At 26.3% G+C, this 72,089-nt stretch overlaps 2 protein-coding genes across 2 annotated transcripts; both read right to left on the reverse strand.

Annotated features, from left to right (window-relative positions):
- Window positions 1-36,501: 36,501 nt before the first annotated feature.
- Window positions 36,502-36,858, reverse strand: LOC124915865 (agamous-like MADS-box protein AGL62). Its single transcript, XM_047456614.1, has one exon. The coding sequence runs from the start codon at window positions 36,856-36,858 to the stop codon at window positions 36,502-36,504; it is 357 nt and encodes a 118-aa protein (XP_047312570.1).
- Window positions 36,859-54,639: 17,781 nt separating this feature from the next.
- On the reverse strand, window positions 54,640-55,122 carry LOC124915866 (agamous-like MADS-box protein AGL62). The gene has a single exon (XM_047456615.1). It carries the CDS (start codon window positions 55,120-55,122, stop codon window positions 54,640-54,642), a length of 483 nt encoding a protein of 160 aa, XP_047312571.1.
- Between the last annotated feature and the right edge of the window lie 16,967 nt (window positions 55,123-72,089).

Here is a 72,089-nt window from a genome sequence, read left to right on the forward strand (position 1 = left end):
ATGAAATTCAAACGTGAATTAAAGGGTGAAATTTGATCCAAATGTATAATTTAAATCAATTAATTTAAATTAATTGATCTAAAATGCCTTGATGACCAATTAACAAAATGTTGTTAATTTGTAGTGTAAATTACATTAGTTTGTTATTATTATTATTTGTTATGATAATTATTATTATTATTAACAAATTGGAAAACCATGTAACGTTAGTATTGAATTGTAAATGCCTTAATTGTTTTGGAAAACAATTACTCTATAATGAAGTGAAAAACGTTAAAGTAATGAAGAGGCAAACAATGTCAACCGTTGGATAAAATGACGATTTTATTTAATGGTTTTACTTTTCAACAATATAAGACCTCTCATTTCTAATCAAAAACTCACTTCATCATTTCATTCTTTCTCACTCTAGAATTCCAAAAGCCATCTTCTTATTTTTTGAGTGTTCTTCGAATTCTTCGCTCGATATTTTCCGTTGAAACCCGGTGATAGTTCAGGTACGCTGATCAAGTTCGACGAGTAGTGATTTCAGTGCAGAATCACTACTGGATTCGTTGTACCCTGGGAGACAACCATCTACGATAAGCTCCAGCACAAACGGGAGACGATAGAATTGTTTTAAGGGAAATGTGTCTAACACATGCCTCGAATCAATATTTTATCTGGTGATTTCATTCTTGTAATATTGTATTTATTTAATTTATTTGTAACATCATTTTATATATATTTTCTGTTATTTCGAGACATTATTTCTAACAATCTTAAAACAGTTTCCATGTGCTAAGTTATTTAGTAGCTTGTGCCATCGAAATTTTTGTGTTTGATGTTTCAGGAATACGAGTTATGATGTTATAAAACAGATGATGACTTATTTCGACAAGATAAAGTTGTTCATCTAAAGGAATAGAAGTATCTACAAATAAAGATAAGTCTTTATTGTATATAAATATGTTTGATTATTAACACATATATTTTTATGCTGTTAAAGCTTAGTTTTATAAGCTAATATATTTTGATATGAAAATTTTCTGAAGAAACATTAATTTGTATATTCATTATACAAATGTTATATAGAAAATAAATTAGAACACAATAATTTAATTTGTTCTAGTCTTATTTAAAGATTTGTTTGGTTATTAAAATTATTAATAATAATGAATGAAAATAAGAAAGTAACTAATATGTTAGCTTTCAATTTTTATAAAATTTATGGTGTTAAAATTAATTATAATTGAAACATATGGTTTCAGTTTTAAAATAATTAATTTATAATATATACCTTCTTTTTAATTAAGCAATATAATTAATAAGAATATGGTAGGATGATTTAATAAATAAAGAGAGATGATATCTTTATTTATACATTGTTGTCTCTAAAAAATAAGACAAAAGGTCATAAAAGCGGTACAACAATGAAATGGCGTATTGGTGTAGTGGTTCAAAGTTCAGACGCAATGGTGCGTGATGGAAGAGAGGTCCTGTGTTTGAATCATATTGATTAGATGATTTGATTTCTTTTTGTAGAAATCAGATTTACTAAAATAACTATGGTCATTGATGTTAAAATCTATTCCAATTTCTTGTGTAGAAATTATGAGATGAATGAGATTGTCAATGATGTTGAAACCATTTTAATTTCTTGTGTAGAAATTATGAGATGAATGGGTAGTCAATTGTTAAAGTCATTTATGTTGAAATCATTCTAATTTCTTGTGTAGAAATTATGAGATGAATGAGTAGTCAATGATTTCTTGGTAGAAATCAGACTTGAGTCTTGATGTGGAAATCATTATAATTTTTTGTATAAAAATTATGAGATTAATGTGTTCATAATGATTTTTACAAAATATATATATAAATATATAATATGATTTGTCTAAATGACATTAATCATGAAAGTTGAAATCATTATTATTTCTTATGTAGAAATTATGAAATGAATTGGGTATCCTAATGATTTCTTTTATAGAAATTATGTGATTCATAATGATAGAAAATGAAGGTCATATATATAATGAGATTAAATAAGTTATTTGTTTTAAAACTTATTCTAATCATGCATTTAAAGAGACACGACTGTGTTAGTCGAAATTGTCTCGGTGAGAACAATATACTCAGATTTGTTTTTGAGCATGCATAGTCGTTTCATGTCGATTATTGTTCAAAACAAGGCAATGTAAGTGCTTCGATTAAGATATAAAATATATTTTTAGTTATATTTAATTGGATTATGTGCTAATTGATTATTATTATAAATCATGCATATTAGCTAATAATATGATGATTCATGTTATTCATAATAAGTATAACTATCTAGAAATTTATATATATATATAAATTAAGATTTATTTTCAATCTATTTTTATTTTAATAGATAATTTTGAAATTTATCACAAATTGTGTTCTTTGATTGACAAAGAATTGTTAAACAATGTTAAAGGTCATCTAATTAATTAAGAAACGAATAATTGATGACATGAATATTTATTTTTATTAGTTAGTTTTATATTCGATTAAAGATAAATGATCAACATTCTAATTAAGTGTAATAATTAATATTCTAATTAATTATCATGTATTTTTTAAATGTATTTTTAATGATAAATGAAATTGTATATATATTTGTTTAATAATATATGACATATTATTTATTTGATTACGTTTCTATGTTATTGACTATATATATTATAGTTGTTTTGTTGTGGTGACAAAAATTCATGAAGCAATAATATACAATATCATATATATGGATATATTAATTTTGGTTTAATATAATATATTTGATATACATTGTTCAACGCATCATTAAGACTTACTTAATTTGATAATTTTGAAATCAAATAATTACAAGGAAAGTCTTGATTGATTTGAGAATAATGTGGCAAACGTGCCGATATTATGGGATGCAAACGTGCAACCAAAAATAAATATTTGAGCGACTTCAGTCAAAGATGCTTGAAATATTATGATTTCTTTTGTAGAAATCATGTGATACGGTGAATATTTATTTGATTAAATATTCTAATTTCTTTTATAGAAATGAAGTGTTAAAATAAATATTTTAATTGATTAAATATTTTAATTTCTTATGTAGAGATTATGCGAAGAATGATTTATAAATGAATAAACATTCTAATCTCTCGTATATAAATTATGTTTTATTCAATTAAATATTTATAACATAGTTATCTTATTCAATGTATGATAAGTATAACAAAAGAAATTTTTAAAAGAATTGTGTGACAATTTCTTGATTAGAAAATCATTGATTTAAATCATACAAATGTGTGTGTTTTAAAAAAGATACCAACACGAATGTGGGGGCAAATATTGTTATTGATTATAGCACAAAAATAATTGTGTATATTATGATAAATGTAAAAATAATTTGTTGTTAGAGTAATGTGTTCTCTATAAAAGATAGAGTTGCGTAACTTTATAAAAAGAAATAAAATAACAAGAAAATGTCTTGTTTATATTTGCTGAGTTGGTGTTCAAATCGATATTTTTAGATTTGAGGATTTTAAAATTAAGAAACGTGTCATATTTTGACATTATTTTCATAAACTTTGAAGAACCAATGTCTTCAAAAGAATTTTATGAAATAAATGAAAATGAAAGTTTATAAAGTTTTGATATGACTTATAACAAATTTTATAATAATGATATGAAAATTTGATCATACTTTTATTAAAAAATAGATCTGACAATTATATATATCATGAAGACAATGAAATTATTTCATTACGGTAAAAATGATTAAATTCATAAAGGATATGAATTGCACTAAACGAAATATCATGTTGTTATCAAATGATATATTGATATTATTAAATGAAAGACTTTACGTCTTAAAGTGAATATGTTTACACTTAGAAGTGCAATCTACATATGGAAATTTCTAAGAAACTTATGATGGATAGATTAAACGTTATAATCTATATTTTTGACTTATGTCGAAAAATAAAATATTTTTATGTCAAATATATAATTGTTTACACAAAGGCAGAATAGTTCAAAGACATTTTGTCTACTAGTTAGCCAAGTAAACAATATTTTCATAAAAAATTTAAATGATAAGCATGTACGAATGACTATGCTTCTTATTAGAAGATGTTCAAGGTTAACTAAGAATGTACCAACATAAATTTCTAATTATTGTGATAGTAATTGGAAATTGGACAAGCTTAGAGTTAGTGACAAGTATAGACATACACGTTTTAGACATAATGTCATTAGACTATACTCTCTAATGGAGTTATCAAATTTGACTATGTAAGTCAAAGATAACATTATGGATCCACTAATCAGATTATTGAATAGAGAGATAGTTTGAAGTCTTTTGAGAAATTAGTCTACTATAAGTTGGTATGAAGGAAAACCCAACCTATGCAGACTGGAGATCCCAAGAACTAGGTTCAATGGGACAACCTAATTGTACTGACTTGGAAAGTTATTGTTGAGGATTAATTCTATAATGAAACAATATATATTTTGACGAGGATAAGCATATCGCTTTTAATGATTATTTGTGAACAAAGAGATCACCTATGTGAGGGAGAAGTGAGGCCGCTTTGAAGGAATTGCACGACTCAATTCTAGACCCTCTCACAGAACCAGGTGCGTGTTCCATGGCCAAAACGGACACAACCATGAGAGCTTGACATGTATCAGGGAGAATTCTATGTGAAAGTGTGTAATCGTTTACACAAAAGGCAGAATAGTTCAAGGATATCGAGTCTACTAATTAGCTAGTAAAGTTATATGCTTTCACAAGGGAAGGTTCAAATGGTTACACCTATCCTATGTAGAATTAAACTGTTGAACCTTTCACCAGGTTAATCTTTCAATTTCCATTAATGTGGGGGATTGTTGGAATTTTTAAACTAATTCTATAAATTCCATTAATGAATGGAAATTAGAATGTGGGTAATAAAATCAAATCAAATTCACATGAAATTCAAACGTGAATTAAAGGGTGAAATTTGATCCAAATATATAATTTAAATCAATTAATTTAAATTAATTGATCTAAAATACCTTGATAACCAATTAACAAAATGTTGTTAATTTGTAGTGTAAATTACATGAGTTTGTTAGTATTATTATTTTTTATGATAATTTATATTATATTATTAACAAATTGGAAAACCATGTAACGTTAGTATTGAATTGTAAATGCCTTAATTGTTTTGGAAAACAATTACTCTATAATGAAGAGAAAAACGTTAAGGTAATGAAGAGGCAAACATTGTCAACCGTTGGATCAAATGATGATTTTATTTAATGGTTTAACTTTTCAACAATATAAGACATCTCATCTCTAATAAAAAACTCACTTCATCATTTCATTCTTTCTCACTCTAGAATTCCAAAAGCCATCTTCTTATTTTTTTAGTGTTCTTCGAGTTCTTCGCTCGATATTTTCCGTTGAAACACGGTGATAGTTCAGGTACGCTGATCAAGTTCGACGAGTAGTGATTTCAGTGCAGAATCACTACTGGATTCGTTGTACCCTGGGAGACAGCCATCTACGATAAGCTCCAGCACAAACGGGAGATGATGAAACTGTTTTAAGGGAAATGTGTCTAACACATGCCTCGAATCAACATTTTATCTGGTGATTTCATTCTTGTAATATTGTATTTATTTAATTTATTTTTAACATCATTTTATATATATTTTCTGTTATTTCAAGACATTATTTCTAACACCATCAAGTTAGCTGAGCAGATCAGCGAAGATGACTTTATTTGTCAAGAATTTTGGCAAATATATGAGGAATGATCAATCTAACTATTCTTTATATAATAACTATAATGACTCTAAGGTTAACATACAATGTTTTAATTGTGATACGCTAGGTCACTTCAAGTTTGAATTCCGAAAGCCAAGGAAAGACGACATGAAGCCTACTAATCAGAAATATAAGGCGAATCATAAAACATCCATGCATAAAAAGGATCAGAAGATGTTGATGGCTGAAGAAAGAAAAAATAAATGGTCCAAAAGCGATTCAGACTCAAGCTAATCCAGCGACATAAATGATAAGGACATCAAATGTTTCATGGCGAACGATGATGATGTATTTGATTTCTCCTCTAAAGAGTTCATTCGGGAAGACTTGATTACTACACTCAATGACATGGTCATTGAGTATAAGAAATTATCTGATCTCGTTTCAATTCAACCAGACAACATGATTAGTAAGACAAATTAACTATCCTCTGAGAATGAGAAGCTCAATGAGACAGTTCAAATGTTTACTAAAGAAAACGAGAGAGCTAACTACGTGATCGATGCATGGAAAAAATATGGGGATGCAGTCAATTAGATGACAAGTCAACTAAGGCCTGCGAAATGTAAATTCGGTCTAGGCTAAGATAATAACAACCTAAACAAGTCCACCAAGAAGTTGAAACCTAACAAAGTCAAACTTTCTTCAATATGTTTTGTCAAGGGACAATCAACTGAAAAGGGAACTGATTCAAGTTGTGATAATTTGACTTCAAATGATGAAGTGATTTATGTTAAGCCAACTTCAAGCTGCTTGAAACTTGAGAGAAGGACAACCAGTTGGTATGGCAAGGAAAAATATGACAGTAAGTCAAGAAATGTTTACCAAAAATCATGATTTGAAGCTAAGGAATCATTAACATGTAGTAAGAGATCTACCAAATTTACCACACTCACACACAATGGGAAATCCATAAACATAATTAAGGTATGGATTTCCAAGGGACTAATCCATCACGGACTCAAAGCAAATTGGGTACTAGATTTTCTACTGTCTATGAATGCATATAAAACAGGACTACAATGTGAAAAGTTATGCATGATATCTGGACAGCCGACTGCTGACAAACATAGCATATGACAGGAAACAAGCATGAAGTGGTTAACATCCTCACGGAGTCATTTCCCGAGTCTAAGTTTTCTTACCTTGTAACTATTTTAGGAATGTTAGATTACGATAATGTCTAAACTGATTTAATTCTAAATTCGCATGGTTTTGATAATTTAGTTTAAATAATAAAAAAATGGAGAAATTGTTAGAATGAAGTCACTAGTTTTGATAATTTATTCTCAACAATCAAAAATAGAGAAATTGTTAGACTAAGGTTTTAATTAACTTAGGATAATTAACCTAATCGATTTTATAAGTTATAAATGATTTCACTTGGTTTTAATAATTTAATTTAAATAATTAAAAAGGTAGAAATTGTTAGATTATAATTTATGAAATGACTTTGATAATGAATGGATAAAACTATGTTTTAATTATATATAATTTAAAATATTATATATATATATATTTGTTAAGTCATATCAATTATATAAATATATATATAAAGATAACAAGAAGGTGTTGTAGTATAGTGGTAAGTACTTCCTCCTGTCACATTGGTGACCAAAATTCGAATCTCACCAGGTGCAAATAATAATTGAAGTTTTATTATTTCTGGATGTAAGTTTAGTTGTGCGCGTCCGGTTTGGCTCTCTCTATAGTGCATTCGACCGGATGAGGAAAAACGGAAGTTGAGCAAATACTGAAACTACCATGTATGCGCCACCGGCTGACCGAAATGAACAATGCATCCGGCAAATCGAAACTGCCACGTATGCGCAATCATTCAAATTGCAAATAACGAAACTGCCACGTATGCGCATCTGACTGACCGAAATTAACAATGCATCCGGCAAACCGAAACTGCCACATATGCGCACCCGACAACCAGAAACTACCACATATGCGCTATCATTCAAATTGCATGTGATATACTATCATGTACACTACGATCTCAAGAATGTTCTCTGATGTACTATCTAAGCACACATCCAACGGAAGGAGGACAAGTGTCTATTGAAGAAGATCTGACCATTGTTGTGCCTTGGATATAAAAGAATATCTAAACAAAAAGTAGACTTTGATGCTCTTTGCTCTCTTACTAATTAAAATTCTCTCTCTACAAATATATATTCAAGTTTTTGCCTTAGTATTTTTCTGTGAGAAATTGTTCATACCGAAAATTATTGTATCACTTTTCTTTAATTTTGAGCTCCTTGTAAGTTGAATAGATAGTATATATTCAAAAAGTGTTGTATGAGCTTGGAGTTCAGAAATAGGCAGTGTTTAAGACCTGTTTTCTTACTAGATTTGTGTAGAGGTGCTATTCAAATCAAAACATCAAGTGGAATCCTTCTCGAGGTTGAGAAGACGGGGGTGACGTATGAGAGTTTGCTCTGAACATCCATAAACAAACTTTGTTTCTTGTGTTCTTTACATTCCGAATCTTCCAACCATTTTTCTGTCATTTCAAGTCTAAACAAACAGTTCTACACTTGATTTTGTTCAAGAGTTTATGAAGAGTTGTGAAGAATAAAACATATATTAACTTCTCACAAAGTTAATATCGAAGTGAAGGTTTTTCGCGGTTAACAATACTTGGTCAATCCTCTGTTATTGTTGACTCATTTCCTAACAAAACGTAATAAAACAAATTTTTAAAAGACAAGACTTTATAAAGTAGAGACTGTTTTTAACGGGAACTTAAAAGAATATCTAGTTAAATATGCGTTTGTAAACGTATAATTTTATTAATTTTAAATTAAAAATCAATTCGAGACTCTTTCATCAAATCAATAATTTTTTAAATTAAATATTTTTAATTAATTTAAGATACATATTTCTTTAATCAAATTTGATTGTTTTAAATTGAAAAGATTATCTAGATTTGATCAAAATTAATTATTGTTATAATTAATTTCAAAATGTTGAGACATGTTTTTATAAATATTTCTAAATAATGTTTTATTCAAATGATACTCGATACCCAAACCTATATTAAAATTTATTGAAACTCGAGATTTTCCGAGACAAGGTATTCACAGGGGTTACAATACCTAATAGTCTTGCATCTCTCGCTAACATCAAACTTTCAAAGCCTTAACGACAAGACAAACAAAGATAAAAATATTGATAATTAAATATTAAAATTTCTTAAGAATTTAAAAGAAGCGGATGAACCGAAGTTTGATGAATGCTCCCAAGTTCTTGATGACATATAGTTATACTCTATTGCGGATACAGTATCAAACAGAGAATGGTCGAGGTTTTTAGTAAGAAAAATTTTAAATCTATAAAACAATGGTTTCTTGTGTTAGGAAAGAAGATGAGTTTAATATAAAACTTTTATCGGTTAAATATGGAGACTTTTTAAAAATTTTATATTTGAAAGATTATTTTCTTATTTTAATTTAATTATTTATTATATATATATATATATAGTTTATTTATACTGGAGGATTTATGTGTGATGCTCGCAGAAAAATTTATAAGCAAAACAATTTAGAAAAAACATAATAAAAAACTAATTTGATATAAAATTGCAATAAATACTACATAAATAATTTTTTTAAAATATTATCCAATACAATAAATATAAATTTTCAATTGAATTGATATATATATATATTACTTCAAGCAAGTTATCTGAAAACACGACTCTTAGTATAAATTTCTTTTAACGTACTTTAAATTATTACCATCAAGATAAGATCTAAAATTTATTAAATTTTGTTATAAAGAAATGACATACTTAATTTCCATCAACATTTTTATTTATGATTTAAAAATATTAACAATTAATTAAATATTATTACATAAACTCGGATGAATCACACGCATTTACACGAATAAGAATATAAATAAAATATTATTTATGTATATATAATTATATATATATATTATAAAATAATTAATATAAATAAAATTATTTATATATATATATACAAGTATTTATTAAAAACAATATAGTGAATAAAAAATATAAAAGTAAAACAATTAAATTAAGAAAAATAGTTAAAATAGAGATGTATTTAATAAATATAGAGAAATAAAAAAAATATTAATATAAAAGGGGGACAAATAATCATAAATATTAATTTATATTTATTTAAATATATTCACCAAATAAATTTTGAATAGATTGTTATATATATATATATATATATATATATATATATATATATATATATATATATATATATATATAATTAAACTAATTATAAAATAATTTGGAATTATATGTTAAAACCAATATAGTGAATAAAAGTTATAAGAGTTAAAGAATTAAATTAAGAAAAAACATTAAACTATGATTTTTTAGAGAAATAAAAAATAATATTAATATATAAAGGGGATAAATAATAAAGAAATATTATTATTTTATTTATTTATATATATATATTATTTGAAAATATATTATAATGAAAACAAATAGAATTATTGATATAATATATATATATATATATATATATATATAATAATTAATAAAAATATAATTTTAAAGAAAAAACAAAAAACTTAAATCAAGAAAATTAGTTAAAAATAATGTAATTGATAAATATAAAGAGAAGTAAAACAAAAATTAATATAAAAGAGAGACAAATAATTAAAAAGATTAATATATTTTTATTTAAGTTGTTATATATAAATATATATAATTTTATAAAAGGGTTCATGTGCATCTAATTATATTATTATTTATTAAAAATTATATATTGAAAAAATAATATAAAGGTAAAAAAAATAGATTTTAAAAAAGAGTAATAATAAATATGTATCTAATAAATATGGAGAGAAATAAAATAAATATTAATATAAAATAAAGACAAATATTTAAAATGATTAAATTATTTTTATTTAATTATATTATAAATTAAATTTTGAAAAACTTGTTATATGTATATATATATATATAATTTTTTTAAATGGACCGTTATATAAATGATAAAATAATGAATACAAATATATATTTTTGATATATATACATATAATATAATGATATTTATTTTGGAAAAAAAATATAAAAGTTAAAAATTAATATAAAAAAGGTTAAAATAATGATCTGTTTAATAATTTTAAGAAGTAAAAGAAAATATTAATATTAAAGGTAAATAAAAAATCAAAAAGTTTAATTTATTTTTATTTAAATATATTGAAAATTAAAATTTGAATATATATATATATTTATATATATATATATATATATAATATTTGAAAATAATATATGTATATATATAATTATACAAATTATAAAATAATTAAAATAAATAAAATTATTATAAACATACAAATTTGACCTACCTATGTTTTTAAATAATATTATTATTTTTAATAATATTAAAATAATATTTTAAATTTTTATATTCAAAATAACTATAAAATGAATTAAAACATAATTAAGGATAAACTATTATGATAATTAAATCTAATTAAAAAAAACATTCAACAATTCAAAAATAATTTGAAATTAAAGTATTGTATTTATTTTACTCAAACTATACCAAAGAAGAGGTTTAATATTTAATTTTAATTTAATAATGAATTATGTTTAATTTATTACTTAAAACAATTATATAAATATTCCAAAAATCCCCGTAATAACAAAAAAATAAAATATGAACATAATTTTTATTATGTTGATAGAAACAATTTTAGTGAAATTTTTGATGAAAAAAAACATAAAAAAAGGATTAGAAATTGATTTCAAATAATCTTTTTATAAAAAATAAATATTGTAATCTACTATAATAAAAAAAATAAAATTTTTTGCATTAGGAACCTGGTCCATTAGATGAGTATCCAAGCATCATCCAACGCCTGCGGGAATGCACCACACATCTGAATGCAGCGAAACCGAGTGCCTACCCCCACCGGATCAACTAACAGGTTGGACTAATCCTATTAGTCAAGGTCACTAACTGCGAATGGAATGCAGACTGCATCCAATGAAACGACGAATGGAACGCAGACTGCGTCCAATGAAACGACGTTGTTTCAATCTTCTTCCTCACCGAGAATTGAAGTTCTAATATTTCTCTCCAATTCCCAAATTGATTGGTTCCTCTATTTATTCTCTTCATTTTTTTTCAAAAACCCTACGAAAATAAAATAAATATTTTAAACATAAAATCATTTATTTTAAAATCGAATATAACTAACATATTCATTATATCAAAAACGAAAAAACGAAAGACTTAGTATTTTCCTGAAACAATTTATAATTTTCTAAGGAATCTTCATTTACACATAATTAATTCCCAAAACATATTACATAATTGTAAAAGAAAAATCAAGTGAAAATTATTTATAATATTAATTTGTTAAAATCAATTTATATACTCAGGATTAATTTATTTAAAAAAATCTATTTCAAACTCATAAATCAATTTTTGACTTAATCGTAAAACAAATTTTTATAATGATTGTAAGTATAATAATAGCCAAAATTATTTCAATTTAAATTATTACCACCATACTTTTATTAAAAATATGTCATTAATTATTTTGTAACCCAATTTACACATTAATGGCTCTAAAAGCAATTTCTCATTTACTAATTCATGAATGAAGAATGTATATGAATTTTGTATAAAAATAAATTTAGGATTTTTTAAAATATATACACTATATTATTGAGAAGTAAAAAATAAATGTATATAATAATGGGTCAACATAAGTGAACTGCATTGTCAATAATTGCAAGAGGAAATTAATGAAACTTTGATTGATAAGCAAATTGAAGCAGAAAAAAACATAATAAGAAAAGTGAAGGAGCAAGTAGATCAATCAAAATAAAAAATTATAGTTAGAGAAACAAAAAAATATCAGAAGAAAAGAAGACTAATGAATATATGATTCTCCATTAAGACAAATCAAAAAGTATCAACGTTCTCAAAAAAATAAAAAAAATAGCAACATATGAAGTAGGTAGAAAAGATAAAAAAGAAAATAGGAGTATAATTACATAACATATGTTTCTAATTTCCCTGAACATGGAATGAAATCAAAGAAATGATTACAGTAAAAGGGAAGAGAGACAACTTATACATTAAATTGTTGAAATGCTTCTTTGGAGCATTTATCTACAATGTATGGAGGGAAAGAAATGCAAGAATTTACAGTACAATGCGCAAATCAGCGGAGAAAGTATGAGAATATGTAGTTGCATATAGAAATGCACTAATTCATACTTTGAGAGAAATTCAGAAAAATGAATAAAACTGGAGCTTAAGCCAAAGATAGAATATCTCTTATAGAATATTCACCAACAAAATTAGATTCAAAACGCTTTAGACAATTTTTGTTTGTTGTAATTCTCTTAGTTGTATGTAATTTTGGTTTATTGTTTGTTTATTAGTCAAAGAAATAAATTGTCTAGATTTGATCTCAACTCTAAAATTATTTTCCGAATTATTATGTTTTTTTTTAATGAAATGACAATAAACTATATATTTTTTTTTAAAAACATAGCATTTTATAAAGTGTTACCTATTTGAAAGGCCAAGGATGGAGGAGGACCGAAAAATCAACAAAGATGTGAGCAGATTTAAAAAAAGTGGTTTAATTGGAGAGAATGACAATTTTAAAATGAAGAAGCAAATATATCATAAAAATATTTCACTAAAAATCTCTTAAATTCAATTGACTAAAAGGGAATTGGAGTTGAATTTTAATGGATAAATTCAATATATACATAATAAAAATATATATCAGAATAATATTGTATCTAAATTAAAATCTCAATGAAATATTTAAAACAATAATTTTTAAAAAATTTTTAAATATTGTTTTTATCCAAGTCTAATCTAGTAACATATTTAGAGGTTTATAGTGTCATTGTTTTGAATAAATGACAAATTTAGTGCAATAGTTTAATAATTTTGTTAAATTTACAACCCTCTTAATATTTTATGACTTAAAAACACTGTTAACTTATTTAACATTATTGTCAAATGTTATTCTTTTATTATATTATTTTAACATAAAAAATACAAAAACATAAATTTATTTATTTAATACTGTTGAACAAAAAAAACTTAGTCCACCATCTCCTCCTCCTCTTATATGGGTTGACGATGGACAGTTTCTGAGCTAGTAACACCACCACCAGCTTTGATTATGATGTAGTCCAAGTCTCTATCAAGTTTTCCATTAGGCAGGCAATCATCCAAAGCTCAGGAGAACGAAAGTGGTATTTCAATTGATAAGAAATTAAACTATCTAACCAACCAGTCTTGCAACTTCAACTATCTGGAGAATAAAAAATATTTACATACTTAATTTTAATTAGTTGTTAAGTTTGAAAATAATGTAACCATTTTTTTTGTTTTATTTACTTTTTCATAAAATTCAGATTAGATAAATATTTATTTATATTATATCTTTATAATCAATAATCAATATATAAAATATAACAGATTTAAGAATTAGAAGTGAACATCTTATACAATTAATATAATAGCATCAAATAATATTTTTATTAAATAAATTTTATATTATTATAAGTTAGAGATTTGGAAATACAATATAAAAGTTAATTAAAATATTTTTTCAATTATTGATTACAATATCATTTATTTAATTACTTTAAATATTATTAATTAATTATATTAAAATAAAATATGTAAAATAATACTATTAATTACTTTTTTAACTTTTATTTTTTAAATATTTATTTCTTTTCACTGAATTAAATATTTCTTTTTCTATTAAAAGACATTAAACTTATTCCAAATAATCTGACAATAAAAACTTAAGTGATTTGTTTTATTTTTTTTCGAAATAATATTTTATTGAATTATCATAAAAAAGATTACAGCTAAATATACAAAGAACAATAACATCATGAATACGTACAAAAATAAAAACAATTAAATAAAACATAAAAAACAAAACAACACCATGAATAATTATTCAAAGTATTCTAGATAAAATAGACAATTATAATGAGAATACAGTCATCATCACCTCTTCAGTTCATCCTCATTTATTGCAAGAGAAATGGGAAGGGGAAGAGAAACACAATCGGTTGTAACAACAGGTTTGTATGAAAATAAAAATCCTGATTGGGATAATTAGGATTTGATACAGTTTGAAACACAGAAATCTCTCTTTCTTTCTTTTTTTGTATGTTTTGATTGCTACTAATTAGGTTCTTTCGGGTCGTTTTATTGTCATCCTGTAATCATGGTTGAGATTTGTATAGCTTTGATTTTTGACTCTCCCACTTTTGGGATTTTAATAAAATGGTTTTAACCATTTTCCCTTAAAAAAATATTCTAGATTGAGTTTTCGCCATGACCTCTACATTCTCGAGGGACATTTTGAGGTGCTCAATTGTTGACAACTCATCTTTTCTCTCGATCTTTCACAAAACCTTTGATCTTGCCCAACTTTTAAGGCTTGAGCAATTGCCTTTCCATGTTACTTTTCGACCTATACTTGATCTTTCACCTGCATAAGTTGTGTATTGAGTTCTCTAGTTTTAGCGTCTATTAGTTGTTGGGTTAATGGGAGAGTCCAATTGAGGATGATGAACCAGGACTACCAAATAAATGGTGAGCTATTTCATCCAAACTTGGATGACCAAATAAAAAAACTTTATTTCCTTGAGATAAAAAAGGTAGTAACATTTTAGCCTCATATAATGTGACTAGTTAGTTCACTGGATTTTTACAATATCCAGTTCGATGACTTGAAGGTTGTTTTCGTTCTACGTTTTCGACGTGTTAAGTTTTTTACTTCCTATGCATGTCCTCATCATAATTAGATAGTTACAAATTATTGATGTGAATCGTATTATGTAATAAAAAGATTAAGTGTATTTATGAATAAATTGAAGAAAATCTATTTATAAAGTTAAATATTTAAGAATTGTACGTACCATGAAAATTTTTTAAATGTGCCGTCTAATTTTGTATATTTTATTAAATTAATTAATTCATTCTTTTACAATAGTTATTTTGGAATAAAAATTATTTTATTTCTTATTTTTATTATACATTACACACAAATATTTTAAATTAATAATAATGAAATTATCTAAAAAAATTATTTACATGAAAGATACCATTCTGGTGATTCGAGCATCTATTCCGTTTACTTTTAATTATTGATTAAGATCAAAAATTGATAAAATAATTGTAATCGTTCTGTTTCTTTGATCTATTATGTGAAGCAATAATAATGTAATAGTTCACTTTGTTCAATTTATTATCTTATACCACAATTATTATATGACAACAAAATATGGTTAAGATAAATAATTTTCTTATAATATTAGTTTATAAATTTACTCTAGAGAATTACTTGAAAATGATATTTTCGTAATTTGTAAAAATATTATATTTTTATAAAGTTATATAATTAATGTAATAACCTAATTATTATATTTTAGTCATTTATACTAATATTAATATTATTATAATCTAAATAATTAACTATCAATTATTTGTTAAAATATAATTTGTTTATAGTAAATAATTAATTAAATTAATATTTAATTTTATTCTTAGTTAATTATTTCATAATATTTATATTATTATATAATAAATACTATGTAATCATTTTACCCAAATAATATAGTATACATAAATTTTATTTTTTCTCTAAATAATCATAGATCTAACAAGCCCAATTGGAGAGACAAGAATATGAGCCAGCGCCAATGGCAACCTATAATCCTAAAATCAAATTTTCTCGGTCTCCTTTTTGGGATATGAAACCACTCTTCAAATAGTTGGGGACTTATTTTAAAATTTTATGTGTGGATTCACATTCATATTTTCACATCTAAGCCATCAAATTTGAAGAAGGTACATATTGTGGCTCATCTAGGGATACAACATATCATCTACTCTCCTTTTGCGTCTTCTAACCCTATGTGTATTTTATTGTTTCGACTCTCTCGATCTCAATTTCAATCATTATCCTCTCAATTTCTCTATGTTGGGATCGGTGTCAACAACAACCAGTGGAATTTGAGTATTGTTGAACGACTATCGATTTCCAATTCGGTTTTTAACCTTGTTGGAGGTTAAGACATGTTTTTATTCTCGTGACAAATCTTCACGAGCTCTTGAATCAGATTCAAGTGTGGAATAACTCACTGGATTTGAAGCGTATTAAAGCATAATGAATAAGACATTAAGAAATGGACACGGAGTTGTTTATAGATGCTAGGAGATAAAAACTCTTACGTCACCCCTTCTTCTGTTACCAAAAGAATACAATAAAAGACTTTAACTTTTATAGCCTCTACACAACCTTAATCAGAAACCCATGACTTAACAATGGATGTTCTGAACTTCTAAATCTCACTCTATTGAACAGACACCCTCTGTTCAACTTATAATGTTGAACAGTCTTAACAAATATTACAACAATTTCATTCTCAGCTTATCTTAATGGAAAATACATAGTATACGAATTACAATTGGGATAATGAGAGAGTAATCTTGAATAAAAGCGGTAATATATCCAACACCTTCTTGATTAAGATCCACATATATATATGAGTCACAGCCTCTTTGCATTCAATGATGGCGTGTTGTTGAGCTCCGAGTTCTGATGTAGCGTAGCTCTACTTCAGTGTTGTAGACACACTTGAGTATCGTAGCCCTACTTGAATGGCGTGTGACTATTGAGATTTTTAGAAGGTTTGTATAAATGATACACGTTAATTAATGTAACGGTCGAATCTGAATATTAACATGTGGAATTATTCTGTTGATTATTGTGTGTGCTAATGTGACAGACTGTCATTTGTCGGGTGATGAGTAGGGAAGATGAGCGGGTGTTGTTTAATCTTCTTTTAAAGCCTAGACGTCTATGTTACATAAAATAGAGAGTTAAGTAGCAGGTAATTAAATATTTGAAGAACCTAAACAAATCCACCGTTTGTGCAGGAGATGCTGAATTCGGTCATATCCTCAAAACAACTTTATCACTCTAGTCCGGTCGACCGATATTACAAAGGCGGTACAAACCAGGATTATCTTATCAAAGTATCTATTCAACTATCTTTACAACGAAACAAGTAGAGGATCGACTCGGCAGTGAAAATCGACTTTACCGCTCAGTTGTATGATCAGTAAACTTATCATTTATACCTCAAAGAGAAATCATCTTCTATTCTTCCTCAGTATGTCCGGTCCATCGATAATGAAAAGTAGGCGCAACCAGTGATCTTTCCGGTAAAATAATTGGTGCAATCCTAAGCTTCTATACAATATATAAAATGACCGGCAACTTGACCGATCAAATCAAAGATGTGGAATCAATCATATACTAAGAGATTTAAATTGAGAACGACTGAAAGTTTCCATTTTGGTGTAATTCATAATATTTTGGGAATATGTAGAAGGAAGCTTTCAAATATACAAATTGTTATTTCCATTTTGATACAAGTCTGATGATAGACCTTGGGAAGCAAAACACTGCCAAAAGTGATCAGATACCTATTTTGGTATAAGTCCAACAGTAGTCCCCAAGGAGTAGGTATTTGTCAAACTGCTTCAGATGATTAAATCAATAGAAGACAAACCTGCCGACTGATATGTTTCATGAGAAGTATCAACCGCATTTAATGTCATGATGTACCTTCTTGACCGACCAATCAGAATCAAGGATTACCATGTAAGTATCCATTGAATGAGAAATATGACTGTTGTCATATTTCGTTATTTAAGAGAATCTTGAAGAACAGCAGCAACATACCTAGAAGATATACCCAAGAAGATATACAAGACAGTGAGACAACATATTTTAGAATTGAATCAAAGCCTAAACGGTTCTTGTTTAGATACTGTCCAAAGTGCTAAGGATATTACAATTCCATTCATTTTGTGTAAGAAGTGGGAGTTGTAGGTCAATAACGAGTAGTAAATAAGCCTTAGTTATTTGACGTATTGTAAAGTGTGTTAAATATTCTTAGTGAATGTCCTTCTCAATGTTTGAGAAGAAGGGGTGATGTAGGAGCTTTATCTCTGAACATCCATAAATCTTGTATTGTATTTCTTCTCCATTTCATACCCTTCTATTGCTGTCCAATCCGTGTGTGTTGCTTCAAATAGAAACAAACATTTTTGTACTTGAACTCGGTTCAAGAGTTTTTGACGATTTGTGTAGTATTGAGACCGATATTAACTTCTAACCGAGTTAGTATCAACCGGCGTGTTGTGTAAGCGTTCGACCTAAAGAGACCCCAAGTCTCTTTCGGCTATCCCAATCATAATAGTCTGCTAGCGCTTCTTCAGACTAGAATGTATGTTGAAGCCTTCACGTCTACTAGCGCTTCTTCAGACCAGAGCGTCTTTTGAAGCCTAAACGTCTGTTAGCGCTTCTTTAGACCAAAGCGTCTGTTGAAGTCTAGACGTCTGCAAGCGCTTCTTCATACTAGAGCGTTCTTTGAAACCTAGACATCTGTTAGTGCTTCTTCAGACTAGAGCGTTTGTTGAGTCCTAGACGTCTGCTCGTGCATTTCTTCAGACAACCCGTCTGATAAAGTTCAGACTATGTCTGCTCGCGCACTTTTTCAGACAACCCATCTATTGAGTCCTAGACGTCTTCTCACGTACTTCTTTAGACAGTCCGTCTGAATGAAGTTCAGACTACGTCTGCTCGCAGACTTCTTTAGACAACCCGTCTGATGAAATTCAGACTATGTCTGCTCGCTCATTCTTTAGACTGCATCTAAAGACATACGTCTTTTGGGCAGTAGCTGCACAAAGGCAAATTACACAACTTAGTTCTTGTTCAGACCATCGTTATGTTTTGTTCAGATTACAACTTCGTTTTGTGCAGACTATATTATTAAAACTATGTCATATTGAATTAAACTTATTTACCTAAGTTTATTATGATGATTTTCTTTAACTAATTATTTCTCTTTTAATTAGTTTTCCTTTTTATTTATTTAATTCAATCTAACATTCTATTAATATGCTTTTTTTGATAACTGAATTTACATTAAGTTGTGTTTCAACAATACATTGTTTATTTTATTCCCTCTGTTCTTAGTCTTTCAAGTTAAGTTTTTATTACGACTTAGGAATTAGATTGAATTCAGGAACCATCAACCACTTAGGAATTAGATTGAATTCAGGAACCATCAACCACTTACCCATTTGGTGTATAGTTCTTATGTAAGTGTTTTGCTCTCTATAGATTCATTCAAATTAGGGCTCATTCCAAATGATGTTTGGAGAACTATATGTAAATTATCTTTTAAATTTGTGTAATTGCGTTTATGTTTGTCGATCATGTTCCGATCTAATTGTATGTATATCATCATTATTCGTTACTATCTACACTCAATTGGAAAAACTTGTCTAAGATCTTCTTCCATCCACAATAGTTATATTAAGTATTATGAATAGAAAATGAAAAAGAATAATTAAATCATTGATATATAGTACGAGGAAACGGGTCAAACCCATCCGCATTAATTTAAACTATATTTATCAAAATCAGTAATCCAAATCATTTTATTCATTAATACCTATATGAATTGAATTAATATTAGGTTTTTACATTCCAAAATAAATATTAATTATATATTTTTAAACTGTGAAATTAATATTATTCAATAATATTGTATATTTTATTATAATTAATTCAATCATTTTAGTTGTATTTAATTAAAAAAATGTAAAAGTGAATTAAATATAAATTGTATTTATTTATTTTTATATTTATATAAAAAATATTCTAATATGCTAATTTAATTAAATAAATGTTTTTTTTATAATCCATACCAAATAAGATAGTTTCAAATCTTTAATTAAATATTATAAAAACATAAAATGTCTCATAAAATCTTTGACATCATTTTTCATATGCAAGCTTGGATTATAATGAAACAAGCTTACTAAATAAATAAAAAACTATAGTAAAAGTTTTATAATTTATCATAACTAGAGATGACATTCAAAATAATAGACATCAACTTAGATTTAATCTTCATTAACTCAAATAATATCATTTGAGAAATCCAATAATAATTTAAAAACTTTCTAAATTCATGAATTAATTTTTTTTATTATATATTACAAAATAAAAATATTTCAATGTCCTAATTTAATTATATATAAATAGAAAATTTTAAATAATTAAATAATTATATTGTTATTTAAAAATATTATTTACATACTTTATTTTAATTAGTTGTTAAATTTTGATAATAATATAGACAATTATTTTTGTTTTATTTATTTTTTTACAAAATTAGATGAGATAATTATTTTATATATATTGGCTCTTGAATTGATTATGGAGATCAACATCATGTATTCCTAATCAATTATTAATATATGAGAAATGATTATGAAATCACTCAAAAGTTCGATAGCATCAAGATACTCCCAGGGGAGTCGATGAACGAGTTTGACGAATGTTTCACCAGCATTGTCATTGAACTTTCCACTCTAGGAAAGGTCTATGGAAAAAAGAAGTCATCGTTAAGGCGTTGAAGGGGCTTCTCAGTGCTTGAGACATCAAGTCAATAGTGATGAGAGAGTCCAGAAACCTCCACAAGATGGAGTTGCACGACATGTTTGTCGATATGAAAGTCCATGAATTCGAGATGAAATCTAGGAATGAATATGAGCCCTCATCCTCGACCACGACTAAGGTGTTGGTTTCCGCATTTAAGTTAGCTGTTCCATCATCCATCTGTTGGAAGTTTTAAACTAATTCTATAAATTCCATTAATGAATGGAAATTAGAATGTGGGTAATAAAATCAAATTCACATGAAATTCAAACGTGAATTAAAGGGTGAAATTTGATCCAAATGTATAATTTAAATCAATTAATTTAAATTAATTGATTTAAAATGCCTTGATGACCAATTAACAAAATGTTGTTATTTGTAGTGTAAATTACATGAGTTTGTTATTATTATTATTTGTTATGATAATTAATATTATTATTAACAAATTGGAAAACCATGTAACGTTAGTATTGAATTGTAAATACCTTAATTGTTTTGGAAAACAATTACTCTATAATGAAGAGAAAAACGTTAAGGTAATGAAGAGGCAAACAATGTCAACCGTTGGATCAAATGACGATTTTATTTAATGGTTTAACTTTTCAACAATATAAGACCTCTCATCTCTAATCAAAAACTCACTTCATCATTTCATTCTTTCTCACTCTAGAATTCCAAAAGCCATCTTCTTATTTTTTGAGTGTTCTTCGAATTCTTCGCTCGATATTTTCAGTTGAAACCCGGTGATAGTTCAGGTACACTGATCAAGTTCGACGAGTAGTGATTTCAGTGCAGAATCACTACTGGATTCGTTGTACCCTGGGAGACAGCCATTTACGATAAGCTCCAACACAAACGGGAGACGATGGAACTATTTTAAGGGAAATGTGTCTAACACATGCCTCGAATCAACATTTTATCTGGTGATTTCATTCTTGTAATATTGTATTTATTTAATTTATTTGTAACATCATTTTATATATATTTTCTGTTATTTCAAGACATTATTTCTAACAATCTTAAAACAGTTGCCATGTGCTAAGTTATTTAGTAGCTTGTGCCATCGAAATTTTTGTCTTTCATGTTTCAGGAATACGAGTTATGATGTTATAAAACATATGATGACTTATTTCGACAAGATAAAGTTGTTCATCTAAAGGAATAGAAGAATCTACAAATAAAGATAAGTCTTTATTGCATATAAATATGTTTGATTATTAACACATATGTTTTTATGCTGTTAAAGCTTAGTTTTATAAGCTAATATATTTTGATATGAAAATTTTCTGAAGAAACATTAATTTGTATATTCATTATACAAATGTTATATAGAAAATAAATTAGAACACAATAATTTAATTTCTTCTAGTCTTATTTAAAGATTTGTTTGGTTATTAAAATTGTTAATAATAATGAATGAAAATAAGAAAGTAACTAATATGTTAGCTTTCAATTTTTATAAAATTTATGGTGTTAAAATTAATTATAATTGAAACATATGGTTTCAGTTTTAAAATAATTAATTATAATATATACCTTCTTTTTAATTAAGCAATATAATTAATAAGAATATGGTAGGATGATTTAATAAATAAAGAGAGATGATATCTTTATTTATACATTGTTTTATATATTACATTTTATTCTGGTAATAAGTTATCATTTTAAATGTATATATATTCATTTTTTGACAGAGTCTAGTTAAATATGATGTATAAGTTGTCTATAAAAAAGAAGACAAAAGGTCATAAAAGCGGTACAACAATGAAATGGCGCATTGGTGTAGTGGTTCAAAGTTCAGACGCAATGGTGCGTGATGGAAGGGAGGTCCTGTGTTTGAATCCAATTGATGAGATGATTTGATTTCTTTTTGTAAAAATCAGATTTACTAAAATAACTATGGTCATTGATGTTAAAATCTATTCCAATTTCTTGTGTAGAAATTATGAGATGAATGAGATTGTCAATGATGTTGAAACCATTTTAATTTCTTGTGTAGAAATTATGAGATGAATGGGTAGTCAATTGTTAAAGTCATTGATGTTGAAATCATTCTAATTTCTTGTGTAGAAATTATGAGATGAATGAGGTAGTCAATGATTTCTTGGTAGAAATCAGACTTGAGTCTTGATGTGGAAATCATTATAATTTTTTTGTGTAAACATTATGAGATTAATGAGTTCATAATGATTTTTATAAAATATATATATATAAATATATAATAGAGGTAATTGAGGAGTGATAGAGTGAGGGAATGACGTGGCATTACCTTCATTGGTTAGAAAATGTATAAGTGGGAGGAAAGAGAGAAAAAAGAGAAATTATTTGATTTTTTCATCGAATAAAATTATGCCACGTCATTCCCTCACCAAATTCCCTCACCTAATCATTTTTCTATATAATATGATTTGTCTAAATGACATTAATCATGAAAGTTGAAATCATTATAATTTCTTATGTAGAAATTATGAAATGAATTGGGTATCCTAATGATTTCTTTTATAGAAATTATGTAATTCATAATGATAGAAAATGAAGGTCATATGTATAATGAGATTAAATAAGTTATTTGTTTTAAAACTTATTCTAATCATGCATTTAAAGAGACACGACTGTGTTAGTCGAAATTGTCTCGGTGAGAACAATATACTCAGATTTTTTTTTGAGCATGCATAGTCGTTTCATGTCGATTATTGTTCAAAACATGGCAATGTAAGTGCTTCGATTAAGATATAAAATATATTTTTAGTTATATTTAATTTGATTATGTGCTAATTGATTATTATTATAAATCATGCATATTAGCAAATAATATGATGATTCATGTTATTCATAATAAGTATGACTATCTAGAAATTTATATATATATATATATATATATATATATAAATTAAGATTTATTTTCAATCTATTTTTATTTTAATAGATAATTTTGAAATTTATCACAAATTGTGTTATTTGATTGACAAAGAATTGTTAAACAATGTTAAAGGTCATCTAATTAATTAAGAAACGAATAATTGATGACATGAATATTTATTTTTATTAGTTAGTTTATATTCGATTAAAGATAAATGATCAACATTCTAATTAAGTGTAATAATTAATATTCTAATTAATTATCATGTATTTTTTAAATGTATTTTTAATGATAAATGAAATTGTATATATATTTGTTTAATAATATATGACATATTATTTATTTGATTATGTTTCTATGTTATTGACTATATATATTAATTAGTTATTTTGTTGTGGTGACAAAAATTCATGAAGCAATAATATAGAATATCATATATATGGATATATTAATTTTGGTTTAATATAATATATTTGATATACATTTTTCAACGCATCATTAAGACTTACTTAATTTGATAATTTTGAAATCAAATAATTACAAGGAAAGTCTTGTTTGATTTGAGAATAATGTGGCAAACGTGCCGATATTATGGGATGCAAACGTGCAACCGAAAATAAATATTTGAGCGACTTCAGTCAAAGATGCTTGAAATATTATAATTTCTTTTGTAGAAATCATGTGATACGGTGAATATTTATTTGATTAAATATTCTAATTTCTTTTATAGAAATGAAGTGTTAAAATAAATATTTTAATTTCTTATGTAGAGATTATGCGAAGAATGATTTATAAATGAATAAACATTCTAATCTCTCGTATATAAATTATGTTTTATTCAATTAAATATTTATAACATAGTTATCTTATTCAATGTATAATAAGTATAACAAAAGAAATTTTTAAAAGAATTGTGTGACAATTTCTTGTTTAGAAAATCATTGATTTAAATCATACAAATGTGTGTGTTTTAAAAAGGATACCAACACGAATGTGGGGGCAAATATTGTTATTGATTATAACACAAAAATAATTGTGTATATTATGATAAATGTAAAAATAATTTGTTGTTAGAGAAATGTGTTCTCTATAAAAGATAAAGTTGCGCAACTTTATAAAAAGAAATAAAATAACAAGAAAATGTCTTGTTTATATTTGCTGAGTTGGTGTTCAAATCGATATTTTTAGATTTGAGGATTTTAAAATTAAGAAACGTGTCATATTTTGACATTATTTTCATAAACTTTGAAGAACCAATGTCTTCAAAAGGATTTTATGAAATAAATGAAAATGAAAGTTTATAAAGTTTTGATATGACTTATAACAAATTTTATAATAATGATATGAAAATTTGATCATATTTTTATTAAAAAATGGATCTGACAATTATATATATCATGAAGACAATGAAATTATTTCATTACGGTCTTTTGTACGATATTTTTATCGTTGAAAGTTACGATAAAAATGATTAAATTCATAAAGGATATGAATTGCACTAAACGAAATATCATGTTGTTATCAAATGATATATTGATATTATTAAATGAAAGACTTTACGTCTTAAAGTGAATATGTTTACACTTAGAAGTGCAATCTACGTATGGAAATCTTCTAAGAAACTTATGATGGATAGATTAAACGTTATAATCTATATTTTTGACTTATGTCGAAAAATAAAATATTTTTATGTAAAATATATAATTGTTTACACAAAGGCAGAATAGTTCAAAGACATTTTGTCTACTAGTTAGCCAAATAAACAATATTTTCATAAAAAATTTAAATGATAAGCATGCACGAATGACTATGCTTCTTATTAGAATATGTTCAAGGTTAACTAAGAATGTACCAACATAAATTTCTAATTATTGTGATAGTAATTAGAAATTGGACAAGCTTAGAGTCGGTGACAAGTCTAGACATACACGTCTTAGACATAATGTCATTAGACTATACTCTCTAATGGAGTTATCAAATTTGACTATGTAAGTCAAAGATAACATTATAGATCCACTAATCAGATTATTGAATAGAGAGATAGTTTGAAGTCTTTTGAGAAATTATCCTACTATAAGTTGGTATGAAGGAAAACCCAATCTATGCAGATTTGAGATCCCAAGAACTAGGTTCAATGGGACAACCTAATTGTACTGACTTGGAAAGTTATTGTTGAGGATTAATTCTATAATGAAACAATATATATTTTGACGAGGATAAGCATATCGCTTTTAATGATTCATTGTGAACAAAGAGATCACATATGTGACGGACAAGTGGGGCCGCTTTGAAGGAATTGCACGACTCAATTCTAGACTCTCTCACAGAACCAGGCGCGTGTTCCATGGCCAAAACGGACACAACCATGAGAGCTTGACATGTATCAGGGAGAATTCTATGTGAAAGTGTGTAATCGTTTACACAAAAGGCAGAATAGTTCAAGGATATCGAGTCTACTAATCAGCTAGTAAAGTTATATGCTTTCACAAGGGAAGGTTCAAATGGTTACACCTACCTATCCTATGTAGAATTCAACTGTTGAACCTTTCACCGGGTTAATCTTTCAATTTCCATTAATGTGGGGGATTGTTGGAATTTTTAAACTAATTCTATAAATTCCATTAATGAATGGAAATTAGAATGTGGGTAATAAAATCAAATCAAATTCACATGAAATTCAAACGTGAATTAAAAGTGAAATTTGATCCAAATGTATAATTTAAATCAATTAATTTAAATTAATTGATCTAAAATGCCTTGATAACCAATTAACAAAATGTTGTTAATTTGTAGAGTAAATTACATGAGTTTGTTATTATTATTATTTTTTATGATAATTAATATTATTATTAACAAATTGGAAAACCATGTAACGTTAGTATTGAATTGTAAATGCCTTAATTGTTTTGGCAAACAATTACTCTATAATGAAGAGAAAAACGTTAAGGTAATGAAGAGGCAAACAATGTCAACCGTTGGATCAAATGATGATTTTATTTAATGGTTTAACTTTTCAACAATATAAGTCCTCTCATCTCTAATCAAAAACTCACTTCATCATTTCATTCTTTCTCACTCTAGAATTCCAAAAGTCATCTTCTTATTTTTTGAGTGTTCTTCGAGTTCTTCGCTCGATATTTTCCGTTGAAACCCGGTGATAGTTCAGGTACACTGATCAAGTTCGACGAGTAGTGATTTCAGTGCAGAATCACTACTTGATTCGTTGTACCCTGGGAGACAGCCATCTACGATAAGCACAGCACAAACGGGAGATGATGGAACTATTTTAAGGGAAATGTGTCTAACACATGCCTCGAATCAACATTTTATCTGGTGATTTCATTCTTGTAATATTGTATTTATTTAATTTATTTGTAACATCATTTTATATATATTTTCTGTTATTTCAAGACATTATTTCTAACACCATCAAGTTAGCTGAGTAGATTAGCGAAGATGACTTTATTTGTCAAGAATTTTGGCAAATATATGAGGAATGATCAATCTAACTATTCTTTATATAATAACTATAATGACTCTAAGGTTAACATTCAATGTTTAAATTGTGATACGCTAGGTCACTTCAAGTTTGAATTCCGAAAGCCAAGGAAAGACGACAAGAAGCCTACTGATCAGAAATATAAGGCGAATCATAAAACATCCATGCATAAAAAGGATCAGAAGATGTTGATGGCTGAAGAAAGAAAAAGTAAATGGTCTAAAAGCGATTCGGACTCAAGCTAATCCAGCGAAATAAATGATAAGGACATCAAATGTTTCATGGTGAACGATGATGATGTATTTGATTTCTCCTCTAAAGTGTTCATTCGGGAAGACTTGATTACTACACTCAATGACATGTCATTGAGTATAAGAAATTATCTGATCTCCTTTCAATTCAACCAGACAACATGATTAGTAAGACAAATTAACTATCCTCTAAGAATGAGAAGCTCAATAAGATAGTTCAAATGTTGACTTAAGAAAACGAGAGAGCTAACTACGTGATCGATGCATGGACAAAATATGGGGATGCAGTCAATTAGATGACAAGTCAACTAAGGCCTGCCAAATGTAAATTTGGTCTAGGCTAAGATAATAACAACCCAAACAAGTCCACCAAGAAGTTGAAACCTAACAAAGTCAAACTTTCTTCAATATGTTTTGTCAAGGGACAATCAGCTGAAAAGGGAACTGATCCAAGTTGTGATAATTTGACTTCAAATAATGAAGTAATTTATGTTAAGCCAACATCAAGCTGCTTGAAACTTGAGAGAAGGACAATCAGTTGGTATGGCAAGGAAAAACATGACAGTAAGTCAAGAAATGTTTACCAAAAATCATGATTTGAAGTTAAAGAATCATTAACATGTAGTAAGAGATCTACCAAATTTACCACACTCACACACAATGGGAAATCCATAAGCATAATTAAGGTATGGATTTCCAAGGGACTAATCCATCACGGACTCAAAGCAAATTGGGAACTAGATTTTCTACTGTCTATGAATGCAGATAAAACAGGACTACAACGTGGAAGGTTATGCATGATATCTGGACAGCCGACTAATGACAGACATAGCATATGACAAGCAACAAACATGAAGTGGTTAACATCCTCACATAGCCATTTCCCGAGTCTAAGTTTTCTTACCTTGTAAATATTTTAGGAATGTTAGATTACGATAATGCCTAAACTGATTTAATTATAAATTCGCCTGGCTTTGATAATTTAGTTTAAATAATAAAAAATTGAGAAATTGTTAGAATGAAGTCACTAGTTTTGATAATTTATTCTCAACAATCAAAAATAAAGAAATTGTTAGACTAAGGTTTTAATTAACTTAGGATAATTAACCTAATAGATTTTATAAGTTATAAATGATTTCACTTGGTTTTGATAATTTAATTTAAATAATTAAAAAGGTAGAAATTGTTAGATTATAATTTATGAAATTGCTTTGATAATGAATGGATAAAACTATGTTTTAATTATATATAAGTTAAAATATTATATATATATAAAGATAACAACAAGGTGTTGTAGTATAGTGGTAAGTACATCCTCCTGTCACACTGGTGACCAGAATTCGAATCTCACCAGGTGCAAATAATAATTGGAGTTTTCCAATTTTTGGATGCAAGTTTAGTTGTGCGCGTCCGGTTTGGCTCTCTCTATAGTGCATTCGACTAGATGAGGAAAAACGGAAGTTGAGCAAATGCTAAAACTACCATGTATGCGCAACCCGCTGACCGAAATGAACAATGCATCCGGCAAATTGAAACTGCCACGTATGCGCAATCATTCAAATTGCAAATAACGAAACTGCCACGTATGCGCAATCATTCAAATTGCAAATAACGAAACTGCCACGTGTGCGCATCCGACTGACCGAAATGAACAATGCATCTGGCAAACCGAAACTGCCACATATGCGCATCCGACAACCCGAAACTACCACATATGCGCTATCATTCAAATTGCATGTGATATACTATCATGTACACTACGATCTCATGAATGTTCTTTGATGTACTATCTTGGCACACATCCAACGGAAGGAGGACAAGTGTCCATTGAAGAAGATTTGACCGTTGTTGTGCCTTGGATATAAAAGAATATCTAAACAAAAAGTAGACTTTGATGCTCTTGGCTCTCTTACTAATTAAAATTCTCTCTCTACAAATATATATTCAAGTTTTTGCCTTAGTATTTTTCTGTGAGAGATTGTTCATACCGAGAATTATTGTATCACTTTTCTTTAATTTTGAGCTCCTTGTAAGTTGAATAGATAGTATATATTCAAAAAGTGTTGTATGAGCTAGAAGTTCAGAAATAGGCAGTGTTTAAGACCTGTTTTCTTACTAGATTTGTGTAGAGGTGCTATTCAAATCAAAACATCTAGTGGAATCCTTCTCGAGGTTAGAAGACGGGGTGACGTATGAGAGTTTGCACCGAACATCCATAAACAAACTTTGTTTCTTGTGTTCTTTACATTCCGAATCTTCCAACCATTTTCTGTCGTTTCAAGTCTAAACAAACAGTTCCGCACCTTATTTTGTTCAAGAGTTTATGAAGAGTTGTGAAGAATAAAACATATATTAACTTCTCACAAAGTTAATATCGAAGTGAAGGTTTTTCGCGGTTAACAATACTTGGTCAACCGCCTGTTATTGTTGACTCATTTCCTAACAAACGTAATAAAATAAATTTTTAAAAGATAAGACTTTATAAAGTAGAGACTGTTTTTAACGAGAATTTAAAAGAATATCTAGTTAAATATGCGTTTGTAAACGTATCATTTTATTAATTTTAAATTAAAAATAAATTGAAGACTCTTTCATCAAATCAATAATTTTTTAAATTAAATATTTTTAATTAATTTAAGATACATATTTCTTTAATCAAATTTGATTGTTTTAAATTTAAAAGATTATCTAGATTTGATCAAAATTAATTATTGTTATAATTAATTTCAAAATGTTGAGACATGTTTTTATAAATATTTCTAAATAATGTTTTATTCAAATGATACTCGATACACAAACCTATATTAAAATTTATTGAAACTCGAGATTTTCCGAGACAAGGTATTCACAGGGGTTACAATACCTAATAGTCTTGCATCTCTCGCTAACATCAAACTTTCAAAGCCTTAACGACAAGACAAACAAAGATAAAAATATTGATAATTAAATATTAAAATTTCTTAAGAATTTAAAAGAAGCGGATGAACCGAACTTAGATGAATGCTCCAAAGTTCTTGATGACATGTATGATGTGGATGATCCCTTATAGTTATACTATATTGCGGATTCAGTATCAAACGGAGAATGGTGGAGGTTTTTAGTAAGAAAAATTTTAAATCTATAAAACAATGGTTTCTTGTGTTAGGAAAGAAGATGAGTTTAATATAAAACTTTTATCGGTTAAATATGGAGACTTTTTTAAAATTTTATATTTGAAACATTATTTTCTTATTTTAATTTAATTATTTATTATATATATATATATATAGTTTATTTATACTGGAGGATTTATGTGTGATGCTCGCAGAAGAATTTATAAGCAAAACAATTTAGAAAAAACATAATAAAAAAATAATTTGATATAAAATTACAATAAATAATATATCAATAATTGTTTTAAAATATTATCCAATAAAATAAATATAAATTTTCAATTGAATTGATATATATATTACTTCAAGCAAGTTATCTGAAAACATGACTTAGGTATAAATTTCTTTTAACGTACTTTAAATTATTACCATTAAGATAATATCTAAAATTTATTAAATTTTGTTATAATGAAATGACATACTTAAGTTCCATCAACATTTTTATTTATGAATTAAAAATATTAATAATTAATTAAATATTATTACATAAACTATGATGAATATTATTACATAAACTATAAATAAAATATTATTTATGTATATATAATTATATATATATTATAAAATAATTAATATAAATAAAATTATTTATATATATATATATATATATATATAAGTATTTATTAAAAACAATATAGTAAATAAAAAATATAAAAATAAAACAATTAAATTTATATAGAGAAAAATAAATATAGAGAAATAAAAAAAATATTAATATAAAAGGGGGACAAATAATCATAAATATTAATTTATATTTATTTAAATATATTCACCAAATAAATTTTGAATAGATTGTTATATATATATATAATTAAATTAATTATAAAATAATTTGGACAAAATAATTATTTAAATATAAATATATATATATATATAATATATATATATATATATATATATATATATATATATATATATATATATATATATATAATTATTTGTTAAAACCAATAGTGAAAAGTTAAAGAATTAAATTAAGAAAAAAAATAAATTATGATTTTCCAGAGAAATAAAAAATAATATTAATATATAAAGGTGATAAATAATAAAGAAATATTATTATTTTATTTATTTATATATATATATATATTATTTGAAAATATATTATAATGAAAACAAATAGAATTATTGATATAATATATATATATATATATAATTATTAATAAAAAATACTTTTAAAGAAAAAACAAAAAACTTAAATCAAGAAAATTAGTTAAAAATAATGTAATTCATAAATATAAAGAGAAGTAAAACAAATATTAATATAAAAGAGAGACAAATAATTAAAAATATTAATATATTTTTATTTAAGTTGTTATATATAAATATATATAATTTTATAAAATGGTTCATGTGCATCTAATTATAATATTATTTATTAAAAATTATATATTGAAAAAATAATATAAAGGTAAAAAAATTAGATTTTAAAAAAGAGTAATAAATATGTATCTAATAAATATGGAGAGAAATAAAACAAATATTAATATAAAATAGAGACAAATATTTAAAATGATTAAATTATTTTTATTTAAATATATTATAAATTAAATTTTGAAAAACTTGTTATAGGTATATATATATATAATATTTTTAAATGGACCGTTATGTAAATGATAAAATAATTAATACAAATATATATTTTTGATATATATACATATAATGATATTTATTGTGAAAAAAAAATATAAAAGTTAAAAAATTAATATAAAAAAGGTTAAAATAATGATTTGTTTAATAATTTTAGCAAGTAAAAGAAAATATTAATATTAAAGGTAAATAAAAAATCAAAAAGTTTAATTTATTTTTATTTAAATATATTGAAAATTAAAATTTGAATATATATATATATATATATATATATATATATATATATAATATTTGAAAATAATTGATGTATATATATAATTATACAAATTATAAAATAATTAAAATAAATAAAATTATTGTAAACATACAAATTTTACCTACCTATATTTTTAAATAATATTATTATTTTTAATAATATTAAAATAATATTTTGAATTTTTATATTCAAAATAATTATAACTATAGAATGAATTAAAACATAATTAAGGGTTAACTATTATGATAATTAAATCTAATAAAAAAAAACATTTAAAAATCCAAAAATAATTTGAAATTAAAGTATTGTATTTGTTTTACTCAAATTATAACAAAGAAGAGGTTTAATATTTAATTGTAATTTAATAATTAATTATGTTTAATTTATTACTTAAAACAATTATATAAATACTCAAAAAATCCCCAAAATAAAAAAAAATAAGATATGAACATAATTTTTATTATGTTGATAGAAATAATTTTAGTGAAATTTTTTATGAAAAAAAACAAGAAAAATGGATTAAAAATTGATTTCAAATAATTTTTTTATAAAAAATAAATATTGTAATCTACTATAATAGAATTTTTTTTTAATTATGCATTAGGAACCTGGTCCATCAGATGAGTATCCAAGCATCATCCAACGCACGCAGGAATGCACCACATATCTGAATACAGCGAAACCGAGTGCCTACCCCCACCGAATCAACTAACGGGTTGGACTAATCCTGTTATTCAAGGTCACTGACTGCGAATGGAACGCAGACTGCGTCCAATGAAACGACGAATAGAACGCAGACTGCGTCCAATGAAACGACGTTGTTTCAATCTTCTTCCTCATCGAGAATTGAAGTTCTAATATTTCTCTCCAATTCCTAAATTGATTGGTTCCTCTATTTATTCTCTTCATTTTTTTTTCAAAAACTCTACGAAAATAAAATAAATATTTTAAACATAAAATAATTTATTTTAAAATCGATTATAACTAACATATTCATTATATAAAAACGAAAAAACAAAAGACTTAGTATTTCCCTGAAATAATTTATAATTTTTAAGGAGTCTTCGTTTACACATAATTAATTCCCAAAATATATTACATAATTATAAAAGAAAAATCAAGTCAAAATTATTTATAATATTAATTTGTTAAAATCAATTTATATACTTAGGATTAATTTATTTAAAAAAATCTATTTCAAACTCATATGAATTGAATTAATATTAGGTTTTTACATTCCAAACTAAATATTAATTATATTTTTTTAAACTGTGAACTTAATATTATTCAATAATATTGTTTATTTTATTATAATTAATTCAATTATTTTAGTTGTATTTAATTAAAAAAATGTAAAAGTGAATTAAATATAAATTGTATTTATTTATTTTTATATTTATATAAAAAATATTCTAATATGCTAATTTAATTAAAAAAAAGTGTTTTTTATAATCCATACCAAATAAGATAGTTTCAAATCATTAATTAAATATTATAAAAACATAAAATGTCTCATAAAATCTTTGACATCATTTTTCATATGCAAGCTTGGATTATAATGAAACAAGCTTACTAAATAAATAAAAAACAATAGTAAAAGTTTTATAATTTATCATAACTAGAGATGACATTTAAAATAATAGACATATACTTAGATTTAATCTTCATTAACTCAAATAATATCATTTGAGAAATTCAATAATAATTTAAAAACTTTCTTAGTAAGAAGTCGATATTTAATTATTAAAAGTTTAAACCTAAAATAAGAAAAAATAAAAAAGAATTCACAATAAACTTCACAAATCTTAATCAAAATCAAATCTAAAAACTTAATAGAGTATATTCAAAAACAACATCATAAAGTAGATATTTCACCTCATCAAGAAATATCTAGGTGAAATATCTAAAAGTTGATTTGATCTTACAAAGCAAAAATGAAGCTCATTTATGATCCTCATACCACCAAACATTTGCGTGTGTCGTCTGGATTGAAATTCCACGCTAGAGAAGTATCAAATTTTTTATTGTCCGACCATCCCCTTGAAAAAATTGTGTCATTTAATTTAACGTGCAATACTAATTTTGAATTGAATAATTATTTAAGATAATTTAATCCAATTATTTTGAGAGTCGTAGTGCTTTTCAAGAAGACAATTAGGATTAATATGGTAAAACTTATAACAATTATAATTGAGTCCTACGAGGACACAAACTAAGAGTTTATAAGTTATATCAAAGAAAATGATTGTTAATCATTAATTATTAATTATTAATAGATATAAATATTAATTAATATAATATTGATTTATAAAATTAAATAATATATACATAATTAAAAAGATTTAATTATTGAATTAAGGTTTTAAAATAATATTATTTATTTATGAAGTAAATAATATAATTAAATAGTTTAATTATGGTGTTAAGATTTAAAAGAATATATATTATTTATATATGAAATAATATAATATATAATCAAAAGTTAACTAAAAAAATGATTTACAATATTTTGTATATTATCTTCTTAAATATTTATAAAGATATTTTGAGACCAAATGAGGGAGAATAAAATATGTGTGGTTGAATAATTACTTTATAAAATGTAATTAAAAGAAAAAACAGAAAATTACTTTTCAAAATTAATGAGGGAAAGAAAACTATCATCTTTATAATCAAGCCATCTCTATTGCTTCTTGGTAGTTATTCAAACGAAAGGGAATCTAACCAGCAACACATGAGAATCTTATTTCCAACGATATCATCAGGCCTACTCATTTCACACATAAATATGTAATTCTCTATTAACTACAGTAATAACTATCTATTCAATTATCATGAAAATTAATTAATTGTTAATTTGTAACAGATTTTAATTCAAAATTTATAATAATAAAGATAGGAAATTAAAATAAGATTTTTATTTATTAAAATATAAAATTATATTTTAAATTAAGATATTTTTATATATTATGATATACTTTATAAAATTCTGAATTTATCATTAAAGTGTATTCTATGGTTGGAGATCCAAAAAAGATGAGATCTTTAACTATAATGAAGATTGAGATATTCGATTATTTATTTTACGATAAAATGTGACATTATCGTTTTATTTTTTTTTTTCTCAATATTTTTTTTCTTATCGAATCACATAAAACTTAATCGATAATAGTATAAAAACAAAAAAAAAATATTAAAATACAAAAATATGGTTACAAACACATAAATAAATTAAAATAAAATTCATAACACAAACATCAATCAAAACAATAACAATTAAAATTATAAAAAATAAAAACAACAAGATAAATTTATCAATAATTTATCACAATAATAATTATTTCCCGAAAACAAGTTTGAGTTTACAGGTTAGAAAACTCCAGCATCTTTTAGGTCACAATGGCATTTAAATTCAATAGAGACATCTTGAGATGTTCAAGTTGTTGATAACTCATCTCTTTATTCGATCTCTCCCACCATCTTTGATCCTGCCCAACTTTCTTGTCGTGATCTATCTACTTCGCATGCTGCTCCTCAACCTCCATCAAATTCCTCAACCAACTTTCTTGTCGTGATCTATCTGCTTCGCATGCTGCTCCTCAACCTTCATCAATTCCTCAACCTGCATCACATTAGCATTTAGTTCCCTAATGTTTGATGACCGATAAGATTCAATCATTTGTTGAGTGTCACAGGAAAGCCCCGTCGGAGAGGATGAACCAAATAATCGCCCAACTATTTCATCTACACTGGGATGACCGTAGGAGAACACTCTGTTTGTTGGTGAAAATACTAAAAGTAAAACTTCAGCCCCACATAGTGTGATAAGCTCGCTGAATTTCTTGAAAAGCCCACTTTTTCTTTTGCAGAATGTCACATTAAGATTACTATTGTTCTTCATTTTGGCCATGGTGATTCTTTGACGCCCTTTGTTTGTTTTGACCATGATTAGATAAAGATAAAACACGGGAGATATAATATGTAATGAATATATAAAATGTTTAATTTTACTTAGATTAGAGGAGTCTATTTATAGATTTAAGTAAACAAAATTTGCATAGGAACATTATGAATATTCATAGAAAGAAAGAAATCTAATTAATTGATATTTAAATATCTTTCTAAATTCATGAATTAATTTTTTTATTATATATTACTAAATAAAAATATTTCAATGTCCTAATTTGATTATATATAAATAAAAAATTTTAAATAATTAAATAATTTTATTGTTATTTAAAAAAATTATTTATATACTTTATTTTAATTAGTTGTTAAATTTTGATAATGATATAAACAATTATCTTTGTTTTATTTATTTTTTTACAAAATTAGATGAGATAATTATTTTTATATATATATATATATATATATTGGCTCTTGAATCTATTATGGAGATCAACATCATGTATTCCTAATCAATTATTAATATATGAGAAATGATTATGAAATCACTCAAAAGTTCGATAGCATCAAGTTACTCCTAGGGGAGTCGATGAACGAGTTTGACGAATGTTTCACCAGCATTGTCATTGAACTTTTCACTCTGGGAAAGGTCTATGGAAAAAAATAAGTCATCGTTAAGGCGTTGAAAGCGCCTCTCAGTGCTTGAGACATCAAGTCAACAGTGATGAGAGAGTCCAGAAACCTCCACAAGATGTAGTTGCACGACAAGTTTGTCGATATGAATGTCCATGAATTCGAGATGAAATCTAGGAATGAATATGAGCCCTCATCCTCGACTACGACTAAGGTGCTGGTGTCCGCATTTGAGTTAGTTGTTCCATCATCCATCAAGTTAGCTGAGCAGATCAGCAAAGATGACTTTATTTGTCAACAATTTTGGCAAATATATGAGGAATGATCAATCTAACTCTTCTTTATATAATAACTATAATGACTCTAAGGTTAACATACAATGTTTTAGTTGTGATACTCTAGGTCACTTCAAGTTTGAATTCCGAAAGCCAAGGAAAGACGACAAGAAGCCTACTGATCAGAAATATAAGGCGAATCATAAAACATCCAAGCATAAAAAGTATCAGAAGATGTTGATGGCTGGAGAAAGAAAAAGTAAATGGGCCAAAAGCGATTTGGACTCAAGGTAATCTAGCGACATAAATGATAAGGACATCAAATGTTTCATGGCGAACGATGATGATGTATTTGATTTCTCCTCTAAAGAGTTCATTCGGGAAGACTTGATTACTACACTCAATGACATGGTCATTGAGTATAAGAAATTATCTGATCTCGTTTCAATTCAACCAGACAACATGATTAGTAAGACAAATTAACTATCCTCTGAGAATGAGAAGCTCAATGAGACAGTTCAAATGTTTACTAAAGAAAACGAGAGAGCTAACTACGTGATCGATGCATGGACAAAATATGGGGATACAGTCAATTAGATGACAAGTCAACTAAGGCCTGCCAAATGTAAATTCGGTCTAGGCTATGATAATAACAACCCAAACAAGTCCACCAAGAAGTTGAAACCTAACAAAGTCAAACTTTCTTCAATATGTTTTGTCAAGGGACAATCAACTGAAAAGGGAACTGATCCAAGTTATGATAATTTGACTTCAAATGATGAAGTTATTTATGTTAAGACAACTTCAAGTTGCTTGAAACTTGAGAGAAGGACAACCAGTTGGTATGGTAAGGAAAAATATGACAGTAAGTCAAGAAATGTTTACCAAAAATCATGATTTGAAGCTAAAGAATCATTAACATGTAGTAAGAGATCTACCAAATTTACCACACTCACACACAATGGCAAATCCATAAGCATAATTAAGATATGGATTTCTAAGGGACTAATCCATCACGGACCCAAAGAAAATTGGGTACTAGATTTTCTACTGTCTATGAATGCAGATAAAACAGGACTACAACGTGGAAGATTATGCATGATATCTGGACAGCCGACTACTGACAGACATAGCATATGACAGGCAACAAGCATGAAGTGGTTAACATCCTCACGGAGTCATTTTCCGAGTCTAAGTTTTCTTACCTTGTAAATATTTTAGGAATGTTAGATTACGATAATGCCTAAACTGATTTAATTATAAATTCGCCTGATTTTGATAATTTAGTTTAAATAATAAAAAATGGAGAAATTGTTAGAATGAAGTCACTAGTTTTGATAATTTATTCTCAACAATCAAAAATAGAGAAATTGTTAGACTAAGGTTTTAATTAACTTAGGATAATTAACCTAATTGATTTTATAAGTTATAAATGATTTCACTTCGTTTTGATAATTTAATTTAAATAATTAAAAAGGTAGAAATTGTTCGATTATAATTTATGAAATGGCTTTAATAATAAATGGATAAAACTATGTTTTAATTATATATAAGTTAAAATATTATATATATATATATATATATATAATTGTTAAGTCATATAAATTATATAAATATATATATAAAGATAACAACAAGGTGTTGTAGTATAGTGGTATGTACATCCTCTTTTCACACTGGTGACCAGAATTCAAATCTCACCCGGTGCAAATAATAATTTGAGTTTTAATATTTCTAGATGCAAGTTTAGTTGTGCGCGTCCGGTTTGGCTCTCTCTATAGTGCATTCGACTGGATGAGGAAAAACGAAAGTTGAGCAAATACTGAAACTACCATGTATGCGCAACCGGCTGACCGAAATGAACAATGCATCCGGCAAATCGAAACTGCCATATATGCGCAATCATTCAAATTGCAAATAACGAAACTGCCACGTATGCGCATCCGGCAAACCGAAATTGCCACATATGCGCATCCGACAACCCGAAACTACCACATATGCGCTATCATTCAAATTGCATGTGATATACTATCATGTACGCTACGATCTCAGGAATGTTCTTTGATGTACTATCTTGGTACACATCCAACGGAAGGAGGACAAGTGTCCATTGAAGAAGATCTGACCGTTGTTGTGTCTTGGATATAAAAGAATATTTAAACAAAAAGTAGACTTTGATGCTCTGGTTCTCTTACTAATTAAAATTCTCTCTCTACAAATATATATTCAAGTTTTTGCCTTAGTATTTTTCTGTGAGAGATTGTTCATACCAAAAATTATTGTATCACTTTTCTTTAATTTTGAGCTCCTTGTAAGTTGAATAGATAGTATATATTCAAAAAGTGTTGTATGAGCTAGGAGTTCAGAAATAGGCAGTGTTTAAGACCTGTTTTCTTACTGGATTTGTGTAGAGGTGCTATTCAAATCAATACATCTAGTGGAATCCTTCTCGAGGTTGAGAAGACGGGGTGATGTATGAGAGTTTGCTCCAAACATCCATAAACAAACTATTTTTATTGTGTTTTTTACATTCCGAATCTTCCAACCATTTTTCTGTCGTTTCAAGTCTAAATAAACAGTTCCGCACTTGATTTTGTTGATGAGTTTATGAAGAGTTGTGAAGAACAAAACATATATTAACTTCTCACAAAGTTAATATCGAAGTGAAGGTTTTTCGCGGTTAACAATACTTGGTCAACCCCCTGTTATTGTTGACTCATTTCCTAACAAAACGTAATAAAACAAATTTTTAAAAGACAAGACTTTATAAAGTAGAGACTGTTTTTAATGGGAACTTAAAAGAATATCTAGTTAAATATGCGTTTGTAAACGTATGATTTTATTAAATTTTAAATTAAAAATCAATTGGAGACTCTTTCATCAAATTAATAATTTTTTAAATTAAATATTTTTAATTAATTTAAGATACATATTTCTTTAATCAAATTTGATTGTTTTAAATTTAAAAGATTATCTAGATTTGATCCAAATTAATTATTGTTAAAATTAATTTCAAAATGTTGAGACATGTTTTTATAAATATTTCTAAATAATGTTTTATTTAAATGATACTCGATACACAAACCTATATTAAAACTTATTGAAACTCGAGATTTTCCGAGACAAGGTATTCACAGGGGTTACAATACCTAATAGTCTTGCATCTCTCGTTAACATCAAACTTTCAAAGCCTTAACGACAAGACAAACAAAGATAAAAATATTGATAATTAAATATTAAAATTTCTTAAGAATTTAAAAGAAGCGGATGAACCGAACTTTGATGAATGCTCCAAAGTTCTTGATGACATGTATGATGTGGATGATCCCTTATAGTTATACTCTATTGCAGATACAGTATCAAACAGAGAATGGTGGAGGTTTTTAGTAAGAAAAATTTTAAATCTATAAAACAATGGTTTCTTGTGTTAGGAAAGAAGATGAGTTTAATATAAAACTTTTATCGGTTAAATATGGAGACTTTTTTAAAATTTTATATTTGAAAAATTATTTTCTTATTTTAATATAATTATTTATTATATATATATATATATAGTTTATTTATACTGGAGGATTTATGTGTGATGCTGTGGCAGAAAAATTTATAAGCAAAACAATTTAGAAAAAACATAATAAAAAACTAATTTGATATAAAATTGCAATAAATAATATATCATTAGTTTTTTTAAAATATTATCCAATACAATAAATATAAATTTTCAATTGAATTGATATATATATATTAATTCAAGCAAGTTATATGAAAACATGACTCTTAGTATAAATTTCTTTTAACGTACTTTAAATTATTACCATCAATATAAGATCTAAAATTTATTAAATTTTGTTATAAAGAAATGACATAATTAAGTTCCATCAACATTTTTATTTATGAATTAAAAATATTAATAATTAATTAAATATTATTACATAAACTATGATGAATCACACGATTTACACGAATAATAATATAAATAAAATATTATTTATGTATATATAATTATATATATATATTATAAAATAATTAATAAAAATAAAATTGTTTATATATATATATATACAAGTATTTATTAAAAACAATATAGTGAATAAAAAATATAAAAATAAAACAATTAAATTAAGAAAAATAGTTAAAATAGTGATGTATTTAATAAATATAGAGAAATAAAAAAAATATTAATATAAAAGGGGGACAAATAATCATAAATATTAATTTATATTTATTTAAATATATTCACCAATTAAATTTTGAATAGATTGTTATATATATATAATTAAATTAATTATAAAATAATTTGGACAAAATAATTATTTAAATATATATATATATAATATAATATATATATATATATATATAATTATTTGTTAAAACCTGAATAAAAGTTATAAGAGTTAAAGAATTAAATTAAGAAAAATAAATAAATTATGATTTTCCAGAGAAATAAAAAATAATATTAATATATAAAGGTGATAAATAATAAAGAAATATTATTATTTTATTTATATATATATATTATTTAAAAATATATTATAATGAAAACAAATAAAATTATTGATATAATATAATATATATATATATATATATATATAATTATTAATAAAAAATACTTTTAAAGAAAAAATAAAAAACTTAAATCAAGAAAATTAGTTAAAAATAATTTAATTGATAAATATAAAGAGAAGTAAAACAAAAATTAATATAAAAGAGAGACAAATAATTAAAAAGATTAATATATTTTTATTTAAGTTGTTATATATAAATATATATAATTTTATAAAATGATTCACGTGCATCTAATTATATTATTATTTATTAAAAATTATTTATTGAAAAAATAATATAAAGATAAAAAAATTAAATTTTAAAAAAGAGTAATAATAAATATGGAGATAAATAAAACAAATATTAATATAAAATAGAGACCAATATTTAAACTGATTAAATTATTTTTATTTAAATATATTATAAATTAAATTTTGAAAAACTTGTTATATATATATATATATATATATATATATATATATATATATATAATTTTTTTAAATGGACCGTTATATAAATGATAAAATAATTAATACAAATATATATATTTTTGATATATATACATATAATGATATTTATTGTGAAAAAAAAATATAAAAGTTAAAAAATTAATATAAAAAAAGGTTAAAATAATGATTTGTTTAATAATTTTAGAAAGTAAAAGAAAATATTAATATTAAAGGTAAATAAAAAATCAAAAAGTTTAATTTATTTTTATTTAAATATATTGAAAATTAAAATTTGAATATATATATATATATATATATATATATAATATTTGAAAATAATTGATGTATATATATAATTATACAAATTATAAAATAATTAAAATAAATAAAATTATTGTAAACATAAAAATTTTACCTACCTATATTTTTAAATAATATTATTATTTTTAATAATATTAAAATAATATTTTGAACTTTTATATTCAAAATAACTATAAAATGAATTAAAACATAATTAAGGGTTAACTATTATGATAGTTAAATCTAATTAAAAAAACATTCAAAAATCCAAAAATAATTTAAAATTAAAGTATTGTATTTATTTTACTCAAAATATACCAAAGAAAAGAGGTTTAATATTTAATTGTAATTTAATAATGAATTATATTTAATTTATTACTTAAAACAATTATATAAATACTCAAAAAATCCTCAAAATAAAAAAAAATAAAATATGAACATAATTTTTTATTATTTCGATAGAAATAATTTTAGTGAAATTTGTTATGAAAAAAAAACATGAAAAAGGGATTAAAAATTGATTTCAAATAATCTTTTTATAAAAAATAAATATTGTAATCTATTATAATAGATTTGTTTTTTAATTTTGCATTAGGAACCTGGTCCATCAAATGAGTATCCAAGCATCATCCAACGACCACGGGAATACACCACACATCTGAAACTGAGTGCCTACCCCCACCGGATCAACTAACGGGTTGGACTAATCCTGTTAGTCAAGGTCACTAACTGCGAATGGAACGCAGACTGCGTCCAATGAAAAGACGAATAGAACGCAGACTGCGTCCAATGAAACGACGTTGTTTCAATCTTCTTCCTCACCGAGAATTGAAGTTCTAATATTTCTCTCCGTTCTTCTATTTATTCTCTTCATTTTTTTTTCAAATACCCTACGAAAATAAATTAAATATTTTAAATATAAAATCATTTATTTTAAAATCGATTATAACTAACATATTCATTATATCAAAAACGAAAAAACGAAAAGACTTTCCCTGAAACAATTTATAATTTTTAAGGAGTCTTGATTTACACATAATTAATTCCCAAAACATATTACATAATTGTAAAAGAAAAATCAAGTCAAAATTATTTATAATATTAATTTGTTAAAATCAATTTATATACTCAGGATTAATTTAATTAAAAAAATCTATTTCAAACTCATAAATCAATTTTTGACTTAATTGTAAAACAAATTTTTTTCCAAAACTAATTAAGTATTTTATAATGATGGTAAGTATAATAATAGCCAAAATTATTTCAATTTAAATTATTACCACCATACTTTTATTAAAAATATGTCATTAATTATTTTGTAACCCAATTTACACATCAATGGCTCTAAAAGTAATTTCTCATTTAATAATTCATGAATGAAGAATGTATATGAATTTTGTATAAAAATAAATTCAGGATTTTTTAAAATATATACACTATATTATTGAGAAGTAAAAAATAAATGTCTATAATAATGTATAACTTAAGTGAACTGTATTGTCAATAATTGTAAGAGGAAATTAATGAAACTTTGATTGATAAGCAAATTGAAGCAGCAAAAAAACATAATAAGAAAAGTGAAGCAGCAAGTAGATCAATCAAAATAAAAAATTATAGTTAGAGAAACAAAAAAAAATATCAGAAGAAAAGAAGACTAATGAATATATGATTCTCCATTAAGACAAATCAAAAAGTATCAACGTTCTCAAAAAAATAAAAAAATAGCAACATATGAAGTAGGTAGAAAAGATAAAAAAGAAAATAGGAGTATAATTACATAACATATGTTTCTAATTTCCCTGAACATGGAATGAAATCAAAGAAATGAATACAGTAAAAGGGAAGAGAGACAACTTCTACATTAAATTGTTGAAATGCTTCTTTGGAGCATTTATCTACAATGTATGGAGGGAAAGAAATGCAAGAATTTACAGTACAATACGTAAATCAGTGGAGAAAGTCTGAGAAGATGTAGTTGCATATAGAAATGCACTAATTCATACTTTGAGAGAAATTCAGAAAAATGAATAAAACTGGAGCTTAAGCCAAAGATAGAATATCTCCTATAGAATATTCACCAACAAAATTAGATTCAAAACGCTTTAGACAATTTTTGTTTGTTGTAATTCTCTTAGTTGTTTGTAATTTTGGTTTATTGTTTGTTTATTAGTCAAAAAAATAAATTGTCTAGGTTTGATATTAACTCTAAAATTATTTTCCAAACATGTGAGTTTTTTTAATGAAATGACAATAAACTGTATTTTTTTTTTAAAAAACATAGCATTTTATAAAGTGTTACCTATTTGACTGGCCAATGATGGAGGAGGATCGAAAAGTCAATAAAGATGTGAGCAGAGTGAAAAAAAGTGGTTTAATTGGAGAGAATGACAATTTTAAAATGAAGAAGAAAATATATCATAAAAATATTTCACTAAAAATCTCTTAAATTCAATTGACTAAAAGGGAAGTGGAGTTTATTTTTAACGGATAAATTCAATATATACATAATTAAAATATATATCAGAATAATATTCTATCTAAATTAAAATCTCAATAAAATATTTAAAACAATAATTTAAAAAAAAATTTAAATATTGTTTTTATGCAAGTCTAATCTTGTAACATATTTAGAGGTTTATAGTGTCATTGTTTTGGATAAATGACAAATTTAGTACAATAGTTTAATAATTTTGTTAAATTTACAACCCTCTTAATATTTTATAACTTAAAAACACTATTAACTTATTTAACATTATTGTCAAATGTTATTTTTTTATTATATTATTTTAACATAAAAAATACAAAAACATAAATTTATTTATTTAATACTATTGAACAAAAATAACTTAGTCCACCGTCTCCTCCTCCTCCTCTAATATGGACAGTTTCTGAGCTAGTAACACCACCAGCTTTGCTTCTATTATGATGTAGTCCAAGTCTCTAGCAAGTTTTCCATTAGGCAAGCAATCATCCAAAGCTCAGGAGAACAAAAGTGGTATTTCAATTGATAAGAAATTAAAATATCTAACCAACCAGTCTTGCAACTTCAACTATCTGGAGAATAAAAAATATTTACATACGTAATTTTAATTAGTCGTTAAGTTCGAAAATAATGTAACCATTTTTTTTTTGTTTTATTTACTTTTTCATAAAATTCAGATTAGATAAATATTTATTTATATTATATCTTTATAATCAATAATCAATATATAAAATATAACAGATTTAAGAATTAGAAGTGAACATCTTATACAATTAATATAATAGCATCAAATAATATTTTTATTAAATAAATTTTATATTATTATAAGTTAGATATTTGAAAATACAATATAAAAGTTAATTAAAATATTTTTTTCAATTATTGATTAAAATATCATTTATTTAATTACTTTAAATATTATTAATTAATTATAGTAAAATAAAATATGTAAAATAATACTATTAATTACTTTTTTAACTTTTATTTTGTAAATATTTATTTTCTTTTCACTGAATTAAATATTTATTTTTCTATTAAAAGACATAAAACTTATTTCAAATAATTTGATAATAAAAACTTAAGTGATTTGTTTTATTTTTTTTCGAAATAATATTTTATTAAAATACCATAAAAAATATTACAGCTAAAAATACAAAGAACAATAACATCGTGAATACGTACAAAAATAAACAATTAAATAAAACATAAAAAAGCAAAACAACACCATGAATAATTATTCAAAGTATTCTAGATTGAATAGACAATTATAATGAGAATAGACAGTCATCATCACCTCTTCAGTTCATCCCCATTTATTGCAAGAGAAAAGGGAAGGGGAAGAGGAACACAACCGGTTGAAACAACAGGTTTGTATGGAAATAAAAATCCTGATTGGGATAATTAGGATTTGATATAGTTTGAAACAAAGTAATCTTTTTTTTTTATGTTTTGATTGCTACTAATTAGGTTTCTTAGGGTCGTTTGATTATCATTCTTTAATCATGGATGAGATTTGTATTGCTTTGATTCTTGACCCTCCCGCTTTTGAGATTTTAATAAAATAGTTTTAACCATTTTCCCTAAAAAAAAGTAATCTAGATTGAATTCTCGCCATGACCTCTACATTCTCGAGGGACATTTTGAGGTGCTCAGTTGTTGATAACTAATCTTTTCCCTCGATCTTTCACAAAACCTTTGATCTTGCCCAACTATTAAGGCTTGAGTAATTGCCTTTCCATGTTGCTTTTTGACCTATACTTGATCTTTCACCTGCATAAGTTGAGTATTGAGTTCTCTAGTTTTAGCGTCCATAAGTTGTTGGGTTAATGGGAGAGTCCAAGACTACCAAATAAATGGTGAGCTATGTCATCCAAACTTGGATGACCAAATAAAAATACTTTGTTTTCTTGAGATAAAAAAAGGTAGTCCTCCTATAATGTGACTAGTTAGTTGACTGATTTTTTACAATATTCAGTTTGATGACTTGAAGGTTCTTTTCGTTCTACATTTTTGATATGTTAAGTTTTTTACTTCCTATGCATGTTCTTATCATGATTAGATAGTTAAAATTATTGATGTGAATCGTAATATGTAATACAAAGATTAAGTGTGTTTACGAATAAATTGGAGAAAATCTATTTATAGAGTTAAATATTTAAGAATTGTACGTACCATGAAAAAAGTGTAAATGTGCCATCTAATTTTGTATATTTTATTAAATTAATTAATTCATTCTTTTACAATAATTATATTGGAATAAAAAAAAATTATTTCTTATTTTTATTATACATTTCACACCAATATTTTAAATTAATAATAATGAAGTTATCTAAAAACTATTTTCATAAAAGATACCATTCAAGTGATTCGGGCATCTATTCCGTTTACATTTAATTATAGGTTAAATTCAAAATTTGATAAATCAATATTAAAATAATCGTAATTGTTCCGTTTGTTTGATCTATTATGTGATGTAATAATAATGTAATAGTTCACTTTGTTCAATTTATTATCTTATACGACAATTAGTATATGACAAGAAAATATGGTTAATTATTATTTATTCATTTATACTAATATTAATATTATTATCATCTAAATAATTAACTATCAATTATTTGTTAAAATATAATTTATTTATAGTAAATGATTAATTAAATTAATATTTTATTTTATCATTAGTTATTTATTTCATAATATTTATATTATTATATTATAAATACTATGTAATCCTTTTACCAAAATAATCTAGTATACATAAATTTTATTTTTTCTCAAATAATCATAGATTTAACAAGCCCAATTGGAGAGACAAGAATATGAGCCAGTGCCAATGGCAACCTATAATCCTAAAATCAAATTTTCTCGGTCTCCTTTTGGAGATATGAAACCACTCTTCAAATAGTTTGGGACTTATTTTAAAATTTTATATGGGGTTCCACATTCATATTTTCACATCTAAGCCCTCAAATTTGAAGAGGGTACATACTGTGGCTCATCTAGGGATACAACATATCATCTACTCTCCTTTTGCGTCTTTTAACCCTATGTGTGTTTTATTGTTTCGACTCTCTCGATCTCAATTTAAATCATAATCTTCTCAATTTCTCTATGTTGGGATCGGTGTCAACAACAACCGGTGGGATTTGAGTATTGTTGAACAATTATCGACTTCCAATTCGGTTTTAACCCTGTTGGAGGTTAAGACATGTTTTTATTCTCATGACAAATCTTCGCAAGCTCTTAAATCAGATTCAAGTGTGGAATAACTCACTAGATTTGAAGCGTATTGATGCAGAATGAATAAGTCATTAAGAAATAGACACGGAGTTGTTTATGGATGTTAGGAGATAAAAACTCTTACGTCACCCCTTCTTCTATTACCAAAAGGATACAATAGAAGACTTTAACTTTTATAGCCTCTACACAAGCTCGATCAGAAACCCATGACTTAACAATGCCTGTTCTAAACATCTAACTCACACTCTATTGATCACACCCTCTGTTCAACTTATAATGCTGAACATTCTTAACAAATATTACAACAATTTCACTCTCATCTTATCTTAATGGAAAGTACATAGTATACGAATTACAATTGGGATAATGAGAGAGTAATCTTGAATAAAAGCGGTAATATATCCAACACCTTCTTGATTAAGATCCACATATATATATGAGTCACAACCTCTTTGCATTCAATGATGGAGTGTTGTAGAGCTCCGCGTTCTGATGTAGCGTAGCTCTACTTGAGTGTTGTAGACGCACTTGAGTATCGTAGCCCTACTTGAATGTCATGTGACTATTGAGCTTTTTAGAGTATCTGGACACTAAGCATCAACGAAAGAATGGCATGGTCATTGAAGAAAATCCTAAAAACAAGAAAAGATGCCTTTCAAATGGTGAAAACCACAATTGGAAATGGAAGAGGGGTACTATTCTGGCATGATCCTTGGCTGGATAATATTCCCATTATATTCAAAGAAGAAATGCAAGGAAACAGAGTTAGAAGAGAATACATCAAGTACTCATTTAGAGACGTATATGAAGGTAGATGTGATTCACTTTTGAGGCGTATTCCAGAAGGTGATAGAATCCTAAACCTAATGAGGCAGAAGCAACTCAATGAAAATAATGATGAAATAAGTTGGAAAACAGAAAGCAATGAGAAGTTTATTACAGGAAAGGCATGGGAAATTGTTAGAACAAGAGGACAGGAGGTAGATTGGCATAATGTGGTATGGTCTCCAAAGATTATTCCTCGTCACCAATTTATTCTCTGGCTGGTATACAGGAAAAGGTTGACAACAAAAGACAGAATTCGAAAATATATAAACATTACTGATATCAACTGTGTCCTATGTTCGGGAGTTGAGGAAAGCATAAACCATTTATTTGGGGAATGCTCTTTTGTAATACAAATCTGGAGGATGTATGCTGCAAACATGAACATCATCAACTTTCCAAGAATATGGGAAGAAATCCAAGAGTGGATGAAGAATAAAGCAAAAGGAAGATCCTTCTATGTAAGTATGTTGAAATGCTACTTTGGAGCAGTAATCTACAATATCTGGAAAGAAAGAAATTCAAGAACTCACAGTGGAAGAAGTAGAACCGCTGAAGATATTTGGAGAGATATAACTTCAGATGGAAACGTACTCATTCAATCCTGGAGAGGAATCGAAAGGAATGAAGAGAATAGAAAGCTCTGCCATATATGGGATATTTCGTTTGAGAAGGTCACAAGTAGAATAAAAGTAAAAACGCTGTAGGCGCTAATTGTTATTGTTATTGTCTGTAATTCAATTATTGTTTCATTGTCAAATCTAGAAATTGTCTAGATCTGATCTTAAACTTTTGTATTTTTTCCCTCTTTTGGGTTTTTTTTTAATGAAATGGCACTAAGCTGTTTTCCCCAAAAAAAAAAAAAAGGTTTGTATAAATGATACACGTTAATTAATGCAACGGTCGAATCTGAATATTAACATGTGGAATTATTCCGTTGATTATTGTGTGTGCTGATGTGACAGACTATCGCTTGTCGGGTGATGAGTAGGGAAGATGAGTGGGTGTTGCTTTAGTCTTTTTTTGAAACCTAGATGTCTATGTTAGAGAAAATAGATAGTTAATTAGCAGGTAATTAAATATCTGAAAAACCTAACCAAATCCACCAGAATTCGGTCATATCCTCATAACAGCTTAATCACTCTAGTCCGGTCGGACCGATATTACAAAGGCGGCGCAAACCGGGATTATCTAATCAAACCATCTATTCGACTATCTTTACAACGAAACAAGTACAGGATCGACTCGACAGTGAAAAATGGCTTTACCGCTCAGTTGTATGATCAGTAAACCTATCATTTATCCCTCAAAGAGAAATCGGCTTCTATTCTTCCTCAGTATGTCCGGTCCACCGATATTAAAAAGACGGCGCAATCGGTGATCTGTCCGGTAAAATACTTGGTGCAATCCTAAGCTTCTATACAAGATATGAAATGACCGGTAGCTTGACCGATCAAATCAGAGATGTGGAATCAGTCATATACTAAGAGATTTAAACTGAGAACGGTTGGAAGTTTCCATTTTGGTGTACTTCAGAATACTTTGAGAATATGTAGAAGGAAGATTTCAAATATAAAAACTATTATTTCCATTTTGATACAAGTCTGATGATAGATCTTGGGAAGCAAAAGACTGCCAAAAGTGATCAGATACCTATTTTGGTATAAGTCCAACAACAGTCCCCAAGGAGCAGGTATCTGTCAAACCGCTCTAGATGATTAAATCAATAGAAGTCAAACATGCCGACTGATATGTTTCTTGGGAAGTATGAACCACATTTAATGTCATGTTGTGCCTTCTTGACCGACCAATCAGAAACAAGGATCAAGGATTACCATGCAAGTATCCGTTGAATGAGAAATATAACTGTTACCATATTTCACTATTTAAGAGAAGATTGAAGAACAACAACATCATACCCAAAAGATATACCAAGAAGATATACAAGACTATGAGACAACATATTTTAGAATTGAATCAAAGCCTAAACTGTTCTTGTTTACATACTGTCCAAAGTGCTAAGGATATTACAATTCCATTCATTTTATGTAAGAAGTGAGAGTTGTAAGTAAATAACGAGTAGTAAATAAGCCTCAGTTATTTGACGTATTGTAAAGTGTGTTGAATATTCTTAGTGAATATCCTTCTTAATGTTTGAGAAGAAGGGGTGACGTAGGAGCTTTATCTCCGAACATCCATAAATCTTGTGTTGTGTTTCTTCTCCATTTCATATCCTTCTATTGCTGTCCAATTCGTGTGTGTGTTTCTTCAAATCGAAACAAACATTTATGCACTTGAACTCGGTTCAAGAGTTTGTGACGGTTTGTGTAGTATAGAGACCGATATTAACTTCTAACCGAGTTAGTATCAACCGACGTGTTGTGTAAGCGTTAGACCTAAAGAGACCCCAAGTCTCTTTCGGATATCCCGATCCTAATAGTCTGCTAACGCTTCTTCAGACTAGAACGTCTGTTAAAGCCTTCACATCTGTTAGAGCTTCTTCAGACCAGAGCGTTTGTTGAAGCCTAGACATTTGCTAGCACTTCTTTAGACCAGAGCGTCTGTTGAAGCCTAGACGTCTACAAGCGCTTCATCAGAATAGAGCGTTCTTTGAAACCTAGACGTCTGCTAGCGCTTCTTCAGACTAGAGCGTTTGTTGAGTCCTAGATGTCTGCTCGCGCATTTCTTCAGACAGACCGTCTGATAAAGTTCAGACTATGTATGCTCGCGCACTTCTTCAAATAACCCATCTATTTAGTCCTAGACGTCTTCTCACGTCGTTCTTTAGACAACCCCGTCTAATGAATTTCAGACTACGTTTGCTTGCGCACTTCTTCAAACAACCCGTTTGATGAAGTTCAGACTATGTCTACTCGCTCTTTCTTTAGACTGCATTTAAAGACATACGTCTTTTGGGCAGTAGCTGCATAGAGGTAAATTAGACAACTTAGTTCTTGTTCATACGTGTTAGTTCTTTCTTTAGACTGTATCTAAAGACATATGTAAAAAGTGAATTAAATATAAATTGTATTTATTTATTTTAATATTTATATAAAAATACTATAATATGCTAATTTAATTAAAAAAAGTGTTTTTTATAATCATACCAAATAAGATTGTTTCAAATCTTTAATTAAATATTATAAAAACATAAAATATCTCAAAATAAATGAAATTTGACATCATTTTTCATATGCAAGCTTGGATTATAATGAAACAAGCTTACTAAATAAATAAAAAACAATAGTAAAAGTTTTATAATTTATCATAAATGACATTCAAAATAATAGACATCAACTTAGATTTAATCCTCATTAACTCAAATAATATCATTTGAGAAATCCAATATTTGTCCAATAATAATTTAAAAACTTTCTTAGTAAGAAGTTGATATTTAATTATTAAAATTTTAAACCTAAAATAAGAAAAAATAAAGAAGAATTCACAATAAACTTCACAAATCTTAATCATAATCAAATCTAAAAACTTAATAGAGTAAATTCAAAAATAACATCATAAAGTAGATATTTCACCTCATCAAGAAATATCTAGTTGAAATATCTAGAAGTTAATTTAATCTTACCAAGGAAAAATGAAGCTCATTTATGATCCTCATACGATCAAACATTTGCGTGTGTGGTCTTGATTGAATTTCCTCTTGAGAAGTATCAAATTTTTTATTGTCCGACCATCCCCTTGAAAAAAAATGTGTCATTTAATTTAACGTGCAATACTAATTTTGAATTGAATAATTATTTAAGATAATTTAATCCAATTATTTTAAGAGTCACAGTGCTTTGCTAGGAGACAATTAAGATTAATATGGTAAAACTTATAACAATTATAATTGAGTCCTACGAGGACACAAACTAAGAGTTTATAAATTATATCTAAGAAAATGATTGGTAATCGTTAATTATTAATAGATATATACTAGATATAAATATTAATTAATATAATATTGATTTATAAAATTAAATAATATATACATAATTAAAAAGATTTAATTATTGAATTAAGGTTTTAAAATAATAGTATTTATTTATGAAATAAATAATGTAATTAAATAGTTTAATTATGGTGTTATGTTTTAAAAGAATATATATTATTTATATATGAAATAATATAGTATATAATCAAAAGTTAACTAAAAAATGATTTACAATATTTGCTATATTATCTTCTTAAATATATATAAACATACTGAGACCAAATGAGGGATAATAAAATATGTATGGTTGAATAATTACTTTATGAAATGTAATTAAGAGAAAAAACATAAAATTACTTTTCAAAATTAATGAGGTAAATAAAACTATCATCTTTATAATCAAGCCATCTTTATTGCTTCTTGGTAGCCCTTTCTTCCTTTTGTATTTATACAAAGGAAAGGGAATCTAACCAGCAACATATGAGAATCTCATTTCCAACAATGTCATCAGACCTAATCAGTTCCTACATAAACATGTATTTCTCTATTAACTACAGTTAATAAATATCTAATCAATTTTCATGACAATTAATTAATTGTTAATTTGTAACAGATTTTAATTAAAAATTGAAGATAATAAAGATAGGAAATTAAAATAAGATTTTTATTTATTAAAATATAAAATTATATTTTAAATTAAGATATTTTTATATATTATGATATACTTTATAAAATTTTGAATTTAGCATTAAAGTGTTTTTTATGATTAGAGATCCATGAAAGATGAGATCTTCAACTATAATGAAGATGAAATATTCGATTATTTATTTTATGATAAAAATGTAACATTATCTTTTTATTTATTTTTTTTCTCAATATTTTTTTCTCATCGAATCACATAAAACTTAATCGATATTAGTATAAAAACAATAAAAATATTAAAATACAAAAAATATGGTTACAAACACATAAATAAATTAAAATAAAATTAATAACACAAACATCAATCAAAACAATAACAATTGAAATTATAAAAAATAAAAACAACAAGATAAATTTATCAATAACTTATCACAATAATAATTATTTCCCGTAAACAAGTTTGAGTTTACGGGTTAGAAAACTCCAACATCTTTTGGGTCACAATGGCATTTAAATTCAATAGAGACATCTTGAGATGTTCAAGTTGTTGATAACTCATCTCTTTATTCGATCTCTCCCACCATCTTTGATCCTGCCGAACTTTCTTGTCATGATTTATCTTCTTCCCATGCTGTTCCTCAACCTCCATCAACTTCTCAACTTGCATCACATTAGCATTTAGTTCCCTAATGTTTGATGACAGATAAGATTCAATCATTTGTTGAGTTTGACAGGAAAGACCCGTCGAAGAGGATGAACCAAATAATGGCCCAACTATTTCATCTACACTGGGATGACCGTAGGAGAACACTCTGTTTGTTGGTGAAAATACTAGAAGTAAAACTTCAGCCCCACATAGTGTGATAAGCTCGCTGAATTTCTTGAAAAGCCCACTTTTTCTTTTGCAAAATGTCACCTTAAGATTACTCTCGTTCTTCATTTTGGTCATGGTGATTCTTTGACGCCCTTTGTTTGTTTTGATCATGATTAGATAAAGATAAAACACAGGAGATATAATATGTAATGAATATATAAAATGTTTAATTTTCTTAGATTAGAGGAGTCTATTTATAGATTTAAGTAAACAAAATTCGCATAGGAACACTATGAATATTCATAGAAAGAAAGAAATCTAATTCATTGATATCTAAATATCTTTCTAAATTCATAAATTAATTTTTTTTATTATATATTATAAAATAAAAATATTTAAATGTCCTAATTTGACTATACATTAATAGAAAAATTTAAATAATTATAGTGTTATTTAAAAAAAATATTTACATACTTTATTTTAATTAGTTGTTAAATTCTGATAATAATATAAACAATTATCTTTGTTTTATTTTTTTTCCAAAAAATTAGATGAGATAATTATTTTTTTATATATATATTGGCTCTTAAATTGTTTATGGAGATCAAAATTATGTATTCTTAATGAATTATTAATATATGAGAAATGATTAAGGAAATCACTTATGAAAACGAAAGGCAACGAATTCAACGTGGCATGTCACGTCAGATAGAGAGAAAAAAAATGTTTTTTTTCCGGAAAAAGGGTTTCCCGCTCTTTGCAATTTCATCTTTAGAAAATTATTCCAATTCCAGTATTCCTCTCCCTCTTAACGCCAAAGGAGCTCTTTCGAACTAAAACACTAAGAAATCACTCCCCTGTTTGTACCTTCGAGTCCCGATTCAACGTTCGCTAAGAGAAGAAAAGCGAAGCTCTAGTTGTCAAAAATCGGCATGTTCTTAAGGACGAACCCTAGTGTGTTCTTAGTATTGTTGTTTGCTCCCCTTTCCTGTATTCCTCTCTCTTTCAACAGAAAATGATCTCTTTCTAACAAAACACTATAAAATCACTCCCTTATTTTTGTACCTTCAAGTCCCAATCTAAGTTTCACAATTACAAGCAAATCTATCATTTTCGAAATACGGTATTTTGCATAAGGACAAAGATCTGGTTTACACTATAGTGGATACTTGAATTGCTAAAATATCTTTAGCAATAATTTGAAAAGTGAACACTTTCAAACTTTCATCTTCCATCATATCAATATATCAAAATATTCACCAAAATATTACAAAGAACGAAATCACCAGATAAAATGTTGATTTGAGGCATGTGTTAGACATATTTCCCTTAAAACAGTTCCATCGTCTCCCGTTTATGCTAGAGCTTATCGTAGATGGTTGTCTCCCAGGGTACAACGAATCCAGTAGTGATTCTGCACTGAAATCACTACTTGTCGGACTTGATTAGTGTGCCTGAACTATCACCGGGTTTCAACAGAAATATTGATTTCAACGGAAATATCGAAAAAGAACTCGAAGAACACTCACAAAACAAGAAGAGGGCGTTTGGAATTCTAGAGTGAGAAAAATATAAGATGATTGAATGGTGTGAAATGAATAATGAATGGGTATATATTGCTGAGAATTAAACCTTCAAATAAAACCATCCAAACGTTTATTAGAAATACATATTACTCATTCATTTGTTAATTAGTCCATAACTAATTAACATCGTTTCCTATACGTTAATTTGTTAAAATACAATGTTAGACATTCAATGCTAGCAAATTGAAGAGTCTAAACGTTAGCCAATTGATAGGAAATTAAAGTTAAATGTTTATCATAACATTATACTTTAATTTTCTAATTAGGCATTAAATATTAATTAAATAATTATAATTTGGATTAAATTCACCGTTAATTCACGTTTGAATTTGTGTGAATTTTATTTGATTTTATTTATTCACAATCTTATTTCCATTTATTAATGGAATTAGCTTAATTCAAACAATCCCCCATATTAATGGAAATTGAAAGATTAACCCGGTGAAAGGTTCAACAGTTGAATTCTACATAGGATAGGTAGGTGTAACCCTTTGAACCTTCCCTTATGAAAGTATATAACTTTACTAGCCGATTAGTAGACTCGATTTTCTTGAACTATTCTGCCATTTGTGTAAACGATTACACACTTTCACATGGAATTATCCCTTATACATGTCAAGCTCTCATGGTTGGGTCCCTTTTGGCCATGGAACACGCACCTGGTTCTGTGAGAGGGTCTAGAATTGAGCCGTGCAATTTCTTCGAAGCGGCCCCACTTCTCCCTCACATAGGTGATCTCTTTGTTTATAAAGAATCATTAAAAGCGATATGCTTATCCTGGTCAAAATATATATTGTTTTATTATAGAATTAATCCTCAACAATAACTTTCCAAGTTAGTACAATTAGGTTGTCCCATTAAACCTAGTTTTTAGGATCTCCAGTCTGCATAGGTTAGGTTTTCCTTCATACCAACTTATAGTAGGCTGATGTCTTAAAAGATTTTCAAACAAATTCTCTATTCAATAATTTTATTAGTGGATCCACAATGTGATCTTTTACTTACATAGTCAAATTTGATAACTCTATTAGAGAGTGTAGTTTAATGACATTATGGCTAAGACGTGTATGTCTAGACTTGTCATTGACTCTAAGTTTATTTAATTTCAAATTATTATTACAATAATTAGAAATTTATGATAATCTTGGAATATCTTCTAATAAGAAGCATAGTCATTCGTACATGCTTACCATTTAAACATTTTATTTTTTATGAAAATATTGTTTACTTGGCTAACTAGTAGACAAAATGTTTTTGAACTATTATGCCTTCGTGTAAACAAATATATATTTTGCATAAAAATATTTTATTTTTCGACATAAGTCAGAAACATAGATTATAACTTTTAATCTATCCATCATAATTTTTTTTAGAAGATTTCCATACATAGATTGCACTTTTAAGTGTAAACATATTCACTTTTAGACGTAAAGTCTTTTAATTAATAATATCAATATATTATTTGATAACAATATGATATTTCGTGTAGTGCAATTCACATCCTTAATGAATTTAATCATTTTTATCGGAATTTTAAACGATAAAATATTGTACAAAAGAAACGTAATGAAACAATTTTCATTGTCTTCATGATATATATAATTGTCACATCCACTTTCTAATAAAAGTATGATCAGATTTTCATATCATTATTATAAAATTTATTATAAGTCATTTCAAGACTTTATAAACTTTCCTTTTCATTTATTTCATAAATTTTTTTGAAGACATAGGTTCTTCAAATATTTATGAAAGTAATGTCAAAATATGACACGTTTCTTGATTTAAAAATTTTCAAATTTATAATATCAATTTGAGCACCAACTCAGCAAATATAAACAAGACATTTTCTTGTTATTTTGTTTCTTTTTCTAAAGTTGCGCAACTTTATCTTTTATAGAGAACATATTTCTCTAACAATAAATTATCTTTTTATTTATCATAATATACACAATTATTTTTATGTTATAATCAATAAAAATATTTTCCCCCACATTCGTGTTGGTATCGTTTTTAAATCACACACATTTGTATGTTTTAAATCAATGATTTTCTAATCAAGAAATTGTCACTCAATTCTTTTACAAATTTCTTTTGTTATACTTATCATACATTGAATAAGATAACTATATTATAAATATTTAATTGAATAAATCATAATTTCTATACAAGAGATTAGAATATTTATTCATTTATAAATCATTCTCCACATAATCTCTACATAAAAATTAAAAATATTTAATCAATTAAAATATTTTTAAATATTTATTTTAACACTTTATTTCTATAAAAGAAATTAGAATATTTAATCAAATAAATATTCACCGTATCACATGATTTCTACAAAAGAAATCATAATGTTTGAAGCATCATTGACCGAAGTCGCATAAACATTTATTTTCGGTTACATCCCATAATATCGGCACGTTTGCCATATTATTCTCAAATCAAACCAGACTTTCCTTGTAATTATTTGATTTCAAAATTATCAAATTAAGTAAGTTTTAATGATGCATTGAACAATATATATCAAATATATTATATTAAACCAAAATTAATATATCCATATATGTGATTGTATATTATCGCTTTCACCACGACAAAATAACTATAATATATATAGTCAATAACATAAAAACGTAATCAAATAAATAATATGTCATATATTATTAAACAAATATATATACAGTTTCATTTATCATTAAAAATACGTTTAAAAAATACATGATAATTAATTAGAATATTAATTATTACACTTAATTAGAATGTTGATCATTTATCTTTAATCAAATGCAAAACTAACTAATTATATAAATAAATATTCATGTCATCAATTATTCGTTTCTTAATTAATTAGATGACCTTTAATCTTCTATAAGAAATCTTTGTCCATCAAAGAACACATAATTTGTGACAAATTTCAAAATTATCTATTAAAATAAAATAGATAGAAAATAAATCTTTATTTATATATATAAATTTCTAGAAGATCATATTTATTATGAATGAACATGAATCATCATATTATTAGCTAATATGCATGATTTATATTAATAATCACTTAGCAACATTATCAAATTAAATATAACTACAAATATATTTTATGTCTTAATCGAAGCACTTACATTGCCATGTTTTGAACAATAATCGGCGTGAAGCGACTATGCATGCTCAAAATAAATCTGGAAAAATTGTTCTCACCGAGAAAAATTTTGGCGAAGACAATTTTGACAAACATAGTCGAGTCTCTTTAAATACATGATTAGAATAAGTTCTAACACAAACAACTTATTTAATCTCATTATACATACGACCTTCATTTTCTGTCATTCTTAATCACATAATTTCTATAAAAGAAATTAAAATGTTTCAAAATATAAATGACAAAGTCATTTTAGCAAATTAAATTTCTACATAAGAAATCGTTAGGATCCCCAATTCATTTCATAATGTTTTACATGATAAATTATAATTATGTCAACAATAATGATTAATATCATTTTGACAAATTAGATTTCTTATAAGAAATCGTTATCGATCCCATTAATCTCATAATTTCTACAAAAGAAATTAAAATGTTTCAAAATATAAATGACAAAGTCATTTTAGCAAATTAAATTTCTACATAAGAAATCGTTAGGATCCCCAATTCATTTCATAATGTTTTACATGAGAAATTATAATTATGTCAACAATAATGATTAATATCATTTTGACAAATCAGATTTCTTATAAGAAATCGTTATCGATCTCATTAATCTCATAATTTCTACACAAGAAATTATAATGATTTTCATATTAATGACATCAACTACTTCATTCATCAATGGATAAAGTCATTGTAACGAGTCTGATTTCTACCAAGAAATCATTGACTATCCATTCATCTCATAATCTCTATACAAGAATTTGGAATGGTTTCAACATCAATGACTTTTAACAAATAAGATTTCTATAAAAAAATCATTGACTATCCCATTCAACTCATAATTTGTACACAAGAAATTGGAATGGTTGCTAAAGTCATTTAGCTAGTCTGATTTAAAGAAATCATTGACTACCCCCATTCAACTCACAATTTCTACACAAAAACTTGGAATAGTTTTTAACAACAATGACCATAGTCATTTTAGCAAATCCGAACTGGATTCGAACACGAGACCTCCCTTCTGCAACGCACAATTGCGTCTGAACTTTGAACCACTGCGCCAATACGCCCTTTCATCATTCTTGCACTTGTACAATAAGTTGTCTTCTTTTGGGAGACAAATTATATTTTATATTTGACTAAACTCTGTTAACAAATAAATATATTACACATTTAACTTAACATCATAATCAAAATATAACATATAAGACAATATATATACTTATATAAATAAATATATTATCTCTTCTTAGTTATTAATCTTAATATCACATTCTTTTAATTATCAAACTTAATTAATTTAAGAATGTATATATATAATAATTAATTATTTTAAAACCGAAACCATATGTTTCAATTATAATTAATTTTAACACCATTTATTTTCTGAAAATTGAAAGCTAAATATTAGTTACTTTCTTGTTTTTATCATTATTATTAATAATTTTAATAACCAAGAAACATTTATTTAAAAATAAAATAAATTATTGTTTTCTAATTTATTTTCTAGAAAACGTTTGTATAATAAATATACATAATTTTTCTTTAGAATATTAGCTTATAAATTTAAGCTTTCATACAAATAATATTAATAATAATTAACATTATATATATAATAAAGCCTTATATTTATTTGTAGATTATTCTATTCCTTTAAATTAACAACTTTATCTTGTCGAAATAATCGATCATAACTTGTATTCTTGAAACATCAAAGACAAAAATTTCGATGGCACAAGCTACTAAATAACTTAGCACACATGAGACTGTTTTAAAATTGTTAGAAATCTTGTCTTGAAAATAACAGAAATATATATATAAATGATGTTACAAACAAATTAAATAAATACAATATTACAAAGAACGAAATCACCAGATAAAATGTTGATTCGAGAAATGTGTTAAAAACATTTCCCTTAAAACAGTTTCATAGTCTCTCGTTTATGCTAGAGCTTATCATAGATGGCTGTCTCCCAGGGTACAACAAATTCAGTAGTGATTCTGCACTGAAATCACTACTTGTCGAACTTGATCAGCGTGCCTGAACTATCACTGGGTTTCAACAGAAATATCGATTTCAACGGAAATATCGAGCAAAGAACTCGAAGAACACTCACAAAACAAGAAGAGGGCTTTTGTAATTCTAAAGTGAGAAAAATATAAGATGATTGAATGATGTGAAATGCATAATGAATGGGTATATATTGCTGAGAATTAAACCTTCAAATAAAATCATCCAAACATTTATTAGCAATAAATATTGCTCATTCAATTGTTAATTAGTCCATAACTAATTAACATCGTTGCCTATACGTTAATTTGTTGAAATACAATGTTAGACATTCAATGCTAGCAAATTGAAGAGTCTAAACGTTAGCCAATTTATCATAACATTATACATTAATTTTCTAATTAGGCATTAAATATTAATTAAATAATTAATATTTAATTATAATTTGGATTAAATTCACTGTTAATTCATGTTTGAATTTGTGTGAATTTTATTTAATTTAATTTAATCACAATCTTATTTCCATTTATTAATGGAATTAGCTTAATTCCAACACTATTATTGAAATTTTTTACATAAACTTTTGGAGATCACTTAGGGTGTTGTCATGTTAGAATTTGCTGAATTCGAACAAGAACTACCCTCGTCACATCGTTTATCAAAATCAGACTTGTGACGAAATTCTTCCAACAAGTTATAACATAAATGACGAACTTCTTTAATCTTTGATAAAAAAATAAAAAAGAATCTTCATATATCTTAGGAAAGTAGAACTCTAACAAATTCAATTTATATCTTAGGTCTAAATCAATTGTCACTCCCATTAAAATATATATATATATATATATATATATATATATCCCAATAATTTTTAAATTCACACTCATATTAGCCACCATTTGACTAATAACCCAATTAGAAGAATTGATCCATGAAGACAATTTCATATATATATATATATATATTACATATTTTTGGAAAAAAATGTTAGCTGTTGGTTATTTTGTGCCAAAAAATAATTGAGTCACCTTATAAAATGACTTGAAGTTCTTACAAATTTTATTGGTGAATTCTCTTCATTCGATGGTATACTTTTATATTGTAAATTCCCTTTGCTCTCAAAAAAACACATCCTTATATACTAAGGCTGTCTCAAGCATTAAAAATATTGAATTTCATCTTGTAGGACAATTAAGAACAAACATTTTAGCATAATATATACGATATTGTCTAAAAAATTCCTCAAATTTTTCTTCTCTTTTCGGAGTTGTAGTCCTATAGGATACACTATCTCGTATCTTTTTAATTCCATATATAATTATATCTTTCACAATCAAGTTTAGTATATGGGCACAAAAACACATATGAAGGAGCGTACTTGACAATATTAACGTGTTTCTCTGTAGCTTCTCTATTATGTCTTTTATTAAACCGTCACTTGGTGAACAATTATTCAAAGTTGGAGTGGATAACTTTGTGTCAATATTCCAATTCATTTTATAATTTAATAAAACTTGAGAAAGATTTTCTTTAATTAGTATGTAGATATGGCACATAAATGAACCTAAAAATAAAATAAAGTAGGCTTAAATGAGAAATGAATTAGAACTGCCCAAATACATAAATAATTATAAATAAAAACTAAAACATTAATTCAATATTCAATTTTGCAATGTTCAACTATGGTCAATAAAGTGTGCTGTAACAATCATGCATATTTATTTTTTTGTTGATAGTTGTCCAGAACTCTACTATCATTGTCATCAATCATACACATTATTTCACAAAATTTTAATTTGTCACTTCTTATTGTATTTGTCATTAGAACCTTAAATAGTGGTTATTGAAGATCCAATAATTTTATAAATTCTAAATGATCTACCATGAAAAGAGGGTATTCATACATGATAATCATGTTTTCCAATTCTCTTCTAACACCATCCTGATCAAATATGTAGTTTACAATACATTTTTTACCATCTTTTGACAAAGTATTTGTCAAAACTTGTTATCTTAAATCCAAACATTTTGGTCCTTATAGACAACAATTAAAGTGGTCATGTAGGTGACGAGTTATATTTTTTGATTCACCTCTCAACAATATTTATATTTTTCATTTTTATCTCCATTGATGTCTACAATATGAAAATAATTCCAAATAATAATTCTTCTTTTGAACAATTGGAAATATTTATCGTACTTTTTGGAATTGTTTAAGGTGTTGTTGCATGTATTGTTAAATTAGAAGTATTATTGCCTGATAAATTCTTAATATTTGTTGTCATTGAATATCTATTATCAATATTTAGTAATTATCATTAATCGAACTAATACATATATTAAATTATACTAAAGTGTGAATGAAGTATCATACTTATCAAACTATATTAAATAAAATCATTTCACCTTATATAAAAAAACATTATATTACTAACTTCCTATTTTGTTTTATTTGAAAAATAACCTTTAATACCATATTTTATTTGAATAACAATAAAAGTATAAATGAAGTATCATACTTCTCAAACTATACTAAATAAAATCATTTCACTTATTTAAAAGACATTAGATTACTCTTCCCCTTTTGTTTTATTTGAAAACCAACCTATAACACCATTTTTTTATTTGAGGAACAATAAAAGAAACTATATTAAATAAAATCATTTTACCTTAATTAAACAATATTAGATTACTAATTTCCTTTTTGTTTTATTTGAAAAATAACCTTTAACATCATTTTTTATTTGAGGAACAATAAAAGTGTAAATGATGTATCATACTTCTCAAACTAAACTAAATAAAATCATTTTACCTTATTTAAAAAACATTATAATACTAAATTTCTCTTTTGTTTTAATTGAATAATAACATGTAACAATATTTTTATTTGAGGAATGATAAAAGTATAAATGAAGTATCATACTTCTCAAACTATATTAAATAAAATTATTTTACCTTATTTAAAAAATATTAGATTACTAACTTCCTCTTTTGTTTAATTTGAAAAATAAATTGTAACATATTTTTTATTTGAGAAATAATAAAAGTATAAATGAAGTATCATAATCTCAAACTATACTAATTAACATCATTTCACCTTTTTAAAAAAATATTAGATTACTAACTTTTATTTTTTTTATTTGAAAAATAACCTGTAACACTATATTTTATTTGAGAAACAATAAAATACTATACATGAATGTAAAGGCAAAAAAAATTATCGGACTCAAATATTATTCAAAATAATAGCGATCTAAACTAACTTTTAATAAGAAGAAAAAAAAACTAAACTGACCTAAAACTAAAAATATTGTCGTCAAGTCAATAGTATATGTAACAAAAGTTGTGAAAAAAAGACAAAGATAGAAGAAACCATTCCTGAAGAGAAAAAAAAATGTTATGTCGTGAAGTTTATTTTAATTAGAAAGAAAAAAAAGTAAAATAATATACAAAAGTTAAACTAATTGAGATATAGTTGTGATGAAAGGTAAAAAGTAAAGAGATAATTGAGAAATAACGTGAATGTAAGGAAGATAAAGAGATTTTTAAAGAAAAAGAGAAAAGTAATGATTGCATTAAATAATGATTTCTTTAAGTAATATATTTTCATTAAAACAATATAATTATATTTTATCGATTCACTTCGGGGATCGGTGCGGGTCATCTAACTACCATCCCCGCCCCAAACTCCGGTCAACAAATTTCGGTTTTTCTCGCCCCGCCCTAATCAAAGTGGGGAAAATACCAAACCAATCGGTTCGGTACAGGTGGGTTTCCGAGGGACGGTTTCAAACTTTAATCTTTACACACTAACCATTGATTAATGCATAAATATTTGCACACCACTACAGTCCAAATATTTAAATCTCCCCGTGTAAAATAAATTGCATGAAATGAATTAGGAAAAAATGAATCAAACCTTAAAAAATATTTCATTTCTCTCCAACTCTCTTCTCTGTTCCTTAATCCTAACTCGCTCAATTTCATGAAAACTTATATGTTGATGATACCACGATCATTTGTATATGATCGCTCCAACATGTTACTTGTTAGTAAATTTCGTGACAAGCTTATCAACTTTTACGAAAACCTATTTGTTGACAGTACCACGATCATTTATATATATATGACCGCTCTAACATGTTACTTGTTAGTATCTTCCGTGACAAATTTATCAACTTCTACAAAAACATATTTGTTGATTGTACCACGATCATTTATTTATGATCCTTTCAACATGTTACTTGTTATTATTTTTCGTGACCACTTTATGAACTTTTACAAAAACCTATATGTTGATAGTACTACAATAATTCACACATGATCACGATAAGTGTTACTTGTTAGTATCGTGAGAAAGCTCATCAACTCTCACAAAAAATATTTATTGATAGTACTATGATCTTTCACACATGATCACACAAGGTTTTACTTGTTAGTAACTCTCATGAGAAAGCTCATCAACTCTCACGAAAACATATTTACTGATAGTACTATGATCACTTACGAATGATCGCGCTAACGTTAATTGTTAGTTTATTAAACTCTCATATAAATCTATCTATTGATAATACTACGATCATTTTTATATGATCGCATCTTAAAATTACTTGTTAAGTAATTCACAAGAAAAAGTTCATCAACATGTTCTCATATCTTGTTTGTTGACATTAACTTTGATCGTTTATGAGCATCCCAAAAACCTTAACCAAATACTATGGGTAATAATTATAAAAAATGTATCTGACATGAATAATCTATTGATATTAATGTTCAATAAAAAGTTGATTTGTAAATGATACCCATGATCATTTCTACACCATCATCCTATAAACATTAAGGATACTTTGTTAAGATCTGAATATGATTCGGATATCAAGTGCACCCTCGACAAAAAATAAATCTTTGTTAGGATAATCACCAAGGAAAGATTTATAATACTTGACCAATGCTTGGAAAGCATCAACGAATGATGCACACAGCAACATAAAGGTCAATCCACATCTGCTCAGTCAAGGTTCTATCTTTTCATTACCCTAACAAGGAAATATAAATTTTACATGAAAAATTAGTGTTAGATGTATACTCGAACCCACATTTTTAAAAACTAGTTTGTTGAAATCAAACTTGGTTCGAGAGGGGCACTTTGTAAATACTAGAATTCCACTTACCCAATTTATAAATTTTAAAATAATTATCTTGAATAAATAAAATCAAAATTAAGGCCAAAAAATGATTAAATATTTAATTGGATTACTTATTGTTATAATGAAACCCCAATTAATTAAAGTAAGAGAAATGCTAGGGGGAGGGAATTTGGGGAAGGGAATGAGAGATAAATTATTTGATTTTTTAAGCTAATCAAATTGCACCACGTCATTCCCCCTCTTATTCCCTCACCAAAATTCCCTACCCCAATCATTTGTCTTAAAGTAATGGCCAAGAAAAATAAATAAAATAATTAGAGAAAAATGTTAAGCTCATTTTATCTGAAATTAATTTAAAGAAAATTAAGGGATGAAATAAAAATAAAATAAATATTTTAGGATAAATTTTGTATCCATTTTATCCCAAATAAATTATTTACTAAACACTAAAAATACTATGAGAAAGGATGAAGAAAAAATCAATTTAACAAGCCCTAAAAAAATGGGGTCGAAATCAAGAAAATTCAATGCAATAAGCCCAATAATAGTTAGATGATTTCCCATGCTCCATCCGACGCCCATGGACACTCCACATAGCCCGCTGCAACGAAAAAAGAATGCTTTTGTGCAGGAGGATGCCTCTAACATCGTCAAGCTAGATGCGCCTGTATTTCCCATCACCAACAGAGCGTTAATATATTTCACATCATCCACACTTTGGCTCGAACCGACGTTGTTTCGACCCTACTCTGCGCTCAAACGTAGAAGAAGAAAACGACACCGTTTTTAGCTTGCATTGTCTTCTTCCTCACGAGGATGAACTAGATAATAACATTTCAAAGATGGAACTTTTTCTTTTCACCACCATTTTACTATGTTAAAAATTTGAAATGATCACCATACTTTGGTGATCATTTCACCTACAACCTGATCATTGCATATACGAGAAACTAGCTATAGAACAAATAAAAGGTCATTGATGACCTTGTGACTAAATGTTAATCAAATGATCACTCATTGAACGTTTAGCATGATCACGTTAAACGTTAATTGTTAGTAACTCATGTGAGCAAGTTTATTAAACTCTCATGTACATCTATTTATTGATAATACTACGATCATTTGCTATGATCGCATCTTAAAATTACTTGTTCAGTAATTCACATGAAAAAGTTCATCAATATGTTCCCATATGTTGTTTGTTGACATTAACTTTTATCATTTATGATCATCCCCAAAACCTTAACCAAATACCATCGGCTAATAATTATAAAAAATGCATCTGACATGAATAATCTATTGATAGATTTGCAACAAGCGCGTTCAAGTACGGCTTTGGAGCAATGGTGTATAATATTTGGCAAGAACGGAATGCAAGGGTATATTGCAGAACCCGTAGGAGCGTTGAAGAGTTATGGAAAGATATTGTATCGGATTGCAGCGCCCTCGCAGGAACGTGGAAAAGAATTCCAAGCACAGAGCATAACTGGAATATCTACAGGAACTGGAATTTACCGTTTTTTGAACTCACTAGAATTGAAAGGATTGTAATAAGATAATTCATTTACGTTTTTATCTTTTTAGATTTTATTGAAATTGTTACGACTTCAAAATCATTATAGGCCTGTCTAAAATGATCTCTTAAACTCGTGGGTTTTTTTTTCCCGTTTTTAGGAATTTTTAATAAAATGAAGCTAAGTCGTTTTTCCCCCCAAAAAAATCCAAACTACATTATATGTTTAAATTTGAATTCAACAGAGAACATATGTTCTAAGGTCAATAGCAAGTCATGCCTCAAAATGTTCAATATAAAAATATAATTATGCACACTAAAAACGTTCAACTTTGATATAAGATTTTATACCATATTATTTCTTGATTATATTTTAATTTTAAATGGAGAATTCATTTCTTAAGGGACATCAAAAAATGTAAAACGATAAAAATGAGATTTTATTGTCAACCCCATAACAAACCCTCCCATCGAATCTCATATGAGATTGAGAATTTAATGAGAGGTTGACATAGGTCTTTTTAATTTTTTTTCAATCAAGAACAATCTCAAGAATTGAGAGTTGTCAGCTAATTTTAAAATCAGGAAAATAATTTAGGCGTGTGAATGTCATAATGAAAGTTTTTTTTAGTTCAGCGCTTAGTTTTGTATGTGAAATAAATAAAAGTGCTATGTCTCATAACGCCTCGTAGGTCTCCACTATAACAATTTTTTCCTTAAGAATGATATTTTTTCACTTTACTTTTTAGTTTAACCTAAACTTAAGCAGAACTTTTGATTTTTGGTTGTAAAGTAAAACAACACACAATAATATATTTACAAGTAATATAAGAAAATATATACATGTATATAAAAGATAATACTAAAAAAGAATGAAAATGTTAGACCAATATAACATAAATGAATAAACTTTAAAAAAACATTCATAGAGACATGAAAATTATGTCGAAAAAATTAATGTAGCTAGAAAATTATGAAGTTAAACATCAAGGTTGGAAATATTTTTTGTGATTATAAATATATCAATTTAAAATATTTGTGACACACGATAGAGGAGTTAGACCCTTATAAGTTGAGAAAAAATAGATGTTTTTCGGCCAAACGGACTTATTCGATTTTCTTTTTTATATTTTCATAGAAAATATTGTTTTTTTGTTCATTTTATATTTTTTTAGAAATTAATTAAATTAAGAGAAAAAAGCACATACTTACACCATACAAAACAAGACATTCAAATAAAATAAAGAAAATAAGCCAAAAATGATTCCCGGTCATTAGCAAAGTTTTGTTAGTCAGAAACTATGCCCAAACATTCTCCTCTGTTGCCTGCGGTATTTCTCGATTGAATGGAAAGTGGGCGGTTTCTTCGGTCAAAAACCATGCTAGTCAAGTTTTTGGGCCTCTATCTAGTTTTTTGACCATGAATGATTCTTAGTTGTCTTTTTGGTCAGACACCAGCCAAAGATTATAATCATTAACCAGAAAACATGTTAATCTAGGATTCTCAGTCAATAACCATGCCACGACCAAAGAACTTGAAATATGGTTAAATTCTGAAACACACTAACCCCAAGAACACACATTACCGAAAAAAGCTTAAAATTAATATTTAGTTTTATATAACCTATATAATCAGATTTAAAATCTTAACATCAACAAACTAAAATCATGCAATAAAATCATCAAGATTCTTCAAAATAATGTATTTTTCTTTTGTTTTAAAAAATTGTAATTATTTTATTCTATTAACATACAACATTCAACATCATTTAATACCCTTCTTTTCAAATAATAAAATCAAGAACACATCTTTACAAAATTAATTATTGAATTAATTACAAAATCAAGTTTGTGGTCTCTTTTTTATATTGAATTTTTGTAATTGGAAAAGATATGAAATTCCTCCATGTGTTTAACTTCATCAATACTCAATCAATTTAACAATCAAACTGTCGTACAATCATACAAATCAAATCAAAGAAATCTACAATATTATTGAAAATTGAAAAACTAAATTAACGACAGAAAAAAGAAGAAACCTGATAAAGTGTTATGTTAAGGTTTTTATTAATTATAAGTGTATTAATAAGACTAAGGCGTATTAATTGTTTATGTATAGGGTCAAAGTGAAGAAACTCGAAATAGGAATATGTCTGGTATTTGATCAAATTCGGTATTTAATCAACTTCGGTATTTGAAGAAGCGCGTCCGGTATTATGTCCAAATCGGTTTTTGGAGAAGCGCTTTCAGTTTTATGATCACTTCGGTATTTTGAAGAAGCATGTCCGATATTTTGTCCAAATCGGTTTAGGAGAAGCGCTTCCGATTTTATGTTAACTTTGGTTTTGCAAAAGCGCTTCCGGTAGTTTGATCAGCTGGACTTTTGCTAGGTGTTTCTGGTATTTAACCAGTTCGGTTTTATATAAGGCACTTCCGGTATTTAACCAGTTCGGTTTTATACAAGGCACTTCCATTATTTAACCTATTAGGAATTTCCGGTATTTGATCAAATTCAATATTTGATCAAATTCGGTTTTATGAAGCACTCCCTGTTTTTTAACCATCTTCGGTATTTTATGAAGCGCTTCCAGTTCTTGATTAAATTCTGTATTAAATCAAGCATCCTTTATTGGCTCTCTGACACAACAAGTGAGCTAAGCCCATAAAAGACTGTCACGTGCCAAACTAATTCAAATTTTCTGTGATGTACGTTCCCAGTACACCACAATCTCTTTTAAGAATATTTGACGCACTATCTTCATTCAGTACATCCACGATCAAAAGCATATTCTTTGATGTATTACCTTAGAACACATCCAACCCAAATAGGATAAAAGTCCTCTAAAGAAAATTTATCCGTTGATATGTTATCTATTTAAGAAGAACATGGAGGACAATTTGCACCTCTCAACTTTTTCAATATCTCGGTTTTCTGACTTTACTGGTTTTTCATTACTTTCACGAGTCATAAGTTTTTTGTGTGAACTCTCTTTCAAGTGCTCAAGCTTATAAAGTTGTTAGATTATAAAATTGTATTACATACTATTTTTCTTTGAGAGATTTCAGTATTGTAAGTTGACAAAATTTGTTCGGTTCAATAGAGTATTGTTGTGCTAGAAGTTCGTAAACAGACATTGTCTAAGTCTTGGTTGTCCGACTAGGTTTGTGTAAGCGTTGTATTAAAATATCATTTATTTAATTACTTTAAATATTATTAATTAATTATATTAAAATAAAATATGTAAAATAATACTATTAATTACTTTTTTAACTTGTATTTTGTAAATATTTATTTTCTTTTCACTGAATTAAATATTTATTTTTCTATTTAAAGAGATAAAACTTAATCCAAATAATCTGAAAATAAAAACTTATGTAATTTTTTTTATTTTTTTCCGAAATAATATTTTATTAAAATACCATAAAAAAGATTACAGCTAAAAAAAACAAATAACAATAACATCAGGAATACGTACAAAGAAAACAATTAAATAAAACATATAAAAACAACACCATGAATAATTATTCAAAGTATTCTAGATTGAATAGACAATTATAATGAGAATAGATAGTCATCATCACCTCTTCAGTTCATCCTCATTTATTGCAAGAGAAAGGAGAAGTGGGAAGAGGAACACAACCGGTTGAAACAACATGTTTGTATGGAAATAAAAATCCTGATTGGATGATTGGGATT

This window comes from Impatiens glandulifera, chromosome 9 (assembly GCF_907164915.1).
Source record: "Impatiens glandulifera chromosome 9, dImpGla2.1, whole genome shotgun sequence".
Taxonomy (NCBI): Eukaryota; Viridiplantae; Streptophyta; class Magnoliopsida; order Ericales; family Balsaminaceae; genus Impatiens; species Impatiens glandulifera.

Bases quoted from the DNA above. Each gene is read 5' to 3' on its own strand.
- LOC124915865 (XM_047456614.1), bottom strand. From the start codon at position 36,858: ATGGCCAAAATGAAGAACAATAGTAATCTTAATGTGACATTCTGCAAA.
- LOC124915866 (XM_047456615.1), bottom strand. From the start codon at position 55,122: ATGACCAAAATGAAGAACGAGAGTAATCTTAAGGTGACATTTTGCAAA.